The 72089-nt window shown below is 42.6% G+C and overlaps 3 protein-coding genes across 9 annotated transcripts; 1 reads left to right on the plus strand and 2 right to left on the minus strand.

The window, feature by feature from the left end:
* Window positions 1-5427: 5427 nt before the first annotated feature.
* LOC109865387 (mitogen-activated protein kinase 8-like) lies at window positions 5428-21757 on the plus strand. 4 transcript variants are annotated; one of them, XM_020453525.2, is made up of 12 exons: window positions 5428-5782; window positions 8684-8864; window positions 10488-10617; window positions 10989-11047; window positions 13544-13682; window positions 13902-14067; window positions 15507-15578; window positions 16210-16392; window positions 16818-16942; window positions 17545-17608; window positions 18220-18297; window positions 18579-21757. In XM_020453525.2, the coding sequence occupies exons 2-12, from the start codon at window positions 8743-8745 to the stop codon at window positions 18593-18595; spliced, it is 1155 nt and encodes a 384-aa protein (XP_020309114.1). In that variant the 5' UTR covers window positions 5428-5782; window positions 8684-8742; the 3' UTR covers window positions 18596-21757. The 4 variants fall into 4 exon arrangements, with proteins under 4 accessions (XP_020309114.1, XP_031655761.1, XP_031655762.1 ...); XM_031799901.1 differs by lacking the exon at window positions 15507-15578 and adding an exon at window positions 14591-14662 and having other exon boundaries at window positions 5437-5782; window positions 18584-21757; XM_031799902.1 differs by lacking the exon at window positions 15507-15578 and adding an exon at window positions 14591-14662 and having other exon boundaries at window positions 5440-5782.
* A 133-nt stretch (window positions 21758-21890) lies between these two features.
* On the minus strand, window positions 21891-59032 carry arhgap22b (Rho GTPase activating protein 22b). 4 transcript variants are annotated; one of them, XM_020453520.2, is made up of 10 exons: window positions 58515-59026; window positions 53652-53851; window positions 52355-52442; window positions 30507-30638; window positions 27266-27473; window positions 25651-25783; window positions 25404-25477; window positions 25166-25287; window positions 23921-24881; window positions 21891-23638 (listed from the first exon to the last, which is right to left on the minus strand). In XM_020453520.2, the coding sequence occupies exons 1-10, from the start codon at window positions 58555-58557 to the stop codon at window positions 23416-23418; spliced, it is 2184 nt and encodes a 727-aa protein (XP_020309109.1). In that variant the 5' UTR covers window positions 58558-59026; the 3' UTR covers window positions 21891-23415. The 4 variants fall into 4 exon arrangements, 2 of the variants coding, with proteins under 2 accessions (XP_020309109.1, XP_020309110.1); XM_020453521.2 differs by lacking the exons at window positions 30507-30638; window positions 52355-52442; window positions 53652-53851; window positions 58515-59026 and adding an exon at window positions 27753-28837; XR_004204564.1 differs by lacking the exons at window positions 21891-23638; window positions 23921-24881; window positions 25166-25287; ... (2 more) ...; window positions 27266-27473; window positions 30507-30638 and adding exons at window positions 34746-35251; window positions 35637-35719 and having other exon boundaries at window positions 58515-59032.
* A 4269-nt stretch (window positions 59033-63301) lies between these two features.
* lrrc18b (leucine rich repeat containing 18b) lies at window positions 63302-65914 on the minus strand. Its single transcript, XM_031799903.1, has 2 exons — window positions 65229-65914; window positions 63302-64625 (listed from the first exon to the last, which is right to left on the minus strand). Exon 2 carries the CDS (start codon window positions 64619-64621, stop codon window positions 63854-63856), a length of 768 nt encoding a protein of 255 aa, XP_031655763.1. The 5' UTR covers window positions 64622-64625; window positions 65229-65914; the 3' UTR covers window positions 63302-63853.
* Between the last annotated feature and the right edge of the window lie 6175 nt (window positions 65915-72089).

A 72089-nucleotide genomic window follows, 5' to 3' on the forward strand; every position in this document is an offset into this window, starting at 1 on the left:
TGTGTAGCATCTCTGGTTCCTGCAGGTGGAAACGTCTCCAAAAAGATATACTCTAGGGAGTTAATTATGCTGGGTTCGTCATTACAGTTAAACAATATATTGTGTAGCCTTGATGGTGTTTTGAATCGTGGATAACTGTGGGTAGATGGGTATTCATACTGTAGCTAAACTCAAATTAAATAAGTCATCTTCGTACCAATACTCAGTTAGCTGAGATCTAAAACGCTCTGTACCAGCATTTGATCAATGATTGATCTGGGCCAACAAAGACTGTCCGGAGACACCAGGTTTAGTGGGAGATCTAATTGCTACCAAGCCATTGTATCTGCTCTACAGGAACACAGTAGTTCCTATTGTTTTTCAACCTGGGTGCAGTTGAACAGGACAGCATTTACAAACCGAGACTAAGCATTCGCCATCTTGTTTCATGACGACATTACTTTCAAAGTAGTCCTATAAAATAGCGTTTCTCATAAACAACGGCAAACTGAAGATTAATTTTATCCCAAAATAAGTAGGTAGGCAATCACTCAACTGTAACTCACAGAAGGATGTGTTTTCTGACAGAAGAGAGTAAGCACTACTGCTGCAATAGCAGGTATCAGTAAAATGGCAATACTGTATATAAAGGACATCAACAAAGTGAGATTTATTGATGGGTACGCCCACTACCTAAATACCACGTTCTCAATTGGTTTACTCTGAAAATAAACAAATATAGGTCTATCTTTGCAACAGGACAGTTTGTACAAAAATATATAAATAATTTAAATATAAAGGCATGATAACTGGATATATTAATGCTGTCGTTACATTTAAAACATATTTACTAACTCTTATCCTGGCAAAATATCAAAATCACTTGCCCAATAATTAAATTGATGTGCTAAAACTGTCGCTGACGATAAACTATTTAGGTTAAGATCATGCCTACCAGAGGCTATTGTCTAGAAACTGTCGATGGAATATGTTGTAATTAAACTGTAAATACCTAATGACAAGATCAGGCCACAATTACCTTCCGATGACATACCGGCATTCATTCACTTACTCATTGGTCGTGTTCCCGGAACTTTTAGACATTCATAGAATATCACATTTGTGTTGAATAGATGTAGGTCTATATTTTTGTGCAATTCTATCAAATTAAACCCATAACTTTACCTAATTTCATTCAATATATGAAGAAGTCCCTCTTCAGAAAACCTCCAGCTCGAATGTAATCTTCTCAAGCATCACACGGCATTCCACCTGTGGCTGTACTCTTCAATCGCTACTTTTTCTAGCCTATCAGGCGACTTTTCATCTATCCATAATTCCATCACAAAATAGCGTGGAAATAAGTAATTTTCTCCATTGAATATAATGTTCTGTACACAAACGTAGCGATGTATCGATACTGGGTTTTCAGTCAATTTTGACTATTTTTAGACTCCAGGTATAAGAACTCAATTGGATTACGCAGGAGCTGTTTGACAAGCAGCAAGGTAGTGGTCAACCAATCGGTGTGGGCAAGAACATTTAGCTAATCTTTCAATAGTAAAGTGATAAACGTATTGTTCTGCTCAATTCTACTAATCCAACCCGTGTTAATAATATATATATATATTTTAAAAATCGACTATAAAGTGTGATTGTTGTTTGGCTAAAGTCACCAACACTCTCTCTTGCCATCTGTTTTACTTTCTTAGATTCTCTCACACACACACACCACTTCCATTCAAAATCCTAACGCTAAACCAACACCTGACTCCTGATCCTAGTTATAAGCCTAACCCTAATTGTAACCCTAAAAGAATGGCGCTGAAGGGAATAGTACTGCCATTAGTTGGGGCGAAGGGCACACTACTCATCCCAGGAGGCGTTATAGAGGCCAGTGTGTGGGATACCAGATGAGACTAGGTTGGCAAGTGGATAAACCGCATTTCCCTTCTGTTCAATTGGCGACCATTTGTTTACCAATTTTTCTTACTTTTAAGAGCAGTCTACAGCTCTTGTGTCGGCGCATGTGAAAAATAAATTGTATTTCATTTGATTTGAACCCTGAACCTAACCCCTAAACCTAAAATAGCTTAGGCCCACGAGAACAAATGCACAGTTAATGTAACGGTTCTCTTGTGGTGAAGGAGAGTCGGACCAAAATGCGGCGTGTAGATTGCGATCCATGTTTAATAAACAAACGTAAAGCCACGAATCAATACAAACACTACAAACCAAAGAACGTAACGAAAACCGAAACAGTCCTATCTGGTGCAAACACACAGTGAAACCCAGGCTACCTAAATATGGTTCCCAATCAGAGACAATGACTAACACCAGCCTCTGATTGAAAACCATATCAGGCCAGACATAGAAATAGACAAACTAGACATGAAACATAGAATGCCCACTCAGCTCACACCCTGACCAACCAAAACATAGAAATATACAAAGTAAACTATGGTCAGGGTGTGACAGTTAAAAAGTGAGAATAATTAGCTGGGAGAATTTTCCTTGTTTTGCCATCCTTGTGGGGACTTTTGGGGATTTCTGGTACCCAATCTCAATTCAATTCCTGGGGCTCTGTTTGTATTTGTGAACATAGCCCCAAGACCAGGTTGCTTAGGGGACTTCCTTTTAGGTGGTTGTAGAATTTAACGTCTCTTTTCTGGTAATTAGTGGGTATCAGCCTTATGTTTTACAATGTACACAGAGGACATTTTTGCAGAATTCTGCATGCAGAGTCTCAATTTGGTGTTTGTCCCATTTTGAGAATTCTTGGTTGGTGAGCGGATCCCAGACTTCACAACCAAAAAGGGCAATGGGTTCTATTATTGATTCAAGTACTTTTAGTTACAAAGATGACTTTTGAGTAGTAAGACATGTACAGTTGAAGTCAGAAGTTTACATACACTTAGGTTGGAGTCATTAGAACTTGTTTTTCAACCATTCCACAAATGTCTTGCTAACAAACTATAGTTTTGGCAAGTCGGTTAGGACATCTACTTTGTGCATGACACAAGTAATTTTTCCAAACAATTGTTTACAGACAGATTATTTCACTTATAATTCACTGTATCACAATTCCAATGGGTCAGAAGTTTACATACACTAAGTTGACTGTGCCTTTAAACAGCTTGGAAAAATCCAGAAAATGATGTCATGGCTTTAGAAGCTTCTGATAGGCTAATTGACATCATTTGAGTCAATTGGAGGTGTACCTGTGGATGTATTTCAAGGCCTACCTTCAAACTCAGTGCCTCTTTGCTTGACATAATGGGAAAATGTAAAGAAATCAGCCAAGACCTCAGAAAAAAAATGTGGACCTCCACAAGTCTGGTTCATCCTTGGGAGCATTTTCCAAACGTGTGTTCTGTCTCCTAGAGATGAACGTACTTTGATGCGAAAAGTGCAAATCAATCCCAGAACAACAGCAATGGACCTTGTGAAGATGCTGGAGGAAACAGGTACAAAAGTATCTATATCCACAGTAAAACGAGTCCTATATCGACATAACCTGAAAGGCCGCTCTGCAAGGAAGAAGCCCCTGCTCCAAAACTGCCATAAAAAAACAGACTACGGTTTGCAACTGCACATGGGGACAAAGATCATAATTTTTGGAGAAATGTCCTCTGGACTAATGAAACAAAATAGAACTGTTTAGCCATAATAACCATCGTTATAGAGGAAAAAGGGGGAGGCTTGCAAGCCGAAGAACACCATCCCAATCGTGAAGCACGGAGGTGGCAGAATCATGTTGTTTGGGGTGCTTTGCTGCAGGAGGGACTGGTGCACTTCACAAAATAGATGGCATCATGAGGAGGGGAAATCATTTGGATATATTGAAGCAACATCTCAAGACATCAGTAAGGAAGTTGAAGCTTGGTCACAAATGGGTCTTCCAAATGGACAATGACCCCAAGCATACTTACAAAGTTGTAGCAAAATGGCTTAGGGACAACAAAGTCAAGGTACTGGAGTGGCCATCACAAAGCCCTGACCTCATCCTATAGAAAATGTGTGGGCAGAACAGAAAAAGCGTGCACGAGCAAGGAGACCTACAAACCTGACTCAGTTACAGCAGCTCTGTCAGGAGGAATGGGCCAAAATTCACCCAACTTATTGTGGGAAGCTTGTGGAAGGCTACCTGAAACGTTTGACCCAAGTTAAACAATTTAAAGGCAATGCCAACTAAATACTAATTTAGTGTTGGTAAACTTCTGACCTACTGGGAATGTGATGAATTCTCTCTACTATTATTCTGCCATTTCACATTCTTAAAATAAAATGGTGATCCTAACTGACCTAAGACAGGGAATTTTTACTAGGATTAAATGTCAGGAATTGTGAAAAACAGAGTTTAAATGTATTTGGCTAAGGTGTATGCAAACTTCTGACTGCAACTTTATAAAAGCAACTGATATTATTAATAAGAAAGGGCTAGAAGCATCTTATATGGTGAGCTACCAAGTGACTAGAACAGGCAAGCCACATACTATTGTGGAGGACTTGATTCTTCCGGCTAACGCGGATATATGGCTGGGACAATGCTGGGGGAAAAGGCCAACAAAAACTATACAGACAATGCCTTCAAACAACTGTTTTACGACTCATCAGTGAAATGGCAGGAGATGTTTTGAAACAATTACTGTTTCGCATACAAGCCAGTGAATTCTATGCGTTACAGCTGGATGAGTCAACAGACTTGGCGGGCCTGGCACAGCTCCTGATATATGTCCATTATATTTATGGGGGGTCAATTCAGGAAGACAAATGAACTCAAGCTTACGGACAATGTCAAATGTGATTATAGGGAAGCACTTGAGTGAGCTGGGTGCACAATTACGCCAGTACTTTCCTGAAATGGACGACACAAACGACTGGATTCGTTATCCCTTTCATGCCCTGCTTCCAGTCCACTTACCGATATCTGAACAAGAGAGCCTCATCGAAATTGCAACAAGTGGTTCTGTGAAAATTGAATTTAATCAGAAGCCACTGCCAGATTTCTGGGTAGGGCTGCGCTCAGAATATCTTGCCAGCTGTGTCACTAGAGATTCTGGGTTTGAGTCCAGGCTCTGTCGCAGCCGGCTCCCCACGAGCTGGGTTGGGACAAAAACTCTCACTCATTCTTATGTTTAATAAATGTATAATATAGTGTGTGTGTGGCAGGCTTACAATGATGGCAAAAAAACAACATTTGAGAGTGCACTGACCCTGGTGCTAGAGGGGGTACGCAGCTGGAGGTTGAATGTTTGAAGGGGTACTGGACTATAAAAAGTTTGGGAACCACTGCTCTACTGAGATTTACTGTCAGGGCCCAGGTCTGGCAGAATCTGAGCAGAAGATCTAGGTGCTGCTGTAGGTTCTCTCTCGCGTAAGTGCTTATTATGGCGAGATCACAGAGGTGAAATGCCTATAATTTGTCCTGCATAGTCTACATAACCTAATACCGTGAGAGGTAGGCTACCGCAGGCTATACAACATCGCAGGACGATTTGCTCTTGAATGTCACCTAGTTCTCATCGGCAACTTCCGGCAGACATCGCAAGGTTTCGATGACATCGGTATGAAATGGCAGAAACTGACTCTGTGTCACAGACTCAAAGATTAGGCTACGTAGTACACATGTATTTTGCAGACCCAGGCCTGCCAGTGGAAGGAAACGCAGTGGATTCAGAGGTTGTCCTACTAAGCAAAAAATAATATAATATCTTCAAACATTCTGCTGTATATTTCAACGGAAGACCAGAAACCGTGGTTTGACAGTTTTGGAATTTCTAACGCGTTCTTTTGGAGTAGGGTGAGTTCGATATTAAACCATTATAATACATGTTATTGTTAGCAGTGGGGGGAGGGTATTAGCACTGATGGGTTGCAAAGAACACAGAAAATACATTAAATAACTGCAATTAGCTAGTTGGACCATATTGTCAAGTTTAGCCTTTTAAAGACATGCACGGCATAAAAAAAAAGATGGCTATTGGGATATTCTCAAACGCGCACGACAGGCTACAAAATGCGCTAACGTTACATTTGAAGACTAACTACCTGCTAACAGCTAGTGCTACATTGTAACAACGACCTAACGTTAAGTATCTTCGCGGCATATAGTCTACTGACAACATCAACGGCGTGGTTACATTTGCCATGCTATATTTTGATTTGTAACATCACCATAATTTCTAAAATGAATAAGAAACACAAGCCCACCATTCGGTCATAAATGGGCTTTTGACAATTAGCCTACCACCAATGGACTAGTATAAACTTGTGAGTGCAAGTTAACTTATTGCATGCTGCTAGTGCGTCAAGTCGATTTCTATTAAACAAGTGAGAGGTGTATAACTGGAATTTGTCTATATTTCATCCTATATATCTAAGAATAGCAGAATAATGAATCGACGATATTATGGTCACATCGACAACCATCTATTATAATAAGAACGCTATTTATCATGTAAATATGGTTAAATCATATCTTAATTTGACTATCTATTCAAGTAAAGATTAATACAATTTCGGTGATGTTTAGTGTCGCATGTTGTTTTTAAATGGTTTTGGACACCTTCATTAACCATTCCAGGTGTGTCATGTAGAAGAATGACCTCCATAACAGATGAAGCCAGAGGCTTTTGGCACATTGCTTCTAATGCTGATGTCTGCTCTCAGTGGTGATAGGCTTCAGTGTCTTCATTAGCTGGAAAAGTAGGCTGGTGAATCACAGAAAAACACATAGATAATGTGAGAAGTCATATTAATTTAGGTTAGATGTAGACCCCAGCTGGGCATTGCTCTATGAAAGAGGGTCATGGATTGCCCTGAATAGTTTGACAGCGGGTTTGAAAGCTGAACAACCCATTTTCATGTTCAGCTTTCTTCCAGTTATGCATTTAGTTTATTCCTTGAAATGAAATGGCCCCCATTTTACTGAAATGCCCCACACCGCGAACGTGTGATTAGTGAGAGACCTTGAAACAGCATCAGATGATGTAGCGTGACGACATGCTTCATCGCTATGGTTCTCTGCCTCCCTCTGATTGCATATTCTCTCAGATTCTCTGTGATTTGAAGCAGCACTCATCTAAGTTTCACATCTAAAGACCAACTGACATGTCATAAAAATGCTCACATTCCAGTGATAATGTGGCGGGAAAAAAATAGTGTCATTCATGTTGTTTTAATAAAATTACACGCATATCATTCAATTTAATCCGACTGTATTGCTATGGTCATCCTGTTGTTCACACCGCCATTCATGCTGCTCCAGAGCACACAATTGGATGGAGCGACTGCATGGAAACGATTTCATTTTGAATTTGGCAAAGCATTCTGTTCAGACTTCTCCAAACCCTGTTTTAGTCCCTCCATCTCATAGCAGGGCTTCAGGCCGTTGACATGCCTTTCAACCGGGATGAAAAAACCCTGCTGAACGCCCCTTCATGTGGAAAAGGGGAAGGGGGTGGCTGTATAGGAGTATGGAGGTCAAGTCATGGTCTGTTGACCGTGCAGCCATCAGCCAGTGAAAATGTCCTCAGCACAAATGTTCTAGATTTGACTAATGATTTCTTCTTCTAGCTCCTTATCAAATCCAGCACTCCCTCCCGCTCTCCTTTTCTCTCTCTGCCTCAATACTTCCTTCCATTTGCCTGAACAATGAGTCTTAAATATACATTTCTGCATGCTCAAATGGGCTTCGGACAGTGGTACTAGTCCCTCTTGTTGTGCTAGCTGTGGGATTTCTCTATCAGCTAGTGATGAACTTTTCTAGCGCTGGCCAATATCTCTCCCGAACAATCATCTAAAGACATTGTTTCTATGTTAAAATCAAGCCCGGACGACTCGTTACTATTGTGGCAAGGAAACAAAACACCAAGTGGATTTAACTTCTTTAGCAAAACAGCCCTAATGTTTGAAATTAACATACTTTTAGTGTCATCCAGAGTCACATTTATTTATTTTCCCTGCCTTTCCACACAGTATTTTACATACAGCAGGTTTTTAAAGGACCAGAGTGTGGTCTGCTTTGTTTTAATTTTTGCCATGGAAACGTATTGCGACACTGGTATCTACACGGGCCTATTTCAAATGCTAGCAAAGCACTGCCACAAACCCCAGGAAATGCCTCTCTGTTTTCTGATATTGGAGATGTTTTTAAAGCTATAGAAGCAGGATGTATGCAATGGATTTTTTTGAGTTGAAGGTTTAGCCAGCTTAGGCTAACACAATTGTGGCTGAAACATTGGTCCCTGTTTAGACCACAATTGATTGGTGGTACCAGACAGTTTGCTGGGCTGATGTTTTGCTCTGCAGTGCTCTGGTTTTACATTTTTGAAAGCTGTGATCCAAATCCTGGAATGAATTTGTACAGTATATTGATTTATGATGGGATATAAAATACCAGCTAATCCTATAAACCCAGAACTATAATGTGTGGTAATGCATTTAAACCTTTTATATTAACTGCATGTGTAACGCAGTATACCCTCGCTAGCCTAGATGACCCAAATGTCATCGCTATTCAGGGAGGACTTGATTTCTCTCATATACTGAATAATTTCCCCTCATGAATTTTGACACACAATGCAGCCTCTGTCAATTGTACTCCCATAGATTGACAGCTATGGCTTGGAAGGTCCAGGTAATAAGCTGATAATATGCTAATTGCTTTTTTATCTTTCTGTTTCTTCTCCCTCTGTCTTAGGTCTTGAGACAGAAGTCCCACTTGGATGCCCAAAACACACACTTTGTCCAGATTTCATCATGAATCGGAATAAGCGTGAAAAGGAGTATTACAGTTTAGATGTCGGGGATTCCACTTTTACGGTTTTGAAGCGCTACCAGAATTTAAGACCCATAGGCTCCGGAGCACAAGGGATTGTCTGGTGAGTAGATGGAGCTGTGAATTGGAAAGGAAAAGAGATGCCCTGTAGCGCAATGCTCATTTTCCAGTGGCTATGTTAAAACTGTGTGTGTTACTTTGGGAAAGAACATCTCGTCTGAATCATACTATAAAATATAACAATTTGCCAGCTATTTGAAATGGTATTGGAAGTCAATGTGATTCATACGTTATTAGCTGCTGTAGGTTGAAATGGTATTGGAAGTCAATGTGATTCATACGTTATTAGCTGCTGTAGGTTGAAATGGCATTGGAAGTCAATATGATACGTTATTAGCTGCTGTAGGTTGAAATGGCATTGGAAGTCAATGTGATTCATACGTTATTAGCTGCTGTAGGTTGAAATGGTATTGGAAGTCAATGTGATTCATACGTTATTAGCTGCTGTAGGTTGAAATGGCATTGGAAGTCAATATGATACGTTATTAGCTGCTGTAGGTTGAAATGGCATTGGAAGTCAATATGATACGTTATTAGCTGCTGTAGGTTGAAATGGCATTGGAAGTCAATGTGATTCATACGTTATTAGCTGCTGTAGGTTGAAATGGTATTGGAAGTCAATGTGATTCATACGTTATTAGCTGCTGTAGGTTGAAATGGTATTGGAAGTCAATGTGATTCATACGTTATTAGCTGCTGTAGGTTGAAATGGCATTGGAAGTCAATATGATACGTTATTAGCTGCTGTAGGTTGAAATGGCATTGGAAGTCAATATGATACGTTATTAGCTGCTGTAGGTTGAAATGGTATTGGAAGTCAATATGATACGTTATTAGCTGCTGTAGGTTGAAATGGTATTGGAAGTCAATATGATACGTTATTAGCTGCTGTAGGTTGAAATGGCATTGGAAGTCAATATGATACGTTATTAGCTGCTGTAGGTTGAAATGGCATTGGAAGTCAATGTGATTCATACGTTATTAGCTGCTGTAGGTTGAAATGGCATTGGAAGTCATTATGATACGTTATTAGCTGCTGTAGGTTGAAATGGCATTGGAAGTCAATATGATACGTTATTAGCTGCTGTAGGTTGAAATGGCATTGGAAGTCAATATGATACGTTATTAGCTGCTGTAGGTTGAAATGGTATTGGAAGTCAATGTGATACGTTATTAGCTGCTGTAGGTTGAAATGGCTTTGGAAGTCAATATGATACGTTATTAGCTGCTGTAGGTTGAAATGGCATTGGAAGTCAATATGATACGTTATTAGCTGCTGTAGGTTGAAATGGCATTGGAAGTCAATATGATACGTTATTAGCTGCTGTAGGTTGAAATGGTATTGGAAGTCAATATGATACGTTATTAGCTGCTGTAGGTTGAAATGGTATTGGAAGTCAATATGATACGTTATTAGCTGCTGTAGGTTGAAATGGCATTGGAAGTCAATATGATATGTTATTAGCTGCTTTAAGTTTGTTTATATGCTATATGTTTGCCATTGGTCCAGTATTACACTTCAATCATTTGGACTCTGATATTGATCTAGGATGTGGGAAATAAGGAGCAAAACTCATCTTTCATTAAAAAATATATATATTTAATGCTAGCCTTCTTCAGATGCATCATAAAGTATGGACGTACATTTGTATTCTTGTGTTTCCAGCTCAGCGTATGACCACAACCTTGAACGAAATGTGGCAATTAAAAAACTCAGCCGGCCTTTCCAGAACCAGACCCATGCCAAAAGAGCTTGCAGAGAACTGGTGCTCATGAAATGTGTCAACCATAAGAACGTAAGCTATTTACCTCTCTGAATCTGTGTGTCTGATAGAAAAAGGGGAACAGCAAGTAGAAAAGGGAGTTGTCCCAAATTATAGAATAGAAAGTTGTGAAAGCATTTTCTCTTGTACAATTGAACCAAAATGTAAGATCATCACAGATCATTCTAGAATGTTGATCCTCTTGTAGCTCTTATATGAATTCTTGATGTTTCCATTTTTCTAAAATGTCATTGTCTATTTGATGTGGTGTTATTCATATTCGGAAGAACCCTTCTGTAGTTTTAGCGCGCCCTTAGGCAGCATATTGTCAGCATGAAATGCAATGTTCCTACATACGCTGCTCACAGAACTATGATGAACTGATGCATCTTATATCTCCACAGATCATTGGCCTATTAAATGTATTCACGCCACAGAAGACGCTGGAAGAATTTCAAGATGTGTAAGTAACGTCATCGTCGCCTTTGCTTATAAAATCAATACGGATAAATTGCAATACTGTATAATCTCTGTTCCCTGGTAGACTGTAGTGCTGAAATGGCCAAAAATATATTTTGGATGTTGGTTTTTTGTTGTACAGTGTAGTGGGGACCAGGGTCTATTGTGGGATAACTGAAGGGTTAGTACATTGTAGTGCATGGGAGGAAATGTGATTCATTCTCAGAGCGGAGGGAGGTACTTTGAGAATCTCTGTCTTTCTGATTTGGATCTAAAAAGAAAAATGAACATCATGGCTGGGGGGTAAACAGCCTTTTTCACTATGACGGAGTATGACGGAGGAGCAGCCCACTCCTGTGTGTGTGTGTATGTATCCTGCAGCATCACACAATAGAATACATTTGAGTCATTTATGAAGTCATTTACGATGCTTTATTAAGAAGTGTAATAGACCAGGGTTTTTCAAACTATTCTTGCCCAGGCAAACCAGTGACCGAGGGACCACCATCATATCTTAGCAAAACGAAAAGGAATCACATCTTGTCTTATCATTGGGTGAATGATAATGGCAAGTACAAGTAATCAACATTTTAAAATGAATAGATTTGGTCGACAGTTATTATTTTGACCTCCCCACAGTTTATTGGAAGAGGAAGTGTAACTTGCAACTTGAAAGGTAACTTGCACTTTTTAATCTACACAGTTTGGCATCAAGCTGAGAAACACTTTAGCAGTTTTAAGATAATTTCCTGCAATTCTATGTATTTTGCCATGGCTAATGCTGTGTTCCTCTGCTCTAACATTATAACAAAATCAATGGACATGTGGCCTGAATGACCGTGAACATTTTTTTATTTTAGATTCTCCCTGACTGTGTAGCTGTTATTTGATTGTTAGTTCTCAAAGAGCGCATTATTTATATATACGCACTACCGTTTAGAAGTTTGGGGTCAGAAATTAGACATTTCCTTGTTTTCCATGAAAACATACATGAAGTGGGTTGCAAAATTAATAGGAAATATAGTCAAGATGTTGACAAGGTTATAAATAATGATTTTTAATTTAAATAATAATTGTATCCTTCAAACATTGCTTTCGTCAAAGAATTCTCAGACAATTACAGCCTTGCAGACCTTTGGCAGTCTCGTTGTCAATTTGTTGTGGTAATCTGAAGAGATTTCACCCCGTGCTTCCTGAAGCACCTCCCACAAGTTGGATTGGCTTGATGGGCACTTCTTATGTACCCTACGGTCAGGCTGCTCCCACAACAGCTCAATAGGGTTGAGACCTGGTGACTGTGCTGGCCACTCCATTATAGACAGAATACCAGCTCACTGCTTCTTCCCTAAATAGTTATTGCATAGTTTGGAGCTGTACTTTGGGGCGGCAGGGTAGCCTAGTGGTTAGAGCGTTGGACTAGTAACCAAAAGGTTTCATGTTCAAATCCCTGAGCTGACAAGGTACAAATCTGTCGTTCTGCCCCTGAACAGGCAGTTAACCCACTGTTCCTAGGCCGTCATTGAAAATAAGAATTTGTTCTTAACTGACTTGCCTAGTTAAATAAAGGTCAAATTTAAATTTAAAAATTGTCCTGTTGTTGGAGGAAATTGGCTCCAATTAAGCGCCGTCCACAGGGTATGGCGTTGCAAAATGGAGTGAAATCTTCAAGATCCCTTTTACCCTGTACAAATCTCCCACTTTACCACAACCAAAGCACCCCCAGACCATCACATTGCCTCCACCATGCTTGACAGATGGCATCTCTTCCAGCATCTTTTCATTTTTTTATGCAATTCACAAATGTTCTTCTTTGAGATCCGAACACCTCAAACTTAGATTTGTCTGTCCAGTGTCTGTGTTCTTTTGCCCATCTTAATCTTAAATTTTATTGGCCAGTCTGAGATATGGCTTTTTCTTTGCAACCATGCAAAGAAAAAGGCCAGCATCCCGAGTCACCTCTTCACTTTTGAGGTTGAGACCAGTGTTTTGCGGGTACTATTTAATGAAGCTGCCAGTTGAGGACTTGTGAGGCGTCTGTTTTGTCTGTACTTGTCCTCTTGCTCAGTTATGCACCGGGGCCTCCCACTCCTCTTTCTATTCTGGTTAGCTGTTCTGTGAAGGGAGTAGTACACAGCGTTGTATGAGATCTACAGTTTCTTAGAAATTTCTCGCATGGAATAGCTTTCATTTCTCAGAACAAGACTAGACTGACGAGTTTCAGAATAAAGGTGATTGTTTCTGGCCATTTTGAGCCTGTAATCAAACCCACAAATGCTGATGCTCCAGATACTCAACTAATCTAATGGTCAGTCTGAAGCCCTGGTGTGTGAGTGAGAGCGTGAGATGTGTGCACTCTGCTCATATTCTTTCATGTGTGTGGGTGTATCTGTGTGCGTCTGCCTGTGTATGCATACGTTTGTGAGTGTATACGTGTGCACTGCACACCTTTCTGTGTAATGTCATCCACCCTCCCTTCCCTCTCCTCTGTATCCGTCCCCAGGTATATTGTGATGGAGCTGATGGATGCCAACCTGTGCCAGGTGATTCAGATGGAGCTGGACCACGAGCGGCTGTCCTATCTGCTCTACCAGATGCTGTGTGGCATCAAGCACCTTCACGCTGCGGGCATCATACACAGGGTGGGCACACATCACCACACCTTGCCTGGCCAAGCAACCTTAATATGACCCAGTCCTCCTGTGTATTCCTAAAGTTGTCCCTTCTCTTACAATGTATTCAGCTTTGGAGAATAAAATAAAATAAATACAAATTAATTTCAGTGGTGTGAATGGAACTTAATCATCGGTAGAGAGTTATCCATCTCTAAAGCGTATCCCCCTCCTGTCCCCCAACCTCAGGATCTGAAACCCAGCAACATTGTGGTAAAGTCTGACTGCACGCTGAAGATCCTGGACTTTGGATTGGCCAGGACAGCGGCCACGGGACTCCTGATGACCCCGTACGTGGTGACCCGCTACTACCGTGCCCCTGAAGTCATATTGGGCATGGGTTACCAGGCCAATGGTGAGTGAGCGACCGAGGGATCGGCCAATTGGAGCTGTGTGTGCTGCAGAACGCTGTTTGTCGCATGCCCCGCCCACAAGGTCCTGAGACACACCCACCTTCACAGCCACACCCCCCCTCCCGTGTCAGTGTCGCAGTCAGAGGGGTAGGTGGCACGCCTGGCTATGCGTTGTGGGTTCCTTTCCTGCTGCATAGAGAGCCAGTGCAGAGCAGGTGTAGTTCTTGTGTTTTCTAAGAGGCTGTCCAGAGAGGGCGCAGCTAGACTAGATGTCAGTGTGATCCAGTCCCTAGTTTGGCTTGCCTTTAGCAATTGACGTTTACTGCAAGAATGTGCAGATGTGATGGGGCTTGATATCTCCGAATCATTGGACTCGCTGCGATAAAATTCAAAGATTAAATACGAGGGAAAAATCTGCCTGAAAATATGAGCATCCCTGCAGTGTCTAAAAACGACCCAAACTTTCCTGCTGACTTGTTGCTTTGCCTTTCTTCTTCTCCTTCTTTCTATGCTACACATATTTAGTGGATATATGGGCTGTGGGCTGCATTATGGCAGAAATGGTTCGCCACAAAATCCTTTTTCCAGGAAGGGATTGTATCCTTGTGCTGCTTGAAGCAGTTCAGTCTGCATTTGAATTTTTTATTTATTTTTGAAGGCTTGTTTACAATGGAGATCATGTCAAAGAACAACTGTCAAAATTCTATTTCTCTTCTGATTTGCCTGACACCTCCACTCCCCCCCCATACCTTCCCTCTATCCCCCAAAGCACCCAGTGCTGTAGCTTGATGCACTTCCGACTTATGCAACAAGCTCCTGAAGTAGAATTCGACAGTGTTTTGCGCTTTCATTTTTTACCAACACAATTGCAAAACATTCCCTTTTAAATCATATTGTTTGATGTTCTTCTTCAAAGATAAGCAGCCATTTTGGCAGAGAATAAGAAATGGACCCTGTCCTAACAGAATATCTAATATCAATGATTGACTGGTCGATCTTTTATCAATGATCAAAAATTGGCCTTTGTCTATTAAACTGATAGTAAAAAATCTTGAGGGTTTTATGTATTTCTGCTGTCATAATACAGTTTCTGCAGGCCTCGAGTGTCAGTGTCTTGCTAGCCGAAAGCCAATGCTATGTGGCCAATGTAGAAAAAAAAAAGAAAGCCAATGTAGGCAGTTCTTTGGCCCACTTCCACTTTGTTTAATAGTATGCCAGATAGTGAAGCAAAAAACCCTCACCTTCTCATGATGCACTGCCTAGTCGGACACTGACAGCGGTTTGACATGAGAGTTGGCATGCCTTCATTTTCTTTGTTGGTATTCACACACATCACCTTGTCTGCATCGTAATTACTTCCTTGTTTTATGATTTTTCATATGATTTTTTTTGGATTGCTTTGAGTTCTGCATGCTAATTTGGTTGTCATTCCATTTTTCAGTTGATGTCTGGTCTATTGGCTGCATCATGGCAGAAATGGTCCGAGGTAGTGTGTTGTTCCCAGGCACAGATCGTATCCTTCCCTGGACCCTAGTCGTCCCTCCATTGTGTGTGTGAATATTTGTGTGTGTGTGAATATTTGTGTGTGTGTGTGTATACAAATGTGTTTGTTGTGTGTGTGTGTCTGGTGGTCAGCGTATCGTACTGCATTTACATGTTAGTCATTTAGCAGATGCTCTTAACCAGTGCGAGTTACAGGATCGATTAGGGTTAAGTCCCTTGCTCAAGGGCACATCGACAGATTTTTCACCTAGTCTCCTTAGGGATTTGAAACCAGCGACCTTTCACTCCATCCAAATTACTTTCCACTGGGTTGGGTATATGTGAAAGGGTTTGTACCTGTCGGCGGCCATTTCAACTCAAGGGAAAAGTGTTCTGATCACTTCACCTCCATTACACAGTCCCACGCCGAGACTGTTTTCAGTCTTCTTTGTGTCCGTCTCACTGGAGAAGAAGCGATCAAACAGCTTTCACTTGGTTCCTCAATCACAGTTGTTGTACAAAGTCAACAGTGAAAGAAATTTGCCTCGGTGTCCAGTGTCTGTCATCCTCCTCCTTTATCCCAACTACAAGCACAAAACATTGCCAATATTCCGCCTCTGAAAAGCCCTTTGCAGTGTTTTTCTTACATGTTGGAACGTCAGATATTGATCAGTGGAACAAGGTGATCGAGCAGCTGGGGACTCCAAGTCAGGAGTTCCTGATGAAGCTCAACCAGTCAGTGAGGACTTATGTGGAAAACAGACCCCGCTATGCCGGCTATACCTTCGAGAAGCTCTTCCCCGACGTCCTCTTCCCAGCTGACTCAGAGCACAACAAACTGAAAGGTAAGCGGGGAGAGCACACTCCCCTGGGGGACACCCCAAGCATGGAAACTGCAGTATGGTGTGTCATTGTGAGATGCAAAATGTCTCATACATGTCTGTATGACTAGAATATCCCATATATAGTAGTCAGTTATTTGCTGAATATAAGTATATTATGTGCCTAACACTGTCTCTGATATGCACTAACTAATCGAGTCCGACTTATGTGACCAATTGGAAATTCCACGGAAAGTAGTCTGATCATGAATAGTATTTTATGTAGTGGTTTGAAGCATTACTCTGCTTTGATTCGGATCATGTTTGACTAAGGGACTCTATTCTGGCCCACTACACTCATTTATAAGCACAGTGAATGTCAGCCGAGGGAATGAAAGGGGAATTTGCTCACGCCATTAATTTCTCTATTTGTCTCAATTGTCTTGCAGCAAGTCAAGCCAGAGACCTATTATCGAAGATGCTGGTAATAGATGCATCCAAACGGATCTCTGTGAGCGAGGCTCTCCAGCACCCCTACATCAATGTGTGGTATGATCCAACTGAAGTGGAGGCGGTAAGCACTTACTGGCCCATTATGTGGGTGTGGAGGGGTGGTTCTTGTGTTAATGACCTACTCTTACGTTAGATAATAACATGACTCTTCATTTACTGTGTGTGTGTTTTTATTTTTTATACGTGCATATGCCTCGAAATACACATTGAGTGGTGATTCACAATAAGAGGGAACGTCAAAACAGCCACACGCAAAATTATGAAAGCCCTGTGAGTTTGCCTGCCTGGAAAAAGCTTAGCCCGGATCAGATCATAAAACTCCCTGACTATTTAAGCAGGGGCTCTGGATTTGACATCCATTGACAGCCAGGTCGTCATCACCGAGAGTGCACTTGCCGTTTTTCCTCTGTCAACCAATCAGACCCCGGCTACCATAAAGTGCGGGGGTGGAGAATGAGATGTTGCACTCAACTCAGTCACTCGCATGCAAGCATTCCTCACAACTGACAAAATCGGCCTTGAGACGTGTAGATTTGGCTGCAGTGCAGCGCCTTGCGCAAATGTATCAAATTTGATTGTGACTCAGCCAAGTGAAGAGAAGGCCAAAAGTCCCCATGTCACCCCACTTAAAGTACACTTTGCCCTGTCCTGTTCCTCTTGCAGCCCCCACCACTGATCACAGACAAGCAGCTGGATGAGAGGGAGCACACGGTGGAGGAGTGGAAAGGTACAGTAGAGAGCGAGAGAAGCCATTTTCCTTACCCAATCTTTGATTCATACACTTTGAGCATGTTTAAATTTTCCACTATGTTACATTACAATTGCACATTATTCTACTAAGAATCTACATCTCAAGATGTTCTTGTGGGACATTCAATCTTAATATTTGAGTTTTATGCAGGTTTTGCCCTTTGTCTGTCTGTCCTAAAAAAATGCCTGTCTAAAGTGAGATGTGTTTATGGTGCATCCTACCCCTCCCTATCTGTCTAATCTAAACCTGGTCTGGTGATCTAACCCTGCTTCCTCTGGGAGCGTGATAATGACGACAGGGCATTCACACCCGAGTCTAGCAGAGCCCTGTTTATTGGCTCTATTCTCAATTCTGGACTCCCGTGTCATATCATGCTAGCAATGTTCCGGTCTGTCATGTTCTTCTTAGGTTTATGTCTCATGTTTAAGGTTGCAAAATTCTTGAGATTCACAGGTTTTCCAGAGATTCCAGTTGGAAGATACCTAAATAGCCTGCATGTTCCCTCCTAATTCCAGGAATCTGTTTTGGTGTAGTTACCAGAAGTTCAACTGTAGTCACTCTTTACTAAATCTTGTGATTCATTGCAGATTTGATATACATGGAGGTTCAGGACTGGGAGGAGAGAACGAAGAATGGAGTGATCCGGGGACAGCCAGCGTCTTTAGGTTAGTTTAGAGTTTTCTCCAAGGGCAACCTAGCACTCAAACTCTGATAGTTATACTCTATAACTAGGGCCCAGAGTTGTTCCTGGTCAGGTCTTATGGTCAGAGAAATCTGCTGGTTCTACAGTACTATGTGTGGGAGCAACAAATTGAGACTGGCATGGTCTCTCTGCCCGTAGTTGGCTTCTGTTCCAGTTCTTAATGAAGAACCTTCCTCTTTCTGCCTAACCAGAAGTAGTTTAAGTCTGACTTGATACCCCCTATCTGTTTCTCCATACATGTAGCACAGGTGCAGCAGTGAGCAGCAGCTTCCAGCAGCACCCTTCTGCGTCGTCCTCGTCCGCCAACGATGTGTCCTCCATGTCCACCGACCCCACCCTGGCCTCGGACACAGACAGCAGCCTGGAGACAGCCTCTAACACGGACCCGCTGGGCTGCTGCAGATGACCATCACCCTGCCCTGGTCCCTGTCCCTCCAGTCCCTCCGCTTGTCTTCAATGGTGTAGAGTTTAGGCCAGTTTCGATGTTTGTTTGTTTGTTTGTAAAAAAAAAAAAAGTTTAAAAACAAAAACATTTTTTCCTTAAAGTACTACTACAGAGTCATTTTTATTACATTTTATTAATATTTTTTAGTCCAGGCTGTATTATCAATTTATTTTTAATCTAGGAACTTTATGATTTCACTACGCTGCAGTTTTGGCCAATGGTGATAGTTTGAGAACGTCTGTAAAAGAGTTTTACATGCTTTCATTTTGTATCTTTGTTTTTAGTTTCATCTACTTCTATTTAAGCTACTGCTGTTTCAACTGGCCATATAAATGTAGAATGAGTTTGTACAGATTTTATGGTGAATATATTTTTTTCAAATTTAGTTTGCAGTGAGTCATTCTAACCATCATTTAATTGATACATTTATGATTTTAGTACTCCCCTTCTGAATAGTACTATTTCTTTGTCTATTCTAATCTCTTTCATATAGAATATTGTTTCATGCATATCCATTGGGTTGGATTTTGTGATATACTTTAGATTTATTTGTAAAAAAACAAACAAAAAAAACAGTTTTCCTCGTGAGTCACTACCTCCTTGAAAAAACAAAACAGTTTATCAAACCGCTTTCTTTTTTTATTTTCTCATTAGTTTAGTCTTAAAATATCTCAAAATGCTGTTAGATTCCTGAACCATTTTCTCTTTTGGTAAGAGAAGACATTTAGTATCTCTTTTTTGTTGTTGAATTTTTGTCTGAATTTTCTTTTCCAGTGTTATGGGTGTTACAGTATATGACGGAAATGGCGCAGATAGGCCCAGAAAGGAAACTAAGGAGCTTTTGATCATTTTCTTTGTTTGTCAGTGCTGAAGGCACTGCTTCCTCTACACTGGTCAGTTATCCTCCAGTGATTCTTTTCTACAGCCCCACTGTCAAAGAAAGAGTAAACCTATGTTGAACGCTAGGACTGAGAAACGTGGCAGTATGCCGAAGAGCTTTGTGAGAAATAGGATGTTACTAGTTAGAATACATGACTTGGAGACGGTTGAAGGTATACGAAGAATGTGTTTCGATTGAGTCCAACACAGGGACGTAAAGAGAGGGCTTGTGCATGTGGTGATGTTGGTTGTCTTTGCAGGGATGGACATTCTGCCAGCTTAAAGCGCAGAAACAAACTATTTAATGAAACAAGGTTCCTAATCTGTGCTCATGTTATTCATGTAATATAAGTGTGCAGGCAGTTTGCAGACATTTCAAATTGGAAAATGAGTGCACAATACGTAAGTAATAAGCTGGATCTCAGAGAAGATAATTGGCTGAACCCTTTGCAGAACTTGTACGTGTGCATGCACTAAATAAATGTCACCCTATGCTTAGTACATCACACAATAGCTACAGAACCACCTCAAAACCCAAGTGAATCAGTGATTCTGAACTGTATGCAATAATGGTGTCCTTAGTGTTTAAAAAAAAAATGTTTTAATTTAGCTTTTAAAAGGAAAAAGTGCCTGTAGTTTGTCAAGCATTCATTCCTGAGTATCTCGGAAGAGGATGAGTAGTCCTGTTGTGTCGAGGTCAATAACGGTTCCTGATAATGACTACAGTAGTTTCCACAAATAAGTCAATCACATTTGAGGCGTTTTATCGTTAATGTATTGTACATTTTCTTGGAATTGGTAAGTCTCCAACTTTACCGTCAATGTTCTGTCAAGAGGATGATGTATGCTTCTGATTATTTTAGCTCATACATTTGAAATGTTTTCAAAAAGGGGGCAGTTTTATCAAAGTAGGTCTTTCATCAAAGTAAAATACGTTTAAAAAAATTACAATGACTGGTAGGTGCGTATGGTTTGCGGCTTTACTTTGCTTGATGATTTTAGGAGGGAAATTATCATTCTGTTTTGCCTCATTTCCTCTATTAAGCCAAATGTATTTGCGCTGAATGGTGGCTGTGGCAGTGTAGCTGTTATGCGGTGGCGTTGAAGAATGCCTGTGCTAAATTATGGAGTTTCAGAATGTAAAATACCATGTAGTGTGTTGTTGAATGGTCGAAGGGGAAGGTATGCAGAATAACAGCCAATCACATGTAACCATTATTATAGTAGCTGTGTTTATAATTCATAATTATGACTTTTTTTTGTTATTTTAAGTGCTCTTCTGTTTCTTAACCCAGCATTATTAGGGACACATTCAGAATTGTTTGACTTTTTCTGTGGCTTTTTGCTTTTCTATCACATCTCTGAAAATTGTAATTGTGATTTTTAAGTAGGCTTTGATGAACTACCTCACACTCAATTTCTACTAGTTCTTGGATACCTAGTTGCCCACATGATTAGCTATCGAAGACATGTGAATACAGAGTCCGTTATTTATTTATTTGAAAGTGTAATATTGTCAATGTTAGGAAACTTCTAGTTGTGTACGGTGTGTACTTCACCTAGATGTAAAGAGAATTGTTTATGTAAATGTCATACCCCCCCTCTTTTCCCCTCTTGTTTTTACAGTTCATGTGCAATACCTTCTGCAAATTATGCTAGTAGTAAACTAAGTGATGGATCTAGCCTGTTACTTTGTATTTTTCTGAAGGTAGAGAAATGTTTGGTACTGTCAATCCATGTTTTCCTTTTTTATGAATTAGGATGATTCCTTGTGACTTTTAATCTATGATGTTACGTAATCAGTCCTAAACCAGTCCTTAATCTATGGCCAGAGGCGGTTATATCATACATGGCCAATAGATTTGGATTGGGATAAGGCCAAACAATGATAAAGGAAAAAATGTTAAAGATAAGTAATGCCTAAAAACAAACTCATATATATATGGTGCTGGTTTGTTATGCAACTAGTTAAACATTTCTGGCTCTGCATCCTGATCACAGCCAATGAAAAGTACACTACTGGAATTAAAACACTGGGATCTGATGATGCCAACTTAAAAAACAAACATGTACTGCAAATAAAAGAAACCAAATTTGACTCATGCATTTGTAGGTCTTTCTTTTGAGCTTGATCTTAATATGTGGTATAATGTGTTGGAATTGTGAGTAAGACACTCTGAACTAAGTAGAAGATGCACTGAACACAAGCTTGCTGACCCATACATAAGGTATCAGTCACGAAATGACACCTGTCATCTTTATTTACTTAGATTGCCATAATGCCATTCATTACAAGTGTGTAGATTCATAATAAATAAGCAACTAAAATCTTAATCAATGACATAAGAAACATTCAGCCTAAGTTTGTTTTAAGAGAGACACATTTCAACTGCAATCATCGACAGGGCGAACACTAGACGCTTGTCTATAACGGTCGTCTTTCAAAACACAACCTTGTGAACAGCATATGAAAAGGGTCTGTATAAAATGTAAAAACAAAACAAAAAATAGTCACATTACCTTAATGAATGCACATTATTATACTGCTTATAGTGGTCTTCAAGAACCAAATCATGTTTCGTGTTCAAGCCTCAAGACATGTCTATGCAGTAGCAGTAATCATTTGCTGGGGGATTCTATCAACAGTTTCACCACATGCAACGCTCACATGAGAATGTTCTGGGAAATGTATATAATTGTTATCCATTCAAATCTATGTCAATGTTTTAAAAATTAGTTTAGGCTCAATTTACAGGGCTGGCTTGATCAACAACACAGTTACATTCACTAAAGTATACACCATTTTTCAAAATGGTAAATTAATGTCGGTGCATAAAGATGTCAGAATTCAGGTTTGACTTCATTGTTTTACCACTAAGTTATATATTGGATTTTTAAACTACAGCCTGCGACATGGTTCAACACGCCAATAAATCAGAACATTATACTTCTTTGTTTTTAAATCGCCGTCTTGGAGCTAGAATTGGGATCATGTATACTGTGCTAACGACAACACTGGAGAACAGGAGAGCAATACAGCGAACGTATCAAACGAGGTATTCGCGGCAAGTACATGGGGGCCGCCATCTTTATGCACCTCCGCGATTGTTATCTTACTGCAAGTGACTCTGAGGATGTCATGTGGCTCTTCAACACATTTGGAGTAGTGATTAAGTTAAGCAATACATGTGCCATGTGAGTATTGACAGTAATTGACTAACTACACCTCTGGACAAGCACGCAACATTTTCTTTTATCGAATTCAAAAAGTCTGCAAAGGCACAGCCAGCACACTTCTTCATTGTTCCTTTGAGGGCAGTAATCAGCTTCATGTGCCCCAAACCAACATGGTGGCTTCAACCCTGGTCCTTAGCAGAGTCCAGCTTTGGTAATGTTGTATTTGCATATTGTGTACTGTTGTAGGCAGCATATGATTAACACAGCAGGGATTATTGTATAGTCATAATGATAGCAGTCGAAACCCTTTGATTTACATTAAAAGTATACTGACAGAGTTGACCAGAGTAAACCAAGGACCGAGGCTTTGTCACCAAACGACACGGAATTCCATCCAGATAGATACTCGTGGTAGTCATAGGCACACTTTGAGGCCTGAGGAAACATTGAGAGACGCAGCTGCCTGCGTTGGACAACATGCAGTATTATTCACCGAGTCCATGTAGTTGTCAGTCTTGCTTGCCAGACTCATGGCACTCAGCTGTGGGAAGAGACTATAGAGGTCTATGACCAGGGCTATTAAATGTCACTAGTCCTTGCTCCCAGAGCCAGGTCCCCCAGAGTGGAGAAGAAGTCCTCCATTTCCTTCTCTAGGAGCCGGTTCCTGTTCTCTGCGTCGTGACGGGCTCGCTCTGAGTTGCGGAGCTTGATCTCCAGCATCCGCTGCTTTTTTCTCTCCTGCTCCATCTCCTGCTCCAGACGCTCCATCTGAGCACACAGCGCCGCACTGGACTCCTCCAGCCTGCAGGGGGCACACACACACATATGTTGTTTTCCACAAATGTAGAGCTGGTGCTCCTCAATACATGTAACCCGAGAAAGATTGTTGACAGATTTATAGCAATATTGAGTATTTTAGAGGGGAAAATACTTTAGTCCTTTGATTTTTTGGGACACTAGGAATCAATCTACTCAGACAGTGCATATTTTGATGTTATGTTCACATTAACTGTTTCTCAGAAGTTTCTTTCAAAATTCTGACTTATAAACCCCCATAGTACAATAAATAACCTTGCAGACTTACCTTTTGATCCTGGTCTCGTAGGCCACCTTCTGTTTCCTCAGCTCATCCTTCAGACCCTCCACCAGGCTGGTAAGTGCTTTGGAGCCTCCATCAAGGTCTTCTGGTGTCACAATGGACGGCACCACCATATTGGCTATGGTGTTCCCGTTGTCACTGCAGCCTGCACTGCTAACACACAGCTCCATGGCTTCACTACTGTCCTGCTCTTGCTCTGAGACCCTATCTCCAACTCTCTCCTCCACCCGGCCTCCCCTCTGACCCTGGCCCGGGCCCTGGGGTGAGGCTAGCTCCTGCCATTGGCACTCCTCTAGACCCTTCCCATTACCACAGTTAAGCCCTGAGGGCTCGCTGCCTGAGTCGGATGCAGAGATGTCACAGGAGGAGGTAGACCAAGGCGTGCTGGCTACACTAGGGCCACTGCCCATGCTGGAGGAAGACGTGACGTTGTCGTAGGTGGACAGTCTCTGGGAAAAGCCGGTGGAGTCCCTGACACGCTCCCCCGAGGAGGTGCGCCTGTGGCTCCTCAGAGAGGACAGCCCGTTCATCAGCCAGTTGCCACTGGGGGACACGGTGGTGACGTCGGCCTGAGGAGGGGGCCGTGCCGTTGAGGTGCCCTTGAAGGAGTACTTCCAGGAGGGAAGGTTCTTGGTCTGCTTGCTGGGGCTGACCACTGGCTCCCCCTTCCCTGAAGGAGCAAGTCTAGGTGGAGGGGTGGTGGCAGCACAGAGCTTTGCGTCCAAAGAAGAGGCGCTGCTGCAGGCGAGGTCCTCGTTGGGGTTGGTGGGGCAGTTCTGGAGGTCCTCCTCAGAGATCCAGCCACCGATGCTGTGCTGCTGGAGCCTTTGGCCCTGGAGGGTCACCTCTGGCTGGGGAACAGGGACCTCCAGCTCCCCCCTCCCCGAGTACAGACGGTTATGTTCACTGATCAGTACGGTCATGAGGCTTTGGACTAGGGAGGTCCCTTAACAGGAAATAAAAAACAATAAGGAACTATACTGTACAACGCTGCTCTACTTGAGATTTGACATGTTTTATGAACTAGAGATAGACAAGATGAGTCATGAATAGATAACATGCAATAGTGACGTTTCTCTGTACTCTGCTTTCCATAGGCTAATGTACTGTATGTACTACTCTGCCTCATACCTCCCAGACAGTTGTATAAAAAAATATTAGGAATGTCTCATATGATTAATACAGTGCCTATTAATATCAGTATAATATAAAATGAATGAGAGTTCACACCTTCCATAATAGCCACTGGGTCCTCCATTTTGGGTCGGAGGATATTTGGTCCAAATACCGTGGCCAGGTTCTGTACACTCATCTTGTTTTTGTTTGCGTGAGACTGGACCTCGTCAAGAAACCTACAAAGGAAGGCATGGCACGGTGGGATGGAATTAAAATGATATGAAAATGGCACCGTGATAAAATAAGATATTTGAGATCTTCAAAAGAAGGAGTTGTATGTTTGTGGACGTACATGCATATATACTTCAGGAGATTGTAGTTGGCGGGAGGAAGATTGCTCACTTGCTTGACCAGCTCCTGTACACCCTAAAAGATGAGATGAGAACATACAGTATCACCATCACTTGTTTCTTCACATAGACAACATGTACTTGAACACTGGCTTCTATCGAATGACAGAGCAGTTCTGTTCTTTGGCTTCGGTGTCATAGTGTGAATACTAACATGAACTGGAACTAGTGCAGAGAAGTGTCTCTTACCTCCTCCACGTCTTTGGCCAGCAGCTGAGCACAGGAGAGGAAGTCCTCATACTTGGAGAAAGGGACCACAGGCTCAGGCAGTTCACGGAGGTAGAGCTTCAGCAGGGATGCCACCGTGTGGACGTCAGTGTTACTGCAAGAGGGTACAAAATAGTTATCTAGAGTGGTCTACTAACTGCATGAATCAGTCCAATAGCAAGTGCTATAGCCTTAGTGGCCAACAGTAGAGGGATTTGTTGTGTGTTTCACAGGCGGCTGGGTGGCACCTTAATTGGGGAGGACGGGCTCATAGTAATGGCAGTAATGGAATGAAGTCAAAACATCGTACACATGGTTTACTTATGTTTGAGACCATTCCATTCACTTCATTCCAGTCGTTGTTATGAGCCGTTCACCCCTCACCAGCCTCGTGTGTATACACTATCACAGTACAGGATGCATACTCAGAGCAGGCACTGACCAGCTGTCTTCATTGACATTTCCAACTCTCCCTGACTCAGTCTGTAATGCCTACATGTTTCAAATAGACCACCATAGTCCTTGTGCCCTAGAACTCCAAGGTAACCTGCCTAAATGACTATTGCCCCGTAGCACTCACATCTGTAGCAATGAAATACTTTGAAAGGCTGGTCATGGCTCCCAAACGGATCCACAGATGATGCAATCTCTATTGCACTTCACACTGCCCTCTCCCAACTGGACAAAAGGAACACCTACATGAGAATGCTGTTCAGCGTTCTACACCATAGTGTCCTCCAAGCTCATCACTAAGCTAAAGACCCTGGGACTGAACACATCCCTTTGAACCTGGATCCTGGATTTTCTGATGGGCCGCCCCCAGGTGGTGAGGGTAGGCAGCAACACATCCGCCACACTGACCCCCAACACGGAGGCCCATCAAGGGTGTATGCTTAGTCCCCTCCTGTACTGCCTGTTCACCTATGACTGCGTGGCCACACACGACTCCAACACGACGGTAATATGCCTGATCACCCACGACGATGGGTCGACTGTTCTCTCTGCAACCGCATTACAAGCAGTAACGGAGCGCCAAGTCTGGGACCAAAAGACTCCTGAACATTTTCTACCCCAAGCCATAAGACGGCTGAACAGCCATTAATCAAATGGCTACCCTTATTTTTGCACTGACTCTCTTGCACAGGCTCGATATACACTCACTGGAATCTAACCACAAACTCGCAAATACTACACACACACACACAAATTGCTACTATCTGTTTATTATCTATGTATAGTCACTTTACCCCTACTTACATGCACATACCTCAATTACCTCGACCGACCCGTACCCCTGCACATTACCAGTACCCACTGTATGTAGCCTTGCTATTGTTATTTTATTGTGTTACTATTTTTCCTTTCATTTATTTACCAAATGTTGTAACTTTTTTTTAAGGGCCTTTAAGTAAGTATTTCACGCTAAGGTCCACCCACACCTGTTGTATTCAGCACATGTGACTAATAACATTTCATTTTATTTGACTGTCAATAATTGACCACTGCCACCATTACTGTGGCCACCACTTCTACATCCAGCTGAAAAAATAGCAAGTCAGCACTTTTTGCCATTCAATATCAGCGAATGCAGATCTACCTGTCAAACAGAGGCTTATCCCCACAGTCAAAGGCTTCCTGTAGATCCTTTACCAGGTTAGCCTGCCCTGGCATCCGAAAGAGGCCCTCCTCATCCAGACCTCGTTCCTTTATGAAGTCCACACACTGCTCCACCAGAAGAGGTGCCAGGCGGTGCCCAAATTTCTTCTCATACTGGACTGTGTCTTCTAAATGCTGGCCAAATATCCCTGCATGCAAAAAACATGGTTTACATACAGTATAGGGTTCTGTATTTCAGTATTTTATGATGGTTGTCATTCATTCAATTTAAAAAGTTTTAACATATTAAAATGACAAATCAATGGAAAGTTATCTTCAGGAATACCAATATGCAGTTGGTCAACATTCAGTAGTTGGATGAACAGTAAACACAAAATGCAAATGAAATAAAGGAGAAACGGAGAGGAAGGAAAAACAGTTCAGACAGTCTTCACATCTACATCGATCATTCGCGCACCGCATCTCACCTGATTGTGCGCAACGCCGCCTCTCAACACAGTCGCAACCACTAGACACTGACAGATCAGAGTAGTCGTAGTACGTCACCGAGCAAGTGCTACACAGAGTCAGGGCGTGCTTTTCATACATGCCAAAGCCACATTTACCAAGCAGCGACGGTCGAAGTAATTCAATCCAGTCTGGCTCGTGCACTCGAGATGACTGGTTTTCTAATAACACGTAATGACCGTAATGACACATCTATAGACGTTGGTAATAGCGCAGCGTCCGAGCAGAGGTGGGAAGAGGATGAGCAAGAGATAAAAGGTTTGGTGGCAGATAGTCAGCACAGAAACATTTAAATAACAGACATGGAAGCGCCACGGGTTCTGCCAGCAGTATTCCTGTTAACGACAGTTCTATAAATTGGCAACAATTCTATTCTTGATGGAGAGCGAGAACTTGGAAAGCATTCCTGCAGCCATGTAAATTTGAGACGATGGAAACGAAATACACTCCAGTGCAACAGGACATTCAGGGGCCAATACAAAACGTGTCAATAAGCCTCAAATACTGTACAGATGAAATCCTGCTGGTATCAGCAATCTCTTGTATATCCTCCTGATGTAAAATGGAAATGATAGCCAACCGTTTTCAGTTTAGGCCCTGTTTACATGAATTAGACATGTCAGGCTAAAGAAGAGTGATCTTCGGCATTGCATGCTCCTTTTAAAATGTAATGTATGAAGCCACAAGTACTGGCTGCAATACAGTGCCTCCCTTCCAGTTCCAGAGAGTTGGTTGGTTTAAAGTTACAGCAATGATCACAGACATACTGTGATCCTCCTATTTATATCCTCCTTTTCGTAACATAATATCTGTACATCCAGCTGCCTCCACACAACCTAGCCTAGTTATATTTCTGGACACATGTCAAGGATAGTAGCATACAGTAGACTAGCCTCCAGTGCAACGTTAGCAACTGTACAGGGTGTAAAGACAGACTAGTGAGGAAATGAAGCTCTGGTAGGACCTTTTATTCTGTTCTGAACATACAGTGCATTCGGAATGTATTCAGACCCCTTGTCTTTTTCCACATTTGGTTAATTACAGCATTATTCTAAAATATATTACATAATGACAAAAACATTTTAGACATTTTTGCAAATGTATTTAAAAAATATCACATTTAAATAAGTATCCAGACTCTTTACTCGGTACTTCGTTGTGGCTCCTTTGGCAGTGATTACAACCTCGAGTCTTCTTGGGTATGACATTCAAAGCTTGGCACACAGATCCTCTCAAGCTCTGTCAGGTTGGATGGGGAGCATCTTTGCACAGCTATTTCCAGGTCTCTCCAGAGATGTTTGATCGGGTTCAAGTTCCTGCTCTGGCTGGGCCACTCAAGGACATTCAGAGACTTGTCCAGAACCCACTCCTGCAATGTCTTGGCTGTTTGTTTAGGGTCGTTGTCCTGTTGGAAGGTGAACCATCGCCCCAGTCTCATGTCCTGAGAACTGGTACAAAGCAGGTTTTCATCAAGGAACTCTCTGTACTTTGCTCTGTTCATCTTTCCCTCGATCCTGACTAGTCTCCCAGTCCCTGCCGCTGAAAAATATCCCCACAGCATGATGCTGCCACCACCATGCTTCACTGTGATGCTTGGCATTCAGGACAAAGAGTTCAATCTTGGTTTCACCAGACCAGAGAATCTTGTTTCTCATGGTCTGACAGTCCTTTAGGTGCCTTTTGGCAATCTCCGAGTGGGCTGTCATGTGCCTTTTACTGAGGAGTGGCTTCCGTCTGACCACTCTACCATAAAAGCCTGATTGGTGAAGTGCTGCAGAGATGGTTGTCCTTCTGGAAGGTTCTCCCATCTCCACATAGGAACTCTGGAGCTCTGTCAGAGTGACCATCGGGTTCTTGGTCACCTCCCTGAACAAGGCCCTTCTCCCCATGATTGCTCAGTTTGGCCGGGAAGAGTCTTGGTGGTTCCAAACTTCTTCCATTTAAGAATGATGGAAGCCACTGTGTTCTTGGGGACCTTCAATGCTACATACATTTTGTGTTACCCTTACCCAGATCTGATCCTCGACACAATCCTGTCTCAGAGCTTTATGGACGATTCCTTCAACCTCATGGCTTGGTTTTTACTTTGACATGTACTGTCAACTGTGGGACCATATATAGACAGGTGTGGGCCTTTCCAAATCATATCCAATCAACTGAATTTACCACAGGTGGACTCCAATAAAGTGGTAGATACATCTCAAGGATGATCAATGGAAACAGGTTGCACCTGAGCTCAATTTCAAGTCTCATAGCAAAGGGTCTGAATACTTATGTAAATAAGGTATTTCAGTTTTTTTTTGTTTGTTGTTTTTGCTTTGTCGTTATGGGGGTATTGTGTGTGATTGACAAAGATTTTTTATTTATTTAATCAATTTTAGAATAAGGCTGTAACGTAACAAAATGTGGAAAAAGTCAAGGGGTCTGAATACTTTTCAAATGCACAGTACGTCATAAAATGATCTCTGTCTGTCAAACCACTGACCCCATAAAGCACTAGACAAAGACGTTTGAGTGACATATACAAAGAGCATAATGTGAGCCCGTACCAGAATATGCTTTTACTGAGATTTTAGAGTGCATTTTGTAATCATTCTGTCTAGTAATATAATTCTGGGCAAAGCAGTTTACCTCTAGCTCGGCTAAACCAGCCTGAACAAAGCAAAACAATGGTGAAACCGAGCAAAATCATTTGGAATGCCAGGCTAGTTTACCTCCTCCAAAGGGTGCCCAGATGACCCGTCTTATGGCCTTGACCCAGTCATCCATGTCACTCTGAGAGTTGGCCATGAGCAGAAAGGCCTCATGACTGAGCGCAGCACGGTCCTTTTCTCCTCCTGGACCACCTGAGCGAGAAAGAGAGAGAATGAAAAAGAGCAGGAGAGAGATGAAGAGAGAGAAATTGAGAGAAAGAAAGAAAGAAAGAGAGATGGATAGAGAGAGATGGAGAGCGAAAGAGAAAGAGCGAGAGATGGAGAGAGCGAGAAAGCGGGAGATAGGGGGAGAGAGAGATGAGTGGAATTAGTCTTTGAAAAGTACATGTTTTTGCCAGACTCCAATCTTGGGGAAGACTGGACTGATGTTAAGGTTGATGAGTCCAGCAGCCACTTCAATATCCTCCCATGTTTTCCCCCATACCACAGCTCTACAGGGGGAGATGGTGTCCTTCAAGATCCCACCCCTGTACTAGGCTACAGTATGAGATATTGTGACTGGTCAACAACCTCCGACTCCTCAAAAATCTAATTGTCTAAATTAAAATTCTGATTAGATTTTCAGCAAATCAAGCTAATTATCATCTGCCCTCATCTCAGACCTATCAGTAAATAACGTTGTAACTGGCGTTAGTACCACTAGATGGTGGAGTTGATTTGTTTAGAATACAGTGACAGCTACAAACGTACCAGAATGACTGAAATACCGATATAGACTACATGTCTCAATTGATTGACCCTAATTGTCACATTTAAGTGATTAATCAGATATAATTATTTAGATGTCATTTTACTGTGGTCTTTATATGTTATGGTATCTCTTGCCATGTTACTCAATAGCATTTAGCTTCGAGGAAGGTAAACCAAATAGAAAACAGCAGTGCCTCAAAGTTAAAGGCCTTTGTCACCCAGCTCAGCAAACTCACACCTTTATCACTGAGCAGACCAGTTGCTGTGTACTCATGTGACCCCTACACTCTTAGAAAAAAGGGTTCCAAAAGGGTTCTTCGGCTTTCCCCATAGGAGAACCCTTTTTGGTTCCATGTTGAACCCTGGGTGGAAAGGTTTTTTACCTGGAACCAAATGGGTTCTACCTGGAACCAAAAAGGGGTCCTCAAACGGTTATACTATGTGGACAGCCAAAGAACCATTTTAGGTTTAGGCATTTAAATTCCACCGAGCGCGAAACGTTTAGTCACATTGTAGCCACTGTAGCAGTGGGAGCTAGTGATGGGCAATCCGGCTATTTTCAGTGAGCCGGCTCGTTACGCTCAGGACACCAAAAAGAGACGGCTCTTTTGGCTCCCAAACGGCTCTTAAATTATTTTTTTTGTATTTTTTCAAGTCAAACAGTTTGCGATAGTTTGACTGTGATCGGTGTTAAAACAATTCTAATTAAATGATTAAATCATACTTAACCACAAATGTATTTAAAAATGCATTGGTTTGTTATGAAAAAAGAATGCTATTAAACATTTGCATTTAAAATATAACTTTTTAATGTTTATGAACAAAGTGCATATAAATGTAACAATTCAAAATGAATACAATCTGAACAACATAATAATAGAATATTGCACCATATCAAAGGCAAATAAATAACAATGTGTAAAACTGCAGCATCCCACTTAAAGCATCAAACTGTTCCCTATTTTCTCTCTTCTTTAGAGGGAACAGATGTGGCCACTATGCAAAGACTGCCTGTCATGACTTTAGTAAGCCATGGGTAGACAGAGGCCTTGTTCTTCCACCAGTTCAGAGGAGGGGCTCCTCCAAATAGGATCGGACCTCCATTATGGCATCTATTGAGGGATTCCTTTGTGCTGCATCCCCAGTTGCTCTCTTGTCAAACAGCATCCAAACAGCAGACGTTTGTGGCACTACTGCTGTTGCTTCTACTCCATTTGATCTCTCTTCTTCCTGTTGCCCTGGTGCCTGAGCCAGCTGACTGCTTGGGCTGTCCCTCCCTGCTGCTGAGGTTATTCTTTGAAGAGCCTCATCAATCGCTGTGGCATCACTGAAGGCTAACTTCTTAAACCTGGGGTCAAGTGCAGTAGTTTCTGATAGCGCGTGATTATATTCCATTCCGTGGAATTTTCTGTCCATTGATGAACATAGGGTGTCCATGAACTCTGTAACATGTCCTGTGGTTACATTTGCTTCTCTCTGGCGGCTGGCTGTGATTCGCTGCAGACCCTTACACGGGAGTATCATTTTTGAGGCTGTCACATAGCTGAGAAGAGAAAACAGTAACTTATTAGTTCAGGTTCATGTTTTGTCTACTGATACTACATTCTCATCTACTGCTCATATACATATATAATACTAAATAATGATGTAGTAATAACCGTTTACTGTACCTCTCTCCACTGTGACCTGCTCAAAGGGTTCCAGGACTCCATACACCTCCTCCACCACCTCCCATTCCTCTTGGGTCAGAGCATCAACAGGTGCATTGACAATGGCATCCTTTGACTCAAGAAACTGCTTCAACAAATAAAATGTTGAATTCCACCTTGTAGTGCAGTCTTGTTTAGGCCTCAGCTCAGGCATCCCCATTGCGTAAACTTTAGTTTTTCAGCAACTACTGTGCTCCTGTGGAAGTATTCTACAGCTGCTTTCACTTTGTCCACAGTGGGCTTCATCACCTTCAGAGCATCTCTTACAAACAGGTTGATTGTGTGGGCAAGACATGGATGATGGGTCCATTAAACATTTTTCATGGCTTTGGTTATGTTAGCTGCATTGTCGCTAACACAACAGACTACTTTTCCGTCTTTACTTGCCATTCTCAACAGTTCCTCTGACAAGTTCTCTGAGGTGTGTCTGTCGCTGAAATCAAAGCAGTCCAGAAGACAGCTAGACATCAACAAATCTTCAATGAAGTGACACGTAACCGACATGTAGGAAGTGGTTACCCTTGATGTCCAGCAGTCAGTGGTAAGACAAACTGCAGTAGCTTTTTGGACTCTTTCCCGCACTGAAGCCTGTATGCTCTCGTACAATTATGGAATAAGTGATTTTGAAAGGTTTTTCCTGCTTGGAATTGTGTACATTGGATTTAGACTATTGCTATAATAATTTCTAAAACCTGTCCTCCACGATCAAAAATGGCTGGAAATTATTTTAGCCAATATGCAATATCAATTTGCTCTTTTGCTACAGACTTTGGCATAAACTGGTCCATAGAAGACTGCGTTGCTGTGGGTCGCAGAGTAGGCCTACTTGACTGAGTGGATACATGGAGGTGCTGGCTCCACCACTATCACTAGCAGGCCCGCTAGTTTCTCGAAGCTCCGCTACAGCTAGCTGCACAGTTTGCATATGCCGGTGTAGGTTGTGCGTAGAACCGGCTTATATGAGATTTTGTTTTGGCAAATTCTACACTGTGCTCTAACATACTCTACATTATTAAAATGCATCCAAATGCTACTGTGCTTCCGACTAATTGTCCAGCTATTATTTTCACAGCTTCCTCTCTCTCCTCGGCTGCTGTGTGACTAGTGTGAGCAACTAGTGCTAGCAATCTCGTCATCATCTCAAAATGGAAATATCTGACACAAATAAACAAGTAACAGAATCCATCTCCTCAGTACCTGTTAATGAATGAAGTTGACACCGACCAGAATAATTATCCTTTGGAATAGCGTCCTCCTCTCGCATATTGCTTGGTCTGCTGCTCCATCATTGTAAGCTTGCCTGCATGATATTATACAGGCTACAATTTTTTGAGATAGTAAAATATGTTGTTATTTAGCTGACTGTTTAAGAATGATTAATAGCCATAATAGTGGTTTCACTGTGAAGCTAACATTGCATTAGAGCTGATAATGTACTTCTCTAATGAGTAGGCTTGCATTGTGAGTAATTCATATAACTAGCACACCCGTGCATATTATTAAATTACATTGATTTCCAAGATTTATATTAGTTGATAACTAATATTGAAAAGGTGATATGATGCATTCTAACTAGATAAGAAGGCCTAGGCTATTCCATCCTAATGTATGCTAAATGCATTGTATACAAAGCAAATACTGGCATGTGATAAAGGACAACATGTCCAAAATAATTATGTGAATGTATATCAAATAGAAATATATATTCAATTAAATGAATACAGAATTGTAATATGATTGATGCCTTTCTCTCCTTGCAGTGGATTAGACAGATGCAGTCACCAGATACTTTAGATGCCCAAGCCTCAAAACCAGAAACATGAGACATCAACAATTGTAATTTTAAATAAATGTTAACTTTTTTATTGGTTTTCCTGTATCAGTGCATGAGTCCTTAAAACACAGTCCATTGTACAAAATAAATAATTACCAAGTGAGGGATTTCAAGGAGATTAACCTCCAACAGTCATAAGCTTGTTCAGTACATAAGCTTGTTCAGCCACCGTTTTTTTTTAAATAGACAGGACCAGAGTTTACAGTTTTTTTTTTTTTGTGTTCCAGCCCTTCACTAACACCGAATTCAACTAATTGTGGTCTAAATTGAAGACTTGTTCAGTGCATTCCCCTGGGTCAGACATCACATCTGTATCTTAGAATGAGCTTCATAAATTACAATGTCCTAACAAATCTGCGTGGTACACAATAACACGGGTGAATCTATTTCTATCTAACATTGTGATGTAACACTCCTGAATATGATCCTGGGATATGGTGATTATCCTGGTGCCTGGGAAGTTCATAACAAGTTATTTACATCTGCAGGGTGTCATGGTGGGATCCTTCATCCTGGAACAAGCAGAGACAAGGGGGGAGTAATTAACCTCACTGCTCAAATTTCAGTAACGTTACTGGTTCAAGTTGATGAAGCCACAACTACCTTTATTAATGTGCAATCGTTGTTAACAGTTTTGCATATTTTTTAGGCTTGGTCAAGTTGTTTACAGTAAGAGTAGAATAACTTAGCTTCTAATTTTTAACTAGTAACACCAACCCCAGTGGTGCAACACGATAGGGGAAGGGAATGTGGCAAGAAACGTTAGCTAGGTAAACAGACACTGCATACAGCTAGCTAGCAAAACAGACTCGTCAACAAAACGCACAAATAACTTGGCTGGCTAGCAAGCCTAGACTGAACAATACACAATGAACAGATGTTGTTAAAATGTTTTACCTCTAAACGAGTCAGGCAGGACTGTTTTCTTCTGCCAAGCCAATGCAATGGAGTGAAACGGGATCAGGTGCCCACTTTAGTTCCTGAAAATATTTAAAAAATATTTGCGACATGTCTTTAACTGGCTAGCAAGTTCACCAATTCATGACTTAAAAACGGTCAGATTCTTCACAATTGACCCATTGCTGAATCTACGATTAGTTAGTTTAGTTGTTCATATCTAAACATACGATAAGCAGGATGAGATCGCCTGCTAGCTAGTTATCGTGTCCGCCCCATCTGGTCACACACTGGTTGAATCAACGTTGTTTCCACGTCACTTCAATTCAATTACATTCAACATGGAATAGATGTTGAATTGACGTGTTAGCTCGCTGACTTGGCAACAAGCGGATAAACACCAGTGACTCAGAATTTTAATAAAACATTCATATGAAAGTAATTTGTTGATTTAAAAAAAACATAATTTTATGAATAAACAAACGTTATACTTACATTTCGCAAAATTATAAATTTTTCTTCTGGAAAATGCTATCCCGAGTGGGGACTTCTTGTCCGCCATTATTCAGATGTTGTTTTAAATAACTTTCGTTGCGTCGCAAGGTGTTAAGGGATTCTATTTTTTATTTGATTAGGCTCCCTACCCCTAACGTGTCTTCCGCATTTAACACAACCATTTAACCCAACCCCTCTGAATCAGAGAGGTGCAGGGGGCTGCCAAAATCGACATCCACGCCCCCAGTGAACAGTGGGTTTACTGCCTAGCTCAGATTTTTTACCTTGTCAGCTCGGGGATTTGATCCAGCAACCTTCCGGTTACTCTCCCAATGCTCTAACCACCAGGCTACCTAACGCCAAAGGCAAAAGCTAGTATTACTGGGGTCCGATATACAACGAAAAATACATTACAGACAAAATACTTTACAGTTTACATACATTTAAAAACACTTTCTGGGGGGAATGTGTGTGCATCTATCAGTTACACATAAACTCAGCAAAAAAAGAAACGTCCTCTCACTGTGTTTATTTTCAGCAAATGTGTAAATATTTGTATGAACGCAACAAGATTCAACAACTGAGATATACACTGAACAAGTTCCACAGACACCTGACTAACAGAAATTAAAGAATGTGTCACTGATCATGTGTCACTGATCAAATCAAAAGTAACAGTCAATATTTGGTGTGGCCACCAGCTGCATTAGGTACTGCAGTGCATCTCCTCCTCATGAACTGCACCAAATTTGCCAGTTCTTGCTGTGAGATGTTACCCCACTCTTCCACCAAGGTACCTGCAAGTTCCCGGACATTTCTGGGGGGAATGGCCCTAGCCCTCACCCTCTGATCCAACAGGTCCCAGACGTGCTCAATGGGATTGAGATCCGGGCTCTTCGCTGGCCATGCCAGAACACTGACATTCCTGTCTTGCAGGAAATCACCCACAGAACGAGCAGTATGACTGGTGGTATTGTCATGCTGGAGGGTCATGTCAAGATGAGCCTGCAAGATGGGTACCACATGAGGGAGGTTAATGTCTTCCCTGTACCGCACAGGGTTGAGATTGCCAGCAATGACAAGAAGCTCAGTCCGATGATGCTGTGACACACCGCCCCAGACCATGACGGACACTCCACCTCCAAATTGATCCCTCTCCAGAGTACAGGCCTCAGTGTAACGCTCATTCCTTCGACGATAAACGTGAATCCGACCATCACCCCTGGTGAGACAAAACCTCAACTCGTCAGTGAAGAGCACTTTTTGCCAGTCCTGTCTGGTCCAGGGACAGTGGGTTTGTGCCCATAGGCAACGTTGTTGCCTGTGATGTCTGGTGAGGACCTGCCTTACAACAGGCCTACAAGCCCTCAGTCCAGCCACTCTCAGCCTATTGTAGACAGTCAGCACTAATGTAAAGATTGTGTGTTCCTGGTATAACTCGGGCAGTTGTTGTTGCCATCCTGTACCTGTCCCGCAGGTGTGATCTTCGGATGTACCGATCCTGTGCAGGTGTTGTTACACGTGGTCTGCCACTGCGAGGACGATCAGCTGTCCGCCCTGTCTCCCTGTAGCGCTGTCTTAGATGTCTCACAGTACAGACATGGAAATTTATTGCCCTGGCCACATCTGCAGTCCTCATGCCTCGGTAAAAAGGCCTCTTTAGTGACCTAATTTTTCATAACTGTGACCCTAATTGCCTACCGTCTGTAAGCTGTTAGTGTCTTAACGACCGATCCACAGGTGCATGTTCATTAATTGTTTATGGTTCATTGAACAAGCATGAGAAACCGTGTTTAAACCCTTTACAATGAAGATCTGTGAAGTTATTTGGATTTTTATGAATTATCTTTGAAAGACAGGGTCTTGGAAAAAGGACATTTATTTTTTTGCTGAGTTTGCATGTCAGTACAAACACACAACATGAAGGTCACATGTGGGAGAGGTGTTGTGCCGTGAGTTGATTTATTTGTTTTTTCGACCCAGGTTTGCTGTTCACTTGCACTATATGAGATGGAAGGGAGTTCCATGCAATCTTGGCTCTGAATAATACTGCACGTGTCCTTGAATTTGTTCTGGACCTGTGGACTGTGAAAATACCCCTGATGTCTGGTGGGGTAAGTGTTACTGGCTGGCAGTGCTGTGCTGTGTGTAAGTTGACTATGCAAAATGTTGTTTTCAGTAATATGGTGTCATAGCTCAGTTGAGTACTGAACACTGTTGCTTTAAGAATGTATCTGGCACGTTGTGCGTGAACAGAGGTGTAAAGATTGGATGAGTGAGTTTTTTACGAGTTGTTAACATTAAATAGTACCCGCAAAATCTACTCCGGGATGCTGGCCTTCTATGCAGAGTACCTCTGTCCAGTGTCGTTGTTCTTTTACCCATCTTAATCTTTTCTTTTTATTGGCCAGTCTGAGATATGGCTTTTTCTTTGCAACTCTGACTAGAAGTCGCCTCTTCACTGTTGACGTTGAGACTGGTGTTTTGCGGGTACTGGCCTTCTTTAGACTAGTTGAATATCTGGAGCATCAGCATTTGAGGGTTTTGCGCTCTTCTGTGATGTGAGTAGTATGAGTTGTATGAGATCTTCAGTTCAGTTCTTGACAATTTCTCACATGGAATAACCTTCCTTTCTCAGAACAAGAATAGACTGTTGAGTTTCAGAAGAAGTTATTTGTTTCTAGTCATTTCAAACTGTATTCGAACCCACAAATTCTTATGCTCCAGACACTCAACTAGTCTAAAGAAGGCCAGTTGTATTGCTTCTTTAATCAGAACAACAGTTTTCAGCTGTGCTAACATAATTGCAAAAGGTTTTTCTAATGATCAATTAGCCTTTAAAATTATGAACTTGGATTAGCTAACACAACGTGCCATTGGAACACAGGAGTGATGGTTGCTGATAATGGGCCTCTGTACGCCTATGTGTATATATTCCATAACAAATCTGCCGTTTCCAGCTACAATAGTCATTTAGAACATTAACCCTGTCTACACTGTATTTCTGATCAATTTAATGTTATTTTAATGGACAAAAAAATTGTGTTTTTGTTTTCAAAAACAAGTGACCCCAAACTTTTGAACGGTAGTGTATATAGGATTGAATCATCAGCATACATGGACACAGAGACTTTGTTTAATGCCAGTGGCAGGTCATTGGTAAAAATAAAAAAGAGAAGAGGGCCTAGAGAGCTGCCCTGCGGTACACCACATTTTACATGTTTGACATTAGAGAAGCTTCCATTTTTTTTTTACAACAGTTTTCTATGAGCTGGCAGCAAGCTGATAGGCCAGTTGTTAGAACCAATAAAGGCCACTTTACCACTCTTGCGTAGTGGAATGACTTTGGCTTCCCTTCAGGCCTGAGGACAAACACTTTCCTCTAGGCTCAGATTAAAGATATGACAGATAGGAGTGGCTATAGCAGCTACCATCCTCAGTAGCTTTCCATCTAAGTTGTCAGTGCCAGGACGTTTGTCATTATTGATCGATAACAATAATGCCTCCACCTCTCCCACACTAACTTTACAAAATTCAAACTTACAATGCTTTTCTTTCATAATATTTTTTTTAATGCACGAATACGATGGCTCACTGTTCGTTGTTGGCATTTCCTGATTAAGTTTACCCACTTTGCCATTAAGTAATCATGGAAATAATTGTCAAAACCAAATGGTTTCTGTTTCGATGAAAGATGGTAGTTGAATTTGCCCATATTTCCATTTAAAGTACTCCAAAGTTTTTTTAAATTCTTCATGTCATAGATCTTGGCTTCATAATACAGTTTCTTCTTCTATTTGTTGAGTTTAGTCACATACCTTCACGATTTGCAGTCAGTCCCACTCCTTTTGCCCCATCTCTTTCAACCATGTTTATCAATAATTGGAAGAAGCAATTTCATAAATTCATCATTGGAAAATCAAAGGAAGTAAAATCGGAAAATGTGTCTTCCAAATGGACAATGACCCCAAGCATACTTACAAAGTTGTGGCAAAATGGCCTAAGGACAACAAAGTCAAGCTACTGGAGTGGCCATCACAAAGCCATGACCTCTATCCTATAGAAAACTTGTGGGCAGAACTGAAAAAGCGTGTGCGAGCAAGGATGCCTACAATCCTGACTCAGTTACACCAGCTCTGTCAGGAGGAATGGGCCAAAATTCACCCAACTTATTGTGGGAAGCTTGTGGAAGGCTACCTGAAACGTTTGACCCAAGTTAAACAATTTAAAGGCAATGCTACGAAATACTAATTGAGTGTATGTAAATGTCTGACCCACTGGGAATGTGATGAAAGAAATAAAGCTGAAATAAATTATTCTCTCTACTATTATTCTGACATTTCACATTCTTAAAATAAAGTGGTGATCTTAACTGACCTAAGACAGGGAATATTTTTACTAGGATTAAATGTCAGGAGTTAAAATGTATTTGGCTAAGGTGTATGTAAACTTCTGACTTCAACTGTATATCCTTGTATTGCTACTGCTGTATCATCAAATTAATTATCTAAGTGAGTCTCTGACATGGCTAATATATGGATGTTATCTATTGTCAGCAAGTTATTGATTTCATGAATGTAATGGTTGTCGTCTGGAGATAGAGGAGAGGACCAAAGCACAGCGTGGTTAGTGTTCATCTTAATTTCAATAATAATCAAAAAACTGAACACTTTAAATTACAAAACAACAAAAGTGACAACCGAAACAGTTCTATCTGGTGCAGACACACAAAGACTGAGAGGTAGCTCTGGACTGAGGGGCAGCTCTGGACTGAGGGGCAGCTCCAGACTGAGGGCAACTCCGGACTGAAGGACAGCTCCGGACTGAAAAGCAATTCCGGCTCTGGCGGCTCCTGGCTGACTGACGGCTCTGGCGGCTCCTGGCTGGCTGTGGCTCTGGCGGCTCCTGGCTGGCTGGCGGCTCTGGCGGCTCAGGACAGACGGGAGAATCTGGCGGCTCATGACAGACTGGAGACTCTGGCGGCTCATGACAGATGGGAGACTCTGGCGGCTCAGGACAGACGATGCGCACTGTAGGCCTGGTGCGTGGTGCCGGCACTGGTGGTACCGGGCTGGGGACACACACCTCAGGGCGAGTGCGAGGAGCAGGAACAGGGAGTACTGGACCCTGAAGGCGCACTGGTGGCCTGGTGTGTGATGCCGGCACTGGTGGTACTGGGCCGAGGACACGCACCTCAGGGTGAGTACGAGGAGCAGGAACAGGGAGTACTGGGCTCTGGAGACGCACAGGAAGCCTGGTGCGGGGGGGCTGCCACCGGAGGGCTGGTGCGTGGAGATGGCACCGGATAGACCGGACCGAGAAGGCGCACTGGAGATCTGGAGCAACGAGCCTGCCCAACCTTCCCTGGTTGAATGCTCCCCGTAGGTGGAATAGCCCGCACTGGGCTGTGCAGGCGAACCGGGGACACCATGCGTAAGGCTGGTGCCATGTATGCCAGCCCGAGGAGATGCACTGGAGACCAGATGCATAGAGCCGGATTCATGGCACCTGGCACGATGCCCACTCTAGCCCGGCCGATACAAGGAGCTGAAATGTATCGCACCGGGCTATGCACACGCACCGGGGACACCGTGCGCTCCACCGCATAACACGGTGCCTGCCCGGTACAACGCCCTCACTCTCCACGATAAGCATGGGGAGTTGGCGCAGGTCTCCTACCTGCCTTAGCCACACTCCCCGTGTTCCCCCCCTCCAATACATTTTTGGGGCTGCCTCTCGGGCTTCCTTGCCAGCCGTGTTCCCTCAAAGTGCTGGCTCCCTTTAGCTGCTGCCTCCGCTCTCCTGGCTGCCTCCACCTGTTCCCATGGGAGGCAATCCCTTCCAGCCAGGATCTCCTCCCATGTGTAGCAACCCTTGCCATCTAGAATGTCCTCCCATGTCCATTCCTCCTTATCGCGCTGCTCCTCCTGCTGCTGCTCCTGCTGCTGCCTGTTACCACGCTGCTTGGTCCTTTTTTTGTGGGTGGTTCTGTAACGGCAGATTTCCTCCTCTTCGTCTGAAGAGGAGTAAGGATCGGACCAAGAAGCGGCGTGGTAAGTGTTCATGATTTTAATAAGAAAAGCACTGAACACTATGAAATACAAAAACAATAAATGAATACGTAAAATAACCAAACCGAAACAGTACTGTGTGGCGACAAACACACACACACCGAAACAAACACCCACAAACCAACATTGAAACCCAGGCTACCTAAATATGGTTCCCAATCAGGGACAACGATAAACAGCTGCCTCTGATTGAGAACCATATCAGGCCAAAAATAGAAATGGAAAAAACATAGAAAAACACACAGACGGTCCACACCAAATCATGCCCTGACTATACTAAATAAAGACAAAACAAAGGAAATAAAGGTCAGAACGTGACAATGAACCTTATTTATAGGGCTACACATATTAATATGGTGTAAGGGATTTCCTCCTCTTCTTCCGAAGAGGAGAGGCGAGAAGGATCGGAGGATCAATATGCGGCATAGTAAGTGTCCATGGTTCTTTTAATAAGAAATACTACACATGAACACGACTGAAATACAAAAACAGTAAATGTGGAACGAATGAAACCCAAAACAGTACCGTGTGGTGAAAAACCCAGACACGGAAACAAACACCCACAAACAAACAGTGAAACCCAGGCTACCTAAGTATGATTCTCAATCAGAGACAACTAATGACACCTGCCTCTGATTGAGAACCATACTAGGCCGAAACATAGAAATCCCCAAATCATAGAAAAACAAACAGACTGCCCATCCCAACTCACGCCCTGACCATACAAAATAATGACAAAACAAAGGAAATAAAGGTCAGAACGTGACATATGGGCTATTTTCATCCCTTTCCTGGTCAGTTTATCAGAGATAGACATAATATGGAAAAGAAGAAACAAACCAAAAAGGAAAGAAAAAACCTTCAGCAGCCCAATAATCAGTTGGTCTGTGTAAGTGTGTGTGTGTGTGCTGCAGGGTTGAAGCTACAAACCCATAGGCTTGGCGATCTCATCCCTTCCAGGCTTTTCAGATAAATGATACCCTCGCGGCAAACAGTGGTTGTGGCATGTAGTACGCAATCTGCAGATAGACTCTACTCAGTATACATGGCATTGGGACATGCCAATATCGACGCCCTGCCTCGAAATTCTGCCTCAAAACCATCAATACACGCTGAATTCACCTGCACAGTTGATCTCAATTATTATTGGTCACCTCCTTACCGCTCCCTAAAATATGATATTTGTGTCCTGTTGCAACCCAGGTCTTTCAAGATACACTATATATACAAAAGTATGTGGACGCCCCTTCAATTTGTGGATTTGGCTATTTCAGCTAAGCGTCAGCTGGAGTGATGTAAAGCTCACCACCATTGGACTCTGGAGTAGTGGAAACGCGTTCTTCTTTAGTAATCAAAAAAATGCTACCTGCCCCAATGCATAGTGTCAACTGTATAGTTTGGTCGAGGAAGAGTAATGGTTTGGGGCTGTTTTTCATGGTTCGGGCTAGGCCCCTTAGTTCCTGTGAAGGGAAATCTTAACGCTACAGCATACAATGACATTATAGACGATTCTGTGCTTCCACCTTTGTGGCAACAGTTTGAGGAAGACCCTTTCCTGTTTCAGGATGACAATGCCCTCGTGCACAAAGCGAGGCCCATACAGAAATGGTTTGTCGAGATCGGTGTGGAAGAACTTGATTGCCCTGCACAGAGCCTTGACCTCAACCCAATCGAACATCTTTGAGATTAATTGGAACGCCGACTGCGAGCCAGGCCTAATCGCCCAACATCACTGCCCAACCTCACTAATGCTCGTGGCTGAATGGAAGCAATCCCCACAGCAATGTTCCAACATCTAGTTGGAAAGCCTTCCCAGAAGAATGGAGGCTGTTATAGCCCATGATTTTGGAATGAGATGTTCGGTGAGCATGTGTCCACATACTTTTGGTAATGTAGTGTATGTTCGCCCTATGGTTGGTATTGCCATAGCAACAACTTAGTCCTTTTTTAACAGATTAAGGGCAATTTATCTATTTGACAACTATTCTGTAAAGTATTTCCTTGGTTAATTCGTATGAATTCGTATGAATTGAAATTAACATTGGTGTAGCTTACTGACTGTTATTATTTTATTTGTTAATAGTTTCCTACTTACGTTATCCAAAAGTGTCATTTCTTATCAAGATCAGGGGGAAAACAACCATGGACTGTACACATTTGAAATGTGTAACTACATCAAGTCAATCAGGGGATTCATTTATTTGTGCCAGAAGGGCGCGGGCCGGAATCGTATCTGCGTGACACTGTAGGCCTATATGTGCGCACTGAAGGCAGCGTCCCTAACCGCTAAACCATCCCAGGCCACAATTGAACTCAATTTTGACAGTTAATTTGTTAATTTGTAACCTTAGGATACACTAGACATTTGTATGTTGTAGTCTGGTGGAGACCAATGTCTATCTTGTGTTATTACTCTATATAAAACGACGGTGGTTGATGTGTATGGCTGAATTTTAGATAAATGTTTGTACATTTGAATGTTGCAGTAACAGGGCCTAGGCCTAGAGTTTGTGCAATCGAGAGAGAATATGATTTTGATAGCAAGCCTGATCCCAGTGATTCGACTACCTCTGCATGGAGAGAAAGAGAACTGCTAATTTTCAGCCACTCACAAGGCTCATTTGAATTTCCTGATGCAGCACGAAAATTCTCTGCGACAGAAGTGTGATCAAGTTAAGAGCATCTGTAGATGGAATTCCTGTTAGTGCATTGCTACCATATTACTATAGTCTTAGAATCAGTTGAAACCCCTTATGCCCGAGTAAAAAGTAATGAGAATTCCCTTGCCTTCATAAAATATTGCATTACGATCCTATCATTTGACTGGTGGAATATTGGTTCTGCGAAGGTATACTGTATTTCCCACTTGTCTTCTGCTTCAAAACAACTTACTCATATACCAGACAGGAATAAAGCAATAATGCCCAGCTAGCTGCTGCCATCTGATATGAACTTCAATAAAGTAGAGAATAAATGGACTCCCACTGTAGGAGATGATCATATCATTCACCAAATATAATACCTTCTACTGTCTTGTACCAAATATACCTTCTAACCGTCTTGTCTTTATTGGCTACTTTCGGTTCTAAAACATAGGACTTGATATTGCAACAGCATGAAAAGCTGTTCCGTTATGTGGTCTGATAGCTTTTCAGACCCAGTTCCTGTCATTAATAACAGTGTCGACCAGATGGATCCCTTCCCACCAGGTTGCCTAGCCAACGGGAAAGAGAGAAATCAAGCAAGTGATAAAGATGTCTTGCCGACGCAGACATAGAGGAGCCTGAACACAGCCAATAGTTCCTCTCCAGCCCACCGCCAGGCGGATAAGACAGCTTCACTAAATCAGTCAAGGACAGGCAGACTGTCAACAAATCTAAGAAAATCCTCTGTTTGAAGAAAGAAAGTTAAAAGATTTGATTTGGAGACAAGAGCTCTGTGATTTAATGAAAGTAAGTCTCACTCCTACAGAGCACAGTGAAGGGCTGGTATTTTGAAAAGGACACTTCATGTTCCACAGAAAACTGCAGTGAAGGTCATTTTTTGATGATAATGATTCCCTCAGGTTGGTAAATGTCAGACTGCCAACTGTGCTTGTGGATGAATGGATCCTTAGTGGAAGATGAAGGATGGGTTTTACTGCGAAAATACATTTCTTCTTATCGCTGATTTTACTCTGTGAGCTTAGTTAACTGACTGCAGTAAATGGTAAGCAGTGGTGTTGTGTGTGTACGGTATGTGTGTGTGGTCAGTGTTAATAATTGGCCTGAGAATTATTCTGAGGATTGGGAGTGGATTAACTCCTGTTGACCATTGTGATTGTCCAACCTTTGTTGGATAATCAGAAAAGCTTACCCTTCAAGTGAAATGAAGGACTCTTCACAAAACCTGACTGCAGTATGTTATACAACAACAGAGCCACCAACTAAAGATAACACATCTTTGAACCCCTCTAGTGCCCCTACTAAGTACACCTTCTGTCGGGGTATGACAGACTGCACTATGGACAAAACAAGTGAAATCCACAACAGACAGATTCATCTCAACCGCCAACCTGGTCTCATAGAATTTCCTATGGATCTGTATGTAAATCCGAAACACTCCATTTAGTATGATATGTTACGTTTCGTGTGGTATGTAGTAATTTGTGGATGTCCATCATCCATTTCGTATGATATGTTACGAATTACAATTCGCATGATATGTTACAAATTGCAATTCGTACAATATGTTACGATTTTGCAATACGTATGCTATGTCACGAATTGTAGCTATAGTTAGCTAGGCTAGGGATTAGGGTTAGGGGATACGGTTAGGGTTAAGTTTAGAGTTAGTAGTTAGGTAAAATGGTTAAGGTTAGGGTAAGGGTTAGCTAACATGCTAAGTAGTTGCAAAGTAGCTAAAAAGTAGTAAATAGTTGCTAAAATTGTCCTTGATGACCTTTGGGTTGCTAGACGTTCATGTCCAACCCAACCACCCTCCTTTCATTTATGCCTTAGGTAACCATACCAAACCTAACATATCATACTCATTTGTTTACATTTACTACAGTATGTTACATCTAATCTATGAGACTAGGCTTCAACCACCCATAGCTGTCCAATGTACATTGTAATTACAGCACATTACATGTACTCAAATGAAATGAAATGACATTTTCCAAATATAACTCTGAAAAGGTAGCTAGCATTACCTTGCAGGTGTTCCTGTTTGAGCCCGGTGGGCTTACAGCAGGCCAGCCCCATTCCCATGTTTCACTGAGGGGAGCTGACAGTGCTACAGCTGGGGCATGAACGTACACACTGCTCTCCTGGAGGTTGTATATCTTTATCCACAAACAGGTACTACTGGGCAGACGGTGCCAATAAGGCATGCTCGATGCCAGGAAAAACAAAACCCCAAAAACAAGTCCCTTCTTATTTTTCATCCGTTCACACGGTCCCTCATTCACTAACATGGGCAGCAGCAAATCCCTCTATCCCCTAGCTCCCCTATGGAGAGGCAGGTCCCAGAGGAAGAGCTAAGCTCTCCTTGTGTTGCCTTGCCTTGCTCTCCCTCCCTGGCTGTGTGCAGCTGTGCGTGGAGTGACAGGAAGATGGGCTGCTCTTCCTTTCCTTACCAAACAAACCTCCACCGTCCCCACACAGAAAACAAACAGACCCTGCTAATCAATTGGGAAGCCTCTGGCTGGCCAGCTTTGTGATGGTGATCTATAGTACGAGTCTAAACCGCAATGTACTGTATCAATGTAATCATGTTGTTGGATCACACGATGCTGTAGGCTAGTTTGTACTACTAGCCCATACACAAAAAAGTGTTAAACAAATGAAAATATATTTTATATTTGAGATTCTTCAAAGTAGCCACCCTTTGCCTTGATGACAGGTTTGCATACTCTTGGCATTCTCTCAACCAGCTTCATGAGCAATGCTTTTCCAACAGTCTTGAAGGAGTTCCCACATTTGCTGAGCACTTGTTGGCTGCTTTTCCTTCACTCTGCGGTCCAACTCATCCCAAACCATTTCAATTGGGTTGAGGTTTGGTGATTGTGGAGGCCAGGTCATCTGATGCTGCACTCCATCTCTCTCCTCGGTCGAATAGCCTTTACACGGCCTGGAGGTGTGTTTGGGTCATTGTCCTGTTGAAAAACAAATGATAGTCCCACTAAGCACAAACCAGATGAGATGGCGTATCACTGCAGAATTCTGTGGTAGCCATGCTGGTTAAGTGTGCCTTGAATTATATATAAATCACTGACAGTGTCACCAGTAAAGCACCCCCACACCTCCTCCTCCATGCTTCACATTGAGAACCACACATGTGGAGATCATACGTTCACCTACTCTGCGTCTTACAAAAATCTCAAATTTGGACATCAGACAAAAGGACATATTTCCACCGGTTTAATGTCTATTGCTCGTGTTTCTTGGCCCAAACAAGTCTCTTCTTCTTATTGGTGTCCTTTAGTAGTGGTTTCTTTGCAGTAATTTGACCATGACGGCCTGGTTCACGCGGTCTCTTCTGAACAGTTGATGTTGAGAAGCATTTATTTGGACGGCAATTTCTGAGGCTGATAACTCTAATGAACTTATCCTCTGCAACAGAGGTAACTCTGGGTCTTCCTTTCCTGTGGCAGTCCTCATGAGACTCAGTTTCAGCATCGTGCTTGATGGTTTTTGCGACTGCACTTGAAGAAACTTTAAAAGTTCTTGAAATTTACTGGATCGACTGACGTTCATGTCTTAAAGTAATGATGGACTGTCATTTCTCTTTGCTGATTTGAGCTGTTCTTGCCATAATATGGACTTGGTCTTTTACAAAATAGGGTATCTTCTGTATACCACCCTTACCTTGTCACAAAACAACTGATTGGCTCAAACACATTAAGAAGGAAAGAAATTCCACAAATGAACTTTTAACAAGGCACACCTGTTAATTGAAATGCATTCCAGGTGACTACCTCATGAAGCTGGTTGAGAGAATGCCAAGAGTGTGCAAAGCTGTCATCAAGGCAATGTGTGGCTACTTTGAAGAATCTGAAATCTAAAATATATTTTGATTTGTTTAACACTTTTTTTGATTACTACATGATTCCATATGTATTTATTTCATAGTTTTGATGTCTTCATTATTATTTTACAATGTAGAAAATAAAAAATAAAAAATAAAGAAAACCCTTGAATGAGTAGGTGTGTCCAAACTTTTGATTGGTACTGTATGTAAGCAAGTCGCTTTCGATAAAAACGTTTGATAAATGGCCTGTATTAATTCCAGCATGCTGCTCAGAGACATGGGACTCAAACCCAGCACTTAGCTCGTTTCCTTTCATAGACATGGGACTTAAACCCAGCACTTAGCTTGTTTCCTTTCATAGACATGGGACTTAAACCCAGCACTTAGCTCGTTTCCTTTCATAGACATGGGACTTAAACCCAGCACTTAGCTCGTTTCCTTTCATAGACATGGGACTTAAACCCAGCACTTAGCTTGTTTCCATCCATAGACGTGGGACTTAAACCCAGCACTTAGCTCGTTTCCATCCATAGACGTGAGACTTAAACCCAGCACTTAGCTCGTTTCCATCCATAGACGTGGGACTTAAACCCAGCACTTAGCTCGTTTCCATCCATAGACGTGGGACTTAAACCCAGCACTTAGCTCGTTTCCATCCATAGACGTGAGACTTAAACCCAGCACTTAGCTCGTTTCCATCCATAGACGTGGGACTTAAACCCAGCACTTAGCTCGTTTCCATCCATAGACGTGAGACTTAAACCCAGCACTTAGCTCGTTTCCATCCATAGACGTGGGACTTAAACCCAGCACTTAGCTCGTTTCCATCCATAGACGTGAGACTTAAACCCAGCACTTAGCTCGTTTCCATCCATAGACGTGGGACTTAAACCCAGCACTTAGCTCGTTTCCATCCATAGACGTGAGACTTAAACCCAGCACTTAGCTCGTTTCCATCCATAGACGTGGGACTTAAACCCAGCACTTAGCTCGTTTCCATTTCTCACGCAACACTATCTGGGGTCATGAAGTGAACCATTGTTGTAGTTGCTGACAGTTTATGCATATCAAGTAAGAAGAGCTCACACTGAAGCTCAGATGAAATGTAGGTATGCATTGATATTGTCTACTTTTCCAACCTGGGTTACATTACTCAAGTAAACAAGGTCATAAACCAATCAGAATCACGTCATTTCACACAGCAATTAACTATAGAGACTTATAAGGATCTTGTTGTAGTCTGTCCCTATTCCGAGTCAGCCTGGTCTGTAAGGAATGATCAGACAGACATTCAGCTCTGACAGCAAGCTGAACTCAGAGCAGAAGTACTGTAAGTCTTTAGAGAGGAGGACTGTCCCTTTGTCTAGAACTGTTACCGGTGTGCTTTATAAAACCCATGGATGTTGCACGTGTGGGGGAAGGGGATAGACAAACAGATATTTGATAAGGCTGAACTTAGTTAAATACTCTGTGGGAGAGCTGGGGGCAGGGGACAGGCTCCAAGTGTGTGTGTGTGTGTGTGTGTGTGTGTGTGTGTGTGTGTGTGTGTGTGTGTGTGTGTGTGTGTGTGTGTGTGTGTGTGTGTGTGTGTGTGTGTGTGTGTTTGCACATGCACTGGCTAAACAAGTAGCCTGCAATAAGGAATTAGCTGAAGTAGTCACGTTTACCCAGGCTTGTGCTTTAGTGTGTGTGTGTGTGTGTGTGTGTTAGTGCACCATCCCTTCCTGGCTGTTGTTTCCCAGCTGGCTTTATGGCTAGAGAACCAACACAAAGGGAAGTTTAGCCTTGAGTAGCCCCCTTAAGCACAGACAGCATTTAAAAACCACAGATTATTACAACTGTTCCTTAATCTGATAGGCTTTCAGTCATAGCCGTATACTTTCAGTTGAACCAAAATGGATTGTTGGATTTGGCTGTGCTTTCATTCATTGCTTACTTTCTAGGTCCCAAGGATTTTACAGTTAAAATAAGCAGGATATTTAACTTTGAAAAGGTGTGAGGCCTCCCAAACTAGTTTAATAAAACCCTTGGATATGAGGACAGAAGAAATGCTATCAGAGAGGTTCATTTGGTCATAGGATGTCAATGTAGAAGTTCTTGTGGAAATGAGTGGAGATGTATTATGTATCACTGTATCGTCACCTGCCAAATTTTGGACCCCAAAGAAAATCCAGCTATTTGTACCCTTGATGAGTTAGTCTCAGTTTACGAAAGGTGCTAAGAGAAATTCATCAAACGTGCTATGAACATCATACCGACAGTAGCCTCAGGAGTCATGGGCTCTCTATCCCCCTGCAGTCAAAAGCCAAATTGTTAAACGAATTGCAGGCACTGCTCTGTGCCAGAACCGGTGTTGAAATGGATAGTATGAATGAGGACATAGGACCATCGGTCCAAAGTGGATCTGACTCCATACTGTATGGAGACATTTTGGCTGATATGGGTCAATGTATTATTCCCCGTGGACCCACTGTAAGAAGTGTACAGAAAGCTTCCCTGCGCCTCTGTTGAAGCCTTACAGTAATACTTGTTTACCATGATCCCCTGTTTCCCAACCCCTCTTACTAAAAGTGCTAGAGTGGATCTTTATCGTAGTGCGAAAGTCAACCTAAGCCCTCAGTGGCTGTTCATTTCAAAGCTGAGAAGCGAAAAAGGCTTTCATTTAAGCTGATTAAGAATAAAACAAAGAGGGAGAAAAAAAAACAAGGGCCTGAGGATTGAATATCTTGTAAACATTAGATGTAGGCGGTATGGAGGGGATGAGTTGGGTTTGGGAGTGAAAGGTATGTAAAGTGCACAGACCAGATTGAAATTCAATCCCCTTTCCATTCTCACTGTCGCACTGTTTTAATGGTCTTCAGAAATGGCTTTGTCTGGCTGTGTGCTGCCTGCCTGGCCCATCCACACTTGGCTGATTGGGGTCACACTCTCCTGCAATATTTACTCAGCATAAATAAAACACACAGGGACCCACTGGCCCGTCGACAACAATAAACAGTGGGAAAAACCACCTAGAAAATACCCTTTACTGAGTGATGTAGCTAACTCGCATACTCTGAGTGACTTTCATTGAAAATGACCATTTGGCTGTATTGAGAGCAACCAAAAGCTTGAAGAGCTGATTGAGTAGGGTCTTTCCAGCACACTCGCCCCCAGGCAACGCTGTGTATTGTCTGTGTATGGATGTCAACAGTAACAGACTCCTGATAGACACGAGACCCAGGTATTGGGGTCGATAAGCCTGGACAAGGCTAGGAGATTCTCTTTTCTCCCTGAGGTATTAATGTGTTCTTAGAGATTAGTTCTGATTCTGGAGTCTTAGTTTGGAAATTATGTTATGAGAGAGATTACCATCCACAGGATTTCGAAAGCAATTCTTAGCTGGTCATATAATTGCACAGTGCATTGAGTGCAAGCTCATCTACCAGTCAGTAGTGTGTACTGTATGTGTCCTATATCTACATTCTCTACACCAGACACCGTTGTTAAACATCAGCATTGCCCCCTGCTGGCCTACGGCGGTATTGAGAAAACTGCCATGTTAAATATCAGCTCTGTGCGGTGATGCCTGACTTTGACAGCACATGTATTTTTTTTGGTGAGAATAGGAGAGGGTTTGGTGTTGATGGATCACCTCACCTGGAACGATTTCAAAAAGATGTCTCCCTGGTTCTTCTGAGTTGGCGGTGAGCTCATTCACCTGACAGCCCTGCAGGGGTATGCAGCCCTGGAACGAACAAACCGAAAAGGACTTAACTGGAACACAGGAATCAGCAGCATTTGGGAATAGATCAACTTGAAACCAAAGATTAATGATACCTCAGTGAGACTCTAATCGATTAAATCACAAATATTGATTAAATCATGATGAGAATATTAGGGTAGAAAATAGACCGAAGATCTCGTTATTTATATTGATCTCTTTAAGCTATCCAATGATGAAGATGTACACATTATCAAATGCAGATCAATAGTAATTTAACAAGGCCTGTTAATCAAGGCCTGTTAATTAGAGACTACGCAGAAGGAAAATTGGTCTCATCCTACCAGTCTGGAGCTGGCACTATCCCACATCAAACAGGCTGCGATCTTCCAAATGGCCAAACTAGAGGCCAAGCTGTCACCACATTAGTCGCCATGGCAACAAATTGGTAGAGCGTTGGCGCAGGGCTAGCAGCCCAGAAGCACATCTCCCAAGCGTACAATGTGGCTTGAATACTGCTGGTGGGAACGAATGAATGAGAAGAACCAAAATGTAACTCAAGATCTGAGATTATTCTTCCTTCAGAATGTGTCTTGGAGCAAACTCTCTGGCTCTAACACCAATCCATTCCTTAATGACCTGCTCTGCATGATGAGAAATGGCTATAGATCGCTTTTGTGCAAATGTCCTTCCTCCAATTATAATTTCCTTTCATCACAGTGTGAGACCTTGATGTGTCATGTGCCTATGCAGTGCCCTGCTCCGATTCCTATTGATTAGATGGGGGGAAAGCGTCCAGATCGACACTCGCACACATCCTGAATACTGCACAGGGAGGTGTGTGTGTTTGGAAATCAGTTCTGGCTGGATGACTATGGACAACCTGTGATTAAAAGGTGTCAACCAACAGATGTCATGACTGATGACCAACACTGAGTGACGGTATCAAAATGATGTTTTATCCTGATTTTCCTCCTAGGCAGGGCACGATGACAATGTAATCCATCCAGGCTAGGTCATGGTATAGAAAGATCTTTATTTTCTATTGGCCATTTGACCTGCGTGTCTAAGGAATGGATGGAAAAAACCACAGCAGACATGCAAAGTATTTGTGGAGAGGATCTGAACCTGCGACGTTGGCTTTATATTAAGGTCCCATATTCAACCAAATAAAGGATGTCAGCTAACCTCTGTAAGAACGTGAAGAAGAGCTTAGGTGTGAACGTTCAGTACCTGTGGCTTGGTCTCCTCCTCCTCTTTGTAGAAGAAAAGCTGGTCGGAGCGCAGGACAAACCATCTCAGCTGCCAGTTCTTCATGATGCTCCTCTGTTTCTTCAGCCAGCCAGCTTTTAGAGCCCCCTCCTGGAGACTGGGGGAGGACGGGCGGATTGGGCCCCGGGACACATCTCCCATCACCATGCTCTTGGACCGGGCTGGAGAGTGGAGATACACATACAAACATGAATACAAATACACATTTAAGCAGCAGGGAGACAGGCACATACACACAGTGTGTGTGCGCTCCAGGGTTGCCATGGTGAGGCACATACCACACACACCATGTCCTGCCCTGGAGCTGAAGCTGAGGCCCCCCTTCCTCCCCCGGGTAGAGGTGGCTGGAGACCCACCCGGCACAGGGAAGAAATGAGAGGCCTCAGGTGATATAAGTGATTAATGTAAAGCCCCTGGTAGAGAGTTATTGTCAGTTCTGGCAGACCAATAGAACCAGGAACCTGTTTGAACTGGGATAACAAGGCCTCCTGGGATTGTCTCTGGGTTTTAGTGTAATGTGAGCTCAGTCAAGGACCGTTTCAGATGCATTTCATGTCAGGAGGCTCTGGAGTCACGCGCTGTCCCTCATCCTGTATCAGTTTCAATCTGTTCTCTATACAACGCAATTGATGAAATGAGCTACATTAAAAATGACAGGAATCACTCAATATTACTCAATATTTTTCTCAGAGAGAAGATGGTGCTGAGAGGCATGGCAGTTCTGCTTCTAGCTCCTAAGCAGCTTTGCAGTATTTGTCTTTTTTTTTGTGTTATTTCTATTAAACTCAAATACAAGCATTTCGCTACACCTGCTATAACATCTGCTAAATATGTGTATGTGACCAATAAAATGTGATTTGAATACAGTACAGCCTGTGCAGAAAGTAACATCTGGTGATTCATAGTGGCAAACAGTATGCTTTGATCATGCCATTTCCCCAAATCAACTAAACCCTGAATACAGCTTCTAGAGACAATCCTGAGAGAATAACCACTCAGCAACACATCTCACGGAACCAAACAGGAGCAAGGCAAACAAGACAAAACTATTTGATTATCATGTATAATTTATAAGAATCAATCCAGCATCCTGTGTGACACACTCAGGATCAATGCCCAGATGGCTTGGAGGCGGAAGGGGGGATGAAAATCAATGTTTGTTCTGTTATTTCTCTCTTATTCTCCTTCTGCTTCTTCTTGCGATATGGGATGGGGGGCCAGGAGTTACTCCTGACCCTAAGGATGGGGAATGCTATGGTATAGATGCAGACACCCTGAAGAGACACTTCCCGACATATCCCCGGGCACCACCAACCATGTTTCATTGGAATGAACTGATAGTTCAAACGGTTCATTCATTTACAGTCATTGTGTACTATACTCTGTGGTTGTGGGCTTGGCTGTGGCACAACATAGCATGGCCACTATAGCCTGGTCATCACTCCACCCTCTACTCCTACCTCCATCGTTGCCTGGCTCCCTTCCTAATCGGTTAAACTCACAAGAGGAACAGGGGCCGTATATCACATTAACCATCTCTCTCTCTTTCCGTCTACAACCATCCCTCTCTGCCTCCGTCACCATGTCTGGCTGCACTGCTGGCCCCACTCAGCCCTGTGTTCTACCCTGGAAGCCTTATTAGAGTAAGTGCATACTGTACACTCAAGAGTCCTGCAGGGACTATAAGCATGGTTAGTAGAGTGTTGTTTGAGCTCTTTTGTTTGAATTGGTTTATTGAGAGAATGAATTTGAATTGGTTTATTGTGAGAATTAATTTGAATTGGTTTATTGTGAGATACAATGGGCTCTAGTCAATCTGTTCAAAGCTGAAGCGTTACAGATTCCGCGCAAGAAATGTTGAGGTCATTTCCGATTGAGCTGGCATATGCAGAGTTTACCGTGAATACAGTCTCCTCCGAAGCGGGAACATTGCCTTTAAATTTCAATCATTCTGTAAAGCTGAACTTCTGCGATGCGGATTGAATAGAACCCAATATTGAAGAATTATCGAGAAGGAGAGGAGAAGGTCTTTCACTACTGTAGTCATTATTCTGTCATTCTGGACAGATGTATTTCATCAGTGGTGTTTCAGGACACAGAGGCGTTGTGGGTTTTCTAAACGGACATTTGGGGGAAACCTCATGAGTTTTGTTTTCCAGTTTCCACACTGTCTTTTCAAATGTGTCTCCACAGGAAGAAACCAACTGGGTCCAAGAGGAATGAAGGAATGATTTGTAAATGTTGCCATAGTAATGTAATGTACTGTAGTTCGCACCAGCTGTTGCAATCCGTGGGCGCTTTGGAATACACTGCCCAGTCAGTGTGTGTGTGTGTGTGTGTGTGTGTGTGTGTGTGTGTGTGTGTGTGTAGGCCAAACGCTACACTGAGCCAGTTTGGACATTTCTCCTCACAGTGATTCATACCTTCCATAGGGTTGACATGGGTGTAGCTACAATGTGGTCTCACTCAATCTGTAACATTGGGACTGTGGTTCAAAGTGAACAGTTTCACAAAATACTAGCAATTCATTGAGTGAGTGTGTGTTCATACTAGGTCTTTTTCCATGTTTAAAGTTAAGTAAATGGATGATTCACTCTCCCAGTAGCCCTGGGATTCAAACCCACACATGCTATCCCCTCCATATGATCTATAGTTATCTTCAATGAACAAGTAGTAGATTGGTGGTCCACCATCTTGATTCTATGTATCATGTACCCCCTGACCCCAGAGAATAGTCTGCCAAGGATGTGCATCATGAGTCATTTACATTGTGTATGAGCTTCATTAATACCATCAATCAATGAGCTAATGTCTAAAAGCGCCAGCGAAGATGTGCTCTGTATAATCTGTTTATTTAGCATGTTTCAATGTGCTGCTACTAGCGTATGCTATATATGTCAAACCCATAGTAATTACACATTGTATGATTTAATCCATAGCAGAGCCATTTATTTGGATAGTTGAGACATTGAGGCTTCTGCAATATGATGCATTTGCATGACACTACAACATTCTATGGCAGCCATGTTGGCTTCCTATTAACATTACATGAGGAATATCATGTCTAGAATGAGCGTTATGATGCATTTACATGATACTACAACATTCTATGGCAGCCATGTTGGCTCCCCATTAACATTACATGAGGAATATCATGTCTAGAATGAGCGTTATGATGCATTTACATGACATTACAACATTCTATGGCAGCCATGTTGGCTCCCCGTTAACATTACATGAGGAATATCATGTCTAGAATGAGCGTTATGATGCATTTACATGACACTACAACATTCTATGGCAGCCATGTTGGCTCCCCATTAACATTACATGAGGAATATCATGTCTAGAATGAGCGTTATGATGCATTTACATGACACTACAACATTCTATGGCAGCCATGTTGGCTCCCCATTAACATTACATGAGGAATATCATGTCTAGAATGAGCATTATGATGCATTTACATGACATTACAACATTCTATGGCAGCCATGTTGGCTCCCCATTAACATTACATGAGGAATATCATGTCTAGAATGAGCATTATGATGCAGCCACGTTAGCTAAATACATGGCTCTGATCCATAGTAATGGCATAAACTAAGTGTGGCTGTTTTCCTGTTGATCTCATACCTACCTTACAGTATGATGTTTCAACGTGGGTGAAAACTCAACCCAGAGATAGTCATCATGACCCTAGAGAATTATGACTGCATGATTGCATTGCACACACACGTACTATAGCCTATGATATCCAGTCGCTATTTTTAATGCACTTTTGAGCTGTGTAGTCATCATCACACGGTATAGATGTATATGTCCCCTCTCCACATCGAAGAACAGCTATCCATTAACCCGTCACAATGGGTAGACTTATTAGCCACAAGACAAATTACCTGGCTCTTTTTCTCCAAGCATGGAATCCATTTTGAGAAATTCTATTTCATTAACCTGGTCGCTGTGTGATTTATGATGCCTGGGAAGGGGCTGGTAGAGTTACAGGTGCATAATTTCCACTGACTCCTCTGCGGTTGATGAATGTATTAACCCATTGAGAATTAGTGGAGTGTTTGCGTTGCCGGAGAAACTGTGGTAGGCTCCACTCGGATTGGGGGGGTGGGGGGGTGGGGGGGGGGGTACTTATCTATGCTGTGTGTGTGGGTGTACTACTGTGCCTGTAGCTTAGCAGTACTGTCCATGATGTGTAATATAGTACAGTAGTGGGATCTCTCATTCCAAAAAAACATGGTGAGGAGAAGAGGGAAACAGCTGCGATGTGGGCTATTTAATGAGGTTTCCATGGACCAGGAAATAGATTTTCTATGGACCAGGAATTGAAATCGAATTTCGTCATGTGTTTTGTTGAATGAATAAAAGGAAGCAATCACATTCCAATTACAACATCTATGCAGAGAATGTGTGTACCTTAGAACCACAAAGCTAATTGAATCTATTTAATTCATCCATTTTGTTTCTCGTACACTCTCAATTGTATCTTACTTTAGAGAGAATAACAGAACAAAGATAACAAAGTGACCTATCCCTATATCTAGTGATATTCACCTTTTCACATTCACTATTTAAACACACCTGCATCATTTTGACGTTCACCATTCAATGTATCAAAAGCAGCAATTGACAGACAAGCATCAGATCAGCATTATCAAGATGAAACAGGAGATGATGATGTCATTGACAGCATCGTAGTAGAACGACCTGTGTGTACCGCCCATATGCTCCATTCAGATATGTAGTGGTAGTAGTAGTAGTATGGTTAGGTAGTAGTGGTAGAGAAAAATACAACGCGCTCGGCTCTCTCACCTCTCCTGGTCTGTCTAATCTTGGGACTCAGCATGGCTGTCATCGCAGGAATACCACACTGGGCATGTTCATCCGTCCGTCCGGCACCCCACCCCTCTTGCTCTTGCTCTCTATCACTCTTTCTCAACACACCATCCTCTCCTCTGTCCTGCCTCTCCTCTCTTCTCTCCGCTCTACCACTGACGTTCTGCAGTAGGCAACAGCAGCAGCAGCAACAGCAGGCTATGGGGCTGAGGCTGAGGGGGAGGGATTCCTCCTCCTCGCACACGCTCAGTGGCCTCCACCCATCCCTACTGCATTATTCATCGCCAGGGTGACCACGGCGGTAGGGAGGGTGGAGGGAGGGGGGATCTCATCCCACTCTTACTACACCACACTGACAGGTAAATGCCTGTGTGTGATCAGAATGTCCTTCCAAGCGCAGGCTTCACTGAGGCTGAAACACACGAGGAGTAGAGCTGCTGTCTTCCCTCTCTCGTCCTCTCACTCTTCCTCTCTCTCTGGCTGGCAGCTACCATCTTAATCGGCTACAGCTGTGTGCTTCCCTGTTTTTCACAGATGTTCTGTCATTTTTTCACTTTCTCTCTTCTTCTCCCTCTGTGTTCTTCCTTTTCTTTCTCGAGTCTCTGCCTCTATCATCTCTAGAGCTCTGTATATTATCTCTCTCTGCCTCTCATCTCTAGAGCTCTGTATATTATCTCTCTCTGCCTCTATCATCTCTAGAGCTCTGTATATTATCTCTCTCTGCCTCTCATCTCTAGAGCTCTGTATATTATCTCTCTCTGCCTCTCATCTCTAGAGCTCTGTATATTATCTCTCTCTGCCTCTATCATCTCTAGAGCTCTGTATATTATCTCTCTCTGCCTCTATCATCTCTAGAGCTCTGTATATTATCTCTCTCTGCCTCTATCATCTCTAGAGCTCTGTATATTATCTCTCTCTGCCTCTCATCTCTAGATCTCTGTATATGATCTCTCTATGCCTCTCACGTCTCAAGATCTCTGTATATTATCTCTCTCTGCCTCGTCTCTAGATCTCTGTATATTATCTCTGCCTTTGTCATCTCTAGATCTCTGTATATGATCTCTCTCATCTCTAGATCTCTGAATATTGTCTCTCTCCCTCCATCCATCCCTCCCTCTCTCTCCCTTATTTCCGTATCTCTCTAAGAATATGTCCCTCAGTCAGGCAGCAGCAGCCCAGATATCCTCCACTTCTTCTCTTCATCCTCCTCCTCCTCTTCTCCCCCTCTTCATGCTCCTCTTCCCGTATGGAGGATAATAGCTTTAAATCCTCCATTGCAATTGAATCAGCACTGCCCTGTAGACCACAGATGCTCTTATTACAGAGCCCAGAGGGGGGAGGGCAACACACACCCTAGCACAAGCCCAAAATGAGACAGCAATAAAAACCTCACCACCATGGATAGCGTATAGGACTATGGTTAGGGTTGGGCTGGGCACTGCTGTTTTTGTTCAGTCATAACCACTGGGCTGCTCATGAAATATGGGCTCCTATGTCTATTTCAGAGGTGCATCACATGTTGTATTGTTGTTTAGTGGTTTAAGATGGATTGTTTGAAATGGGAAATATCATGGCTTAGCACTAGCTGTGTGAAAACCTGCAAGCAATGCTGTACAGTAATTAAGCAATAAGGCCTTAGGGAGTGTGGTATGTGGCCAATATACCACGGCAAAGGGCTGTTCTTAGGCACGACGCAAAGTGGAGTGTCTGGATACAGCCCTTAGCCGTGGTATATTGGCCATATACCACAAACCCTGAGGTGCCTTAATGCTATTATAAACTGGCTACCAATGTAATAAGAGCAGTAAAAATATGTTTTTTTCATACCTGTGGTATACTGTCTGATATACCACTGCTGTCAACCAATCAGAATTCAGGGCTAGAACCACCCAGTTTATAATACACATGTAGCCTTCTTGTGTCAATGCATGTCCTTGTACAGAATTGGAATATGCTGACTAGCGCTACTGCTGACTGTCTACAAATGGGAATCCAGAGCTTTGCTCTCAAGTTAAATATTCATCAGAGGAGGCTGGTGGGAGGAGCTATAGGAGGATTGGCTCACTGGAATGGCTGGGATGGAATAAATGGAAGGGTATCAAACACATCAAACATATGGAAACCACATGTTTGACCCGTTCCATTCATTCCATTCCAGCCATAACAATGAGCCTGTCATCCTATAGCTCCTGCCACCAGCCTCCTCTGATATGAATAGTTTAACCTAAGTACATTTTCATAATGGATACGTGTGGTAGTTGTTGTGAGATTGTCTTGGCTGTCTGTTAAAGGTGTGATGACTTAGAATGACTTATTGATTTGCAGTGGGTTCAAGAATCAGCCATCCATTCTTATGGGGGTGTTTGGCAGTGACTGTATTGACAGAAGGCTTTGCAGATCTACACCATTCGTTTCTACAGTAAAGATGTTTTTTGATGGTTGACACTGTGCCAAACATAGTATTCATTATATTCAATGTAGCGTTAGTCGGAATGCTGGGGACTTACACTTCATTAAATATCTGGCATCTAAAGAAATGAATGGGTCGTTTACAAACAGGTATAGACTAAATTACTTCACAGATTGTTGTTATACTGACAATTATTTAGGATGCGATGAATGGAAATCTGGGTCACATCTGGGGTGGGCCCTTACTGTAATGAATGATGTCATTGAATTCGAAAATGAAAACCTATAACCACTGTTTGGGCTATTCCAGTGCCAGTCATTCTTTAATCTTCTTCTAAATATTTAATACTATATATTCAGTTATACCAGAATACAGACATCTGTGGTAATAATTTGATGTGGGAGGTGGACTCCAACCACGCTGAGTGCATTCTACAGTCATAATTGACCAGTGAAAAATCCAATTGGGGCTTATTAGTTCAAACCTGTAACGTCTGTAGAGACAAAGTTGATTCCCATGTGCCCCTGCAGCCCCCGTTCTCCCCGACACAATGCCTAAACCCCCATTACCCTGTCACTGGCAATTAGCAAGGGCCATCATTTCATCTGCTAATGGATGTGATGGGGAACATTCTGACAGCAGAGCATGCACTGGCTGCCACGTATGTCTGAATGATGAGTGTTAAAGTCCATCACACACACACACACACACACACACACACACACACACACACACACACACACACACACACACACACACACACACACACACACACACACACACACACACACACACACACACACACACACACACACACACACACACACACACACACACACACACACACATACGGCTTCTGCTCCACTGCGTGAGTGAGTGTGTGCATGTGTGTGTGTGTGTACTGGTGCATTGATTTCCTATAGCGCTGACACAGTGGTGAGCAGTGTGTAAAGCATGTTAGACTGCTCACCTGTGACAAGGCTGCATGGAGAGAACACAGAAAGGAGGATCTTATAAGATACCACCTCTTAACATTGATAGTGACCAGATCTTATAATGGTCAGATCAATACTGTGTAGTTTCTGTTGGCTAACTAGTTAATCTATCGATTTAGCGTCTTTATCTTCTTGTTGACTCAGCACTTCTCCGGTCAGCGTCAGCCCCAGGCAGCCGTATGGTAAATACGGTGTAATGTTGGAGATGGTGATGACCTTGTGTCTCAAGGGTTTATTAAAATGGAAGATAGGGTAATAGCGAGGCTGTTCCACTGAGGTGTGTGCACAGACCTTATCAAGCCGTCACGGTTGGTGCAGAAATGTGCTGGCAGTCTTTGCCAGCCTGGTCCCAGATCAGTTTGTGCTTTTGCCTACTTCACTGTCATTGTCAAGCCAAACATAAAGTACCAGTCCAAAGACTGGACACACCTACTCATTCAAGGGTTTTTCTTAATTTTTTACTATTTTCTACAATGTAATAATAGTGAAGGCATCAAAACTATGAAATAACACAAATAGAATCATGTAGAAAAAAAAGTTTAACAAAACAAAATACATTCTAGATTTTAGATTCTTCAAGGTAGCCTTTGCCTTGATGACAGCTTTACACACTCTTGGCATTCTCTCAACCAGCTTTACCTGGAATGCTTTTCCAACAATCTTGAAGGAGTTCCCACGGCTGTTGGAACCAAAAATCTCAAATTTGGACTCATCAGACCACGCAAGTCTCTTCTTCTAGTTGGTGTCCTTTAGTAGTTGTTTTTTGCAGCAATTTGACCATGAAGGCCTGATTCTTGCAGTCTCCTCTGAACAGTGTATGTTGAGATGTGTCTGTTACTTGAACTCTGTGAAGCATTTATTTGGGCTGCAATTTCTGAGGCTGGCAACTCTAATGAACGTATTCTCTGCAGCACAAGGTAACTCTGGGTCTTCCTTTCCTGTGGTGGTCCTCACGGGAGCCAGTTTCATCATAGCGCTTGATGGTTTTTGCAACTGCACTTGAAGAAGTTCTTGAAATGTTCCGTATTGACTGACCTCCATCTGATGATAGGCTAATGATAGGCTGTCATTTCTCTTTGCTTATTTGAGTTGTCCTTGCCATAAAATGGACTTAGCTATTTTCTGTATACCACCCAGACGTTTGACTGGTACTGTATATTTTTGCCCTAGTTTCCAATTGTCTGATTCATCCCCCCTTCCTCTCCCCTGTAACTATTCTCCAGGTTGTTGATGAAACTGAGAATGTGTTCTCAGTCAACTTACCTGGTAAAATACTAAATAAAAACTATGTCTGGGATGTTGTTGTCTTGGGCCTAGTGTGATTCCTTACTAGAACAGAGGAGACAGATAATCAGATAAAGAATGAGAATGAAATCATATTTATTAACAGAAACATGTGAAATGATTTAGAATACACCAAATGAGAATACTGTATAGTGAAGCTAAGGCAGGTTTTATTCTAGTAGTTTGTTGAAGAACATTGCAGTAGTCCAAACTCTAGAGGGTGGTAGAGTAGAACACTTATAAAAAGCTGTGGTTACGGATGTATGACTGTAACCTCTGTCATGTTTTTGTCTACCAGAATTCCTGATATGCTTAATATACATTGTTTGTAATAAGCAGCTATTGCAATGGAGCACCTGGACTGTTCTCATCCTAAATAATCTGTCCTTGGTGACGTTTTGATGATCATGGAGGACCTGGTTCCTGGTTCTGTCTTGGTGAAATAGAGCTTCCTGGAAGTAACTTTTTTTTTGTAGCAGGTTAGGATAAATAATGTATCGGGTTAGGAGTATTAGGTTAAGGTTAGGAAAAGGGTTAGGGTTAGCTTAGAGGCTATCCTAACCTGCCATGAAAAGTCACTTCCGGTCATAGCTGTACTCCATCTAGTCACAACCCTGGTTCCTCAATCACCTCCAGGTGGCCTGGTCCTCCTGCGCCACCGAGTTGGGTGTGATCAGGCCGGTGAAGATGGACCTCCCATGAGCAGGGGCTCTGCTTAGCCTGCTGTCCAACCTCTGCCTGGCGTCTTTGACCTTCTTGAGGCAGGAGGCACACAGGCAGCTCTCCCTCACCAGGTACAGACATTCCACCCTCTGGATGGGGTCTATGCCTTTGTCATCCCCCGAGGGGATTGGGTTACACTTCAGGTTGATGCTCTCAAGGTGGGGCAGGTTGCGGAGGCACTCGGGCACCCGGGTCAGATGGTTGTTGAACAGACCCAGGTGGCGCAGCTCCTTGAGGGCTGCGATGGAGGACGGGATGCTTTCGAGGAGGTTCATGCCCAGGTTGAGGCTCCTCAGCTTCTGCAGGAGGCCAATCTCGTTGGGGAGTCCTATACTGCTCAGTAGGTTGTTACACAGGTTAAGGCTGTATAGGTTCTGGAGGTGCCCGATAGCTTCCGGAACGTGGTCCAGCTGGTTGCTGTGGAGATCCAGCCAGCGGAGGTTGACAAACTTGTCGATGGAGTCAGGGATCTTCTTGAGCATGTTGCGGCTCAGGTCCAGCTCGTCCACATCACACAGCTTCAGGATGCACTTGGGAAAGCTGGCGATCTCCATGTTGCTGAGGTCCAGCCGACGTTTGCCATCCACGGTCAGCTTCAGGGCCAGCTTTGCCATCTTCAGGGTGATCTTCCGGCCTTTGGGCTCTTTTGACTGCTTGTTGCCCTTGGCCATAGTGCTTGAATAAATAAAGGAGGTGCAACTTGTTATGAGTTTAGTGTTTAACAAGTTTGATTAAAGGTGGTTTCCTTGGTTAACCTTTAACCTGTTCCAACAATATGTTATTCCGTTTTCTATGGTTCTAACTACTTCAAGGATCGTAACAAAGCTCTTAATTTCTCCTTTACACATGAAGTAGACAGTAGAACAATGGAATTACTAGTAGAACCAGAAGTTGATGTAATAGATATTGTCATAATCCCTTGTATCCATGGCAATAGACTTGTCTCACTGTAACTAAGCTCATCACATTACAGCTAAGGACATGACACAGCCGGCTGTTTGCCACTGTAGCAGAGAATGAACATGCACCTTGACCACAACAACTCTCAATCCCACCTTTCAGTAGAATAAAAGAGTGAATAGTCATTGATTTGACTGTATAGCTTGTCTTTAACTGAACAATTATAAATACGTTTCACCGATTCTCACATTCCCCCTATTTAACCTAACCCCTTACAACACTGACATCAACACTAGAATCTACTGTATGACTTTTCATCAAGTTTCACTTGTTCTGAACTTATAGAATAGAAGAAAAATATGATGTTTTGTTTCTTACCAGCATTGGAGTTAGTCCACCACCCCCAGATCAGTGCAGAGCCAGAGAGGGTGCAATCTCCAGAGCGAAGACACAGGAATACTCTCCCAAGGTACGGCCGTGTTTGTCGAGGATCATTCCATCTCCCTGGCTGTGAATTATACATAAGAGCCACCGAGAGCCATGTAAATAAAAACCAGGAAGTGCATCGCTCCGACGTTTTTAAGTGGATGCAGCTGAGGCCCTGTGTTTAACTGTCAGCCTGGCCTGGGTGCACTGTGAGCGCTGCAAGCTTTGTCACGTTTTTCTTTGTAACCAAGCAACTGAATTTGGTTTATAACTAGGTCTGAGGCCTACAGGGAAAGAGCTAGTGTACTGTTGTTGCTGTTAATACCTTACTGTGTACATTCTGTACACAGTTAGCATACAGTTGAAACTCATGAAATGAATGAAATAAGCACAAATAAGCCTGTCATGTTGAGACATAAATGGTGGAAAATCTTAGACTATTTTCGTGTTATATTCTCATATTTCTCAAGTCATTTACTGCTACATTTACTTCCATGTACATATAAGTACCTAAGTGGGCCCTCATCCTACAGGAATAGAAAAGCAAAAACAACATGTTTTCTTTTACTTGGAGATAAAGAGATTGATCTTTGGCTATTGGAAGCCCTAAGAGAGTAATGTAATTCAACTTAAAGACATCAAGACGGAGTCAAAAGTAGGGCATATAAATTAACTTGTCCCCTTCGATCTGGTCCCCTTCCCATGTTTGTAAATAGCATAGACTATGACCCACATCTCAGACTTCGCCCAATTAGTGTTATGAAATCTGTCACATGGTTCATAAGATACCTTAAAGCCACACACATACCTTATAGTGACATTACTCAACCCTGTCAACAAGTGTATTTTTAGCCAGATGGGTATTTCATAACACATTCAAGATACACTAATCTCAGTCAGTATCATTTAGCGCCAATAGATGGCATCATGATAAGGGGTGATGGAAAATAAATGAATGTTACCTTGATCCAAAACTTCAGCAGCACAGATTTGTGTAGAATTCTTACCATTCCATGATTTGGTATTCTACTGAGAATGGTTCTAAGAATGGAACAGGTATTTATGATGTCACTCACTGCTGTAAATCGATACATTCTAAATCTATGGTCAGTCTTATTTGCATGTATATGAAATATTTGGAGGTCATTGTTGATAGAAATGTAATCTGAAGGAGGACTAGCAGTATAAAAAATGTTATGAAAAGTAATAACGTCTCTGGTGCTTGAAAATACTTAAACGTACCTAATAAAGCACACATTTCCATCAAATCTGTGCTTCTTGACATTTACCATGGCCGTTGTAAATTCAATTGGTTTGACAACTGAATCTGGTGTCAATAAAATGTAAGGGTATAGTTTACCCTAGCCAGTTAGACAGTACCAACTTCGCTTCAGTGCCTGAATTTAACATACACCATATGCAAATGTATGCATGTAATGAAGACAGACAGACGTACTGACCTACTTAATTGAGCGAGGCCCACTGCACCTTGTGGACCTTTGAATAGGCTGGATAGATTATGCTTGATGATCTGCAGAGCGAGAGAGAGAGAGAGAGAGAGGGAGAGAGAGAGAGAGAGAGAGAGAGAGAAATGGTGTTCCAAAAAAGGACCAGTTGCCAGGACCATGAATATAAATTGCATCTAGACACCGTTGCCCTAGAGCAGACAAAAACTATACATACCTCGGCCTAAACATCAGTGCCACAGGAAACTTCCACAAAGCTGTGAACGATCTAAGAGACATGGCAAGAAGGGCCAAAGGAACATAACATTAGACATACCAATTAGGATCTGGCTAAAAATACTTGAATCAGTTATAGATCCCATTGCCCTCTATGGTTGTGAGGTCTGGGGTCCGCTCACCAACCAAGAATTCCCAAAATGGGGCAAACACCAAATTGAGACTGCATGCAGAATTCTGCAAAAATATCCTCTGTGTTCAACGTAAAACACCAAATAATGCATACAGAGCAGAATTAGGGTGATACCTACTAATTATCAAAATCCAGAAAAGAGACGTTAAATTCTACAATCACCGAAAAGGAAGTGATTCCCAAACCTTCCATAACAAAGCCATTACCTACAGAGAGATGAACCTGGAGAAGAGCCTCCTAAGCAAGCTGGTCCTGGGGCTCTGTTCACAAACACAAACTCACCCCACAGAGCCCCAGGACAGCAACACAATTAGACCCAACCAAATCAGGAGAAAACAAAAAGATAATCACTTGACACATTGGAAAGAATTTACAAAAAAACAGAGCAAACTAGAATGCTATTTGGCCCTAAACAGAAAGTACACAGCGGCAGAAAACCTGACCACTGTGACTGACCCAACATTAAGGAAATCTTTGACTATGTACTGTGTGTATAGCCTTGCTTTTGAGAAAGGCCGCCGAAGGCAGACCTGGCTCTCAAGAGAAGACAGGCTATGTGCACATTGCCCACAAAATGAGGTGGAAAGTAAGCTACACTTCCTAACCTCCTGCCAAATGTGTGACCATATTACAGACACATATTTCCCTCAGATTACACAGAACCACAAAGAATGTGAAAACAAACTCCCATATCTATTGGGTGAAATACCACAGTGTGCAATCACAGCAGCAAGATTTGTGACCTTTTGCCATTAGAAAAGAGCAACCAGTGAAGAACAAACACCATTGTAAATAAAACCTATATTTGTTTATTTATTTTCCATTTTGTAATTTAACTATTTGCACATCATTACAACACGGTATATAGACTTAATCAGCTAGAAAGATGTGTCGGCATCGAGTAATTGTCTCTGGCCCCCTCCCAGTTAGGGGGAGTGATGAGCTCTACAGCAGAGTCTCACAACTCAATCGCTGGTTGAAAACTGTTTTCTGCCCCTCCCAAAAGATAGAATTTGTAGATAATTGGCCCTCTTTCTGGGACTCACACACAAACAGGACCAAGCCTGACCTGCTGAGGAGTGACGGACTCCATCCTAGCTGGAGGGGTGCTCTCATCTTATCTACCAACATAGACAGGGCTCTAACTCCTCTAGCTCCACAATGAAATAGGGTGCAGGCCAGGCAGGAGGCTGTTAGTCAGCCTGCCAGCATAGTGGAGTCTGCCACTAGCACAGTCAGTGTAGTCAGCTCAGCTATCCCCATTGAGAACGTGTCTGTGCCTCGACCTAGGTTGGGCAAAACTAAACATGGCGGTCTTTGCCTTAGCAATCTCACTAGGATAAAGACCTCCTCCATTCCTGTCATTATTGAAACAGATCATGATACCTCACATCTCAAAATAGGGCTACTTAATGTTAGATCCCTTACTTCAAAGGCAATTATAGTCAATGAACTAATCACTGATCATAATCTTGATGTGATTGGCCTGACTGAAACATGGCTTAAGCCTGATGAATTTACTGTGTTAAATGAGGCCTCACCTCCTGGCTACACTAGTGACCATATCCCCCGTGCATCCCGCAAAGGCGGAGGTGTTGCTAACCTTTACGATAGCAAATTTCAATTTACAATAAATAAATAAATAAATAAAATCAAATGACCTTTTCGTCTTTTGAAATCTATGCAGCCTACTCAATCACTTTTTATAGCTACTGTTTACAGGCCTCCTGGGCCATATACAGTGTTCCTCATTGAGTTCCCTGAATACCTATCGGACCTTGTAGTCATAGCAGATAATATTCTAATCTTCTAATCATAAGTCATTTTTGGTGACTTTAATATTCACATGGAAAAGTCCACAGACCCACTCCAAAAGGCTTTCGGAGACATCATCGACTCAGTGGGTTTAGTCCAACATGTCTCTGGACCTACTCACTGTCACAGTCATACTCTAGACCTAGTTTTGTCCCATTGTCAAGGATTTCCTCCTCTTCTCCTCTTCTCCTCTTCTTCCATTCCCACATTTTCCCGGCACGAGCGGAGCGCAGGCAGAGGACGCACTGCACCCTCCCAGCGCCCCAGAGACACAGCACGCAGAGCCGGCGCAGGATACCCTGGACCAAAACTGCGTACCGGCGACCAGACCCGCTGAGCAGGCACCATACGCCCTGGCTCGATGCCCACACTCGCATGGCACTTTCGGGGGGCTGCCCTATAGCGCACCAGGCTATGGGCACGCACTGGCGACACCGTGCGCTTAACCGCATAACACGGTGCCTGACCAGTAGTGCGCTGCTTATAATAAGCACGAGGAGTGAGCTCAGGTCTGCTACCTGGCTTAGTACCACACCTCGTCTGCCCCCCCCCCAAATCAGTTAACCACCTAACTGAGGAACTCAATTTGACCTTGCGCAATACCCTAGATGCAGCTGCACCCCACATTTGTCAAAAGAAACTAGCTCCCTGGTATACAGAAAATACCCGACCTCTGAAGCAAGCTTCCAGAAAATTCGAACGGAAATGGCGCCACACCAAACTGGAAGTCTTCCGACTAGCTTGGAAAGACAGTACCGTACATTTCGGTGTTCCTCAAGGTTCCGTTTTAGAACCACTATTGTTTTCACTATATATTTTACCTCTTGGGGATGCCATTCGAAAACATAATGTTAATTTTCACTGCTATGCGGATGACACACAGCTGTACATTTCAATTAAACATGGTGAAGCCCCAAAATTGCCCTCGCTAGAAGCCTGTGTTTCAGACATGAGGAAGTGGATGGCTGCAAACCTTCTACTTTTAAACCCGGACAAAACAGAGATGCTTGTTCTAGGTCCCAAGAAACAAAGAGATCTTCTGTTGAATCTGACAATTAATCTTAATGGTTGTTCAGTCGTCTCAAATAAAACTGTGAAGGACCTTGGCGTTACTCTGGACCCTGATCTCTCTTTTGACGAACATATCAAAACTGTTTCAAGGACAGCTTTTTTCCATCTACGTAACATTGCAAAAATCTGAAACTTTCTGTCCAAAAATTATGCAGAAAAATGAATCCATGCTTTTGTTACTTCTAGGTTAGACTACTGCTATGCTCTACTTTCCGTCTACCTGGATAAAGCACTAAATAAACTTCAGTTAGTGCTAAATACTACTCCAGCGCTAGCCTCCCTACACTGGCTTCCTGTCAAGGCAAGGGCTGATTTCAAGGTTTTACTGCTAACCTACAAAGCATTACATGGGCTTGCTCCTACCTATCTCTCTGATTTGGTCCTGCCGCACATACCTACACGTACGCTACGTTCACAAGACGCAGGCCTCCTAATTGTCCCTAGAATTTCTAAGCAAACAGCTGGAGGCAGGGCTTTCTCCTATAGAGCTCCATTTTTATGGAATGGTCTGCCTACCCATGTGAGAGATGCAAACTCGGTCTCAACCTTTAAGTCAGGAGTGTGAAGGTGAACAGAAAGGCTCTGGAGCAACAAACCGCCCTTGCTGTCTCTGCCTGGCCGGTTCCCCTCTTTCCACTGGGATTCTCTGCCTCTAACCCTATTACAGGGGCTGAGTCACTGGCTTACTGGTGCTCTTTCATGCCGTCCCTAGGAGGGGTAAGTCACTTGAGTGGGTTGAGTCACTGATGTGATCTTCCTGTCTGGGTTGGCACCCCCCCTTGAGTTGTGCCATGGCAGAGATCTTTGTGGGCTATACTCGGCCTTGTCTCAGGATGGTAAGTTGGTGGTTGAAGATATCAAACATTTTTGAGAGGAATGGAAGATTCGAAATAGGCTGATAGTTTTTGATATTTTCTGGGTCAAGGTTTGGCTTTTTCAAGAGAGGCTTTGTTACTGCCACTTTTAGTGAGTTTGGTACACATCCGGTGGCAATGTTAACATATGTTTCCCATGCAACAAAGCCCTTAAATTGAAATGAATTGAGAGAGGGAAAGAGAGAGAGAGGATGAGGGGGTGGGTGGGGGGGGGGAGGGTGGGGGGGGTTGTCCACAGGTTTTTTGGGTTGTCCATAGACAGAGACCTCTAGTGGTGTGGGGGCTGTGCTTTTGCAAAGTGGGTGGGGTTATATCCTTCCTGTTTGGCCCTGTCCGGGGTTATCATCGTATGGGGCCACAGTGTCTCCTGACCCCTCCTGTCTCAGCCTCCAGTATTTATGCTGCAGTAGTTTATGTGTCGGGGGGCTAGGGTTAGTTTGTTATATCTAGAGTACTTCTCCTGTCCTATCCGGTGTCCTGTGTGAATTTAAGTATGCTCTCTCTAATTCTCTCTTTCTCTCTTTCTTTTTCTCAGAGGACCTGAGCCCTAGTACCATGCCTCAGGACTACCTGGCATGATGACTCCTTGCTCTCCCCAGTCCACCTGGCTGTGCTGCTGCTCCAGTGTCAACTGTTCTGTCTGTGATTATTATTATTTGACCATGCTGGTCACTTATGAACATTTGAACATCTTGGCCATGTTCTGTTATAATCTCTACCCGGCACAGCCAGAAGAGGACTGGCCACCCCACATAGCCTGGTTCCTCTCTAGGTTTCTTCCTAGGTTTTGGTCTTTCTAGGGAGTTTTTCCTAGCCACCGTGCTTCTACACCTGCATTGCTTGCTGTTTGGGGTTTTAGGCTGGGTTTCTGTACAGCATTTTGAGATATCAGCTGATGTACGAAGGGCTATGTTAATACATTTGATTTGATTTGATTAACATGACATTTATGTTTTTCTTTATTCTTTTGGAACTTTTGTGAGTGTTATGTTATTTGTACATTTTTATAGTTTATTTCACTTTTGTTTATTATCTATTTCACTTGCTTTGGCAATGTTAACATATGTTTCCCATGCAACAAAGCCCTTAAATTGAAATGAATTGAGAGAGGGAAAGAGAGAGAGAGGATGAGGGGGTCGGTGGGGGGGGTTGTCCACAGGTTTTTTGGGTTGTCCAT

This window comes from Oncorhynchus kisutch, linkage group LG20 (genome assembly GCF_002021735.2).
Source record: "Oncorhynchus kisutch isolate 150728-3 linkage group LG20, Okis_V2, whole genome shotgun sequence".
NCBI lineage: Eukaryota > Metazoa > Chordata > Actinopteri > Salmoniformes > Salmonidae > Oncorhynchus > Oncorhynchus kisutch.

Coding starts and splice junctions, on each gene's coding strand:
- arhgap22b (XM_020453520.2), bottom strand. CDS start 58,557: ATGACAGCCATGCTGAGTCCCAAGATTAGACAGACCAGGAGAG. Junction 27,474..30,506: donor CTGGGCACCCTTTGGAGGAG/GTAAACTAGCCT, acceptor TTTTGCATGCAG/GGATATTTGGCCAGCATTTA. Junction 25,288..25,403: donor CTCCTGAAGTATATATGCAT/GTACGTCCACAA, acceptor CTTCCTTTGTAG/GTTTCTTGACGAGGTCCAGT.
- lrrc18b (XM_031799903.1), bottom strand. CDS start 64,621: ATGGCCAAGGGCAACAAGCAGTCAAAAGAGCCCAAAGGCCGGAAGATC.
- LOC109865387 (XM_031799901.1), top strand. CDS start 8,743: ATGAATCGGAATAAGCGTGAAAAGGAGTATTACAGTTTAGATGTCGGG. Junction 14,068..14,590: donor CATGGGTTACCAGGCCAATG/GTGAGTGAGCGA, acceptor ACACATATTTAG/TGGATATATGGGCTGTGGGC. Junction 14,663..16,209: donor CCTTTTTCCAGGAAGGGATT/GTATCCTTGTGC, acceptor TTGGAACGTCAG/ATATTGATCAGTGGAACAAG.